The sequence below is a fragment of the Scyliorhinus canicula genome, chromosome 9 (assembly GCF_902713615.1).
Source record: "Scyliorhinus canicula chromosome 9, sScyCan1.1, whole genome shotgun sequence".
Taxonomy (NCBI): domain Eukaryota; kingdom Metazoa; phylum Chordata; class Chondrichthyes; order Carcharhiniformes; family Scyliorhinidae; genus Scyliorhinus; species Scyliorhinus canicula.
In genome coordinates this window covers 52042470-52103417 of record NC_052154.1, presented here as the reverse complement: position 1 = coordinate 52103417, position 60948 = coordinate 52042470, and the positions used below count along the sequence as shown (strand labels likewise).

The following is a 60948-nucleotide window of genomic DNA, read 5'->3' as shown; positions in this document are numbered from 1 at the left end:
CTCATGGTACACCGGCGAGGACATGGCGTACTTGTAACTCCAGATCAACTGCAATGTCAGGAGAAATGTGCCAATGAGACTCTCAAGGGTCTAGGAGCCTGATCTTGGTGGTGGTAAGAGGAACGGCGGGGGCGGGGGGTGGGTCATGGGTGGCGGTCCCAGTGGAATGGAGGGCTAAGTGTAATGGCTCTGTCAGGAAACCTCATTGCTCACTTTGGTGTTCTTCTCTTTCCAGTGTATGATTCTGGAGAATCATGGAGCCTATTAAGTTGGCGTTTGTACTGCTATAAATAGAGCAGCAGCAGAGACAGAGTGATACCCTGCTGAGGAGGGGGAGGCTGGACAAATAGCTGTTCCAGGAGCAGAACCAGAGCGAACAGTCACGTTGGAGTCAGTACCGGCCAAGGGTATGCCAACATCGGACATCCTATCTGCAGATGTTGGAGCCACAGTGCTGGCGAAGACTGCGTCTATCCCGGGGGATGCTGGATCACCTTTGCCATGTCCTGCAAGAGCTGGCACCACGAGGAATGGGAGGACGCTCACTGACCGAGGCCCTTAAAGTGATGTCCACTCTGAACCTCTATGTGAGCGGCTCATTTCAGGGCAGCTTCCAGTCAGTCATGGACAAATGCATTTAGGAGGTAACAGTTGCTCTTTTTGCGATGGCCCACATATATTTCAACTCAGACCAGGACCAGGAAAGCCAACACATCAGGGCCATGGTTTCAGCCGTTTAATTGTCCAGACCCGAGTGAAGCGTGTGATAGACTGCATTTATGTGGCTCTGCGCTCTTCATTTGATGGGTGCCAAGGGGGTGTGCCATATAACAGTGGTCTGCTGCACTCTCCCCACCTTGGCGCTGCAGAGAGGCGATCATTTGGACCCCGAGGAGATAGAGGAGCAGCACATCTCCTCGGATGAGGAGCAAGTCGAGGAGGACGGTGAGATGATAAGGAGGCAGGACATTGGGCCATGGCTAGGGCCTGCATGGGCTGATGAACTAGGGATGCCCTCAAGTTCAGGGGCCCTGTTGTGTTGTCAGAGGCGCTGAAATGAGAGTCCTGAGCTTTGATGAAGGGGAGGCAGGATCAGGGGAGGGGAGATAGGGGTATACCCTGTGGCAGTGGGAGGGTTCCCTGCCAGCAGCATAGCATCTTCACCGAGTCATCAGTGTGAAAGGTGGGAGACACATAGCACTGCAATTCTCACACTGCACACTGGGCTGATGAAGTGTCGAGTGTGTGCAGGGGCTTGGCGAAGCATGGCGTCATGAAATGACAGGGTGGAGGATCTGCTGGTGATCAGAGTTATGTTTGTTTACAAGTGATTTTTCACAGCAGTGGCCTATGTTCACCCATACCCACCAGGTACCTCTGTTTCTTACTCTTCCTCATCTCCTCACTATGTCTAGACATATCCCCAGGATTCACAGCTGAGGTTGAGACGGCCTGTTGCCTTCCACACCCACTTTCCTGAGATCACTTTGGCAGGTGTACCCTAGGAGCCTGGACCTCGATGGTCTGGGCCCACTTTTGGGCAGCATGGGCGTTGCAGTGCTACCCCTCCTTGGTGTGCACGGCTGGAGATGTGTCACTCACAGGGAGGAGGGTGTCAGATGGACTGCACCCCCCTCCGCCTGGGGTTCTCTGGATGGAGGACCTGGGCTCGGCTACTACTAATCCTCTTGCCTTCGGGGGCCCCTGTGCTCCTCACTGGGTTATAGGGACAGTCAAAATGAGATCCAGGAGCCCCCTGCCCCCTTGTGAATTCCCACCAGTGCCTGCCAGTGCAGTTGAAGCTCTGCACCATGGAGCTCATGCCCTCAGTCATGGAGGGCATGACTGAGGGCATGAAGTGCCCTCCATGGAGCAGACATCACCCCCATGGAGTGCACCTCCCACGCCAGGGATTGCACTGCAGACGCCACCCTCGCAGTAATGATCCCATTGTGTTGCTGTCATCCCTTCCTGCATGACTCTGCCTTTGCAGTTCCAGCAGCTCTGGGATAACCGGACACAGGAGCACGTCATCAGCCAGTGCTCAGCAGTATCTTGGGCTCTGTCATCCCTTCAAGTGCCGCATGCCTAGGATATCTCTGCCTTGGATCTTCAGCTGCGAGGTGCTCAGCAGTCAGTGACCCAGAAGCCTGCCTGCTAGTTATTCCCACCAAGGTGTGATATCTACACTGGTGGAGGGTGTGGTTGACTACTGCCTCATCTATGGTGATGTCTGAGAAACCACTCTCTGAGCTGCTCGGGTCAGAGGTTTCCAGGGGCGAGAGGACTGCTGGTCTGATTGTCCTACATGGGAAGGGAGATGGCATTAGTGCATCATGGAGAATAAATGATGCAAGATGTTTACTCACATGAGGTTGAGGGAATGATTATTTGTTTTAGGGTTTGCACTTTTGCTCGCTGCCCCTATTTTGCCATAAACGCAGGCGGAGTCAGGCTCCTCCCCAGCCAGCTCAAGGGCTCTTTCCACGTGTGGGCTGAGGTTGTGGAGCTCTCGCATGACACAGGGTGATTGGGGTCTTTCACGCCATTTGTGCTCAATTTTATCCTGCGGGGATACAGATGGGGAGGGTGTAGGTGGGAGTTCTGTCAGATCAAAATGTTATGGAGTGGCATGCGTGGGACTTGCATGAGAGCGGGGATGTGAGAGTTGAGTTGAGACTGGGGTGCACCTTGGAGATTGGGGGGAGGGGGCAAGAGGGCCTCGTTAGAGGTGGGAAACCCGCAAGGTGGCTGGGTGAGAGATCATCTTTGAGGTGTGAGGGGTGGGTGAGGGGGTGCATTGATAGACTGGAGGTGGCAGGCTTACTCTGGCCATGCAAACAAGGTCATTCATTTTCGTCCGGCATTGCTACCCAGTCCTCTTCTGGAGTGAGCTGGCACTCGCCAATGCTGCGATAGCTTCCCGGGTGGGCGTGGTCACCTTACTGGGTGGACGCATCCTCGAGTGTGGATACAGTACGTCCTTCCTCTGCTGCACACCATCCAAAAGTCTGATCAAGGCTCCCTCCGGGAATCGTGGAGGAGGCTTCCTGGCCGCCATCTTACCTTCAATGAACCTGGAACAAGTACTGGGGAGACCTTTATATGGAGCTCCCCAGTGATTGCAGTGATTAAGTTTCCCCGCGGCGGCCGAATCAGAGGGAGACCACCAAGAGCGTGGCGTGATTCACCTGCAGAAAAAAGCTTCTGTTTAAGAGGCTCACAATGGCGTCAATGGGATTTGCACCGTTTTTCTCACTGGACCTGATACTTTGCTATTTTTTGGTAAGATTGCACCCATTGTGTATTTGAAAAGATACCCATCAGATCTTGCACGGGCATTTGAGAAATGCTTTAGCAATATATTTTTTAATGAGTTCATGGAATGTGTTCCTCTTTGGCTGGCCTAGCATTTATTGTCCACTTCAGGGGCGAAATTCTCTGCAGACCGTCGTAACGCCGATTTCCGGCGAGAAAAATCGGTGTAGATGACTCCGGCGTCGGGGCCTTCTTTTAGGCCGCTATTCTCCGTTCCCGGAGGGGCCAGCAGCTGACTGACGCGATACGCGTCAGTTTTACCAGCTGCGGAAGTGGTGAGACCCGGCGTTTTGGGGGGGGGGGGGGGAGGAGGAGAGAGACAGACCCGGCGTTGGGGGGTTTGCGGCGTTGAGTTGAGAGGAGAGGGAGGGGGTGGGTTTGCGGCGTTGAGTTGAGGGGCGGGGCGGCGTTGGAGGGGGGCGGCGTTGGAGGGGGGTAGGGGTGGTGAAGGGGGTAGGGGTGGTGAAGGGGGTAGGGGTGGTGAGGGGGGTTTGGGGTAGGGGCAGCGGCGTGCAGAGTAGGGGGGCGACGGATGCCCGGGGCCAACGCACCGTCGCCCCCCCTCTACACGCAGCTGCCCCTACCCCAACCCCCTCCCCTCACCACCCCTACCCCCTTCACCACCCCTACCCCCCTCCAACGCCGCACCCCCCCCCCACTAACGGAGGAAGGAAGGGGGGGAGGAGGAAGGAAGGGGGGAGGAGGAAGGAGGGGGGGGAGGAAGGAAGGGGGGAGGAGGAAGGAAGGGGGGGAGGAGGAAGGAAGGGGGGAGGAGGAGAGAGGGGGGGGCTGTGGGTACCGGCCTTCAGAGGGAGGGGGGGTGTGGGTACCGGCCTTCAGAGGGAGGGGGACGGGGTGTGGGTACCGGCGTTGAGGGTGGGGGGTTGCGGCATTGCGAGAGATGGGGGGCGGCGTTGGAGGGGGTAGGGGTGGTGGGGAGGGGGGTAGGGGTGGTGGGGAGGGGGGTAGGGGTGGTGGGGGGGGGGGGTAGAGGTGGTGGGGAGGGGGTAGGGGCGTTGGAGGGAGGTAGGGGGGGGGAGGGGGGGGTGGTTGGGGTAGGGGCAGCGGCGTACAGAGGGGGGGGGCGACGGTGCGTTGGCCCCGGGCATCCGTCGCCCCCCCTCTCTGCACGCCGCTGCCCCCAAACCCCCCCCCATGCCGCAACCCCCCCGATGCCGCAACCCCCCCGATGCCGCAACCCCCCCCCGATACCGCAACCCCCCCATGCCGCAACCCCCCCCCCGATGCCGCAACCCCCCCCCCCCCCCCCCCCTCCCCCCCCGACAGGTACTGTGATTTTCGCCGATGTGACCCGTGGCCACGTCGGCGGGACTTCGGCCCATCCGGGCCGGAGATTTGTGGAAAAAAAAATATAATGAAATCCCGCCGGCGCCAGCTGTTTTCAGACGCTGCCGGCGGGATTTGCACAGCGCCGGTTTTTGGCCGGTCAGAGAATTAAAAACCCTGCGGGAGCGGGAATAACGCCGCTGCCGGCCGATTCTCCGACCCTGCGTGGGGTCGGAGAATTTCGCCCCAGATTACCCTTAATTGCTCTTGAACTGAATGGTTTGCTCGGCCATTTTAGAGGCTATTTAAGAGTCAACCACATTGCTGTTGATCTGGAGTCATAAGTACGCCAGGCCAGGGAAGGGAGGAATTAGATTTCCTTCCAATGAACCTGGTGTTTATTTTTACGAGAATCAACAATGGTTTCATGATCATTATAAGCCTTTTCATTCAGTTTTTTGTTGAATTTAAATTTCATGGTGGGATTCGAGGCATCGCCCTGGTTTCTGGATTACTAGCCCAGTGCCAATACCACTACACCACCATCTCCCCATATGATGATGGAAGTTTAATCAAAATCTCATTATCATGTAATTTGAATATGCGAATACATTAAAAATGCGGCAAACAGTCTCTGCTCTTCTTCCACATACAAAAATTTGATTTGCAAACATTTTATAGAATCATACAATAACTATAGTACAGAAGCAGGCCGTTCAGCCTCTCATAACTGTGCTAGCACTTTTGCAAGAGCAATTCACCAAGTTCTAATCCCCTTCCTTTTCCCCTTAACCCTGCAAATTTTTATCTTCAGGTAATGTTCTAATTCTCTTTTGAAAGCTACGAGCGAATCTGCCTTCATCGTACCTTTAGGCAGTGCATTCCAGATCCTAATCACTCATTGGGTAAATATGATTTTCCTCACCTCACCATCATTTCCTTTGGAAATTAGGGGCTGGTTTAGCACACTGGGCTAAATCGTTGGCTTTTAAAGCAGGCCAAGGCAGGCCAGCAGCACGGTTCAATTCCCGTACCAGCCTCCCCGAACAGGCGCCGGAATGTGGCGACTAGGGGCTTTTCACAGTAACTTCATTGAAGCTTACTCGTGACAATAAGCGATTTTCATTTTCATTCATTCAATTACTTTAATCCTCGGTTTCTTGATCCTGTTACCAATGGGAATAGATTCTCCCTATTTACTCAGTTTATCTTTCTCTATCTTTATATTCAGTACATGTTCCTTTAAACAAACTGCTGAGAACAATTTTCCTTTGTGCAAACCACTCCCTTACAGGAAGTAATGAGCTTAACAGGACATAGCTTCTGTTTTTTAAACAACTGCATGCACCGACAGAGAAACATTTTTGTTCTGTAAAACTGGAAACATACTTTAATTCTTCACATCACAACAAAGTCTGAGTCTGCTTTGACGTGTCAGCTCCACGACTGTATTGAGATATTAAAGGTTAGTTTATTCTTCTCCCTCAGTGCTCCATATTTTGTAATCTGCATTAATATGTAACTACCGAGTGAAAGTAATTTGAGGTTTGGATTTTCCTTTCTTTCCCAAAGTGTTTAAAGTGTATATTTTGTTTTGTTTAATATTTTTTGAGGAAATTTTACTGGAACTAGAGAACTATAACAGTTTTGTTGTGCGTGGGAGGGATCTGTTGCTTTGGACTATGCACAGAGATGATTCAGTTTTGGCAATGATGGGACATTTGGAATTTTTGTCACTCGCAAGATTTTAAATTTACCTTTTCATGGAGCCTTGAATCTAATTGTAAATTGTATTGCCACATAAATAACCTTGTTTGTAGTGAAACTACTAATAACTGAATACTTTCCATAAATTAAAGAAAGTCAACTTACTGTTAATAGTCTTTGCTAGAATGCCCCTTAAAATGGTTTGAAACTCTGAAAGACCTAACAGGCTGAGCTCTTTTCTCTAGAGAACTGAAGTGACCGATTAAAATTTAAAATCACAAACGGGTTTGACTGGGCTACAATGTCTAAAATTAGCGGTCTGACATGAGACATCATCGCTCATAAATCCAACAAGGAATTCAGGAGAAACTTTGTTGCTCTTTGGTGAGAATGTGAAACCTGCTACCACGTGGAATGGTTGAGGCATTTAAAGGGAAGTGATGTGTTAGGCAGGTTGGGTCGATGTGGACTGCACTTGCTGCAGTGTAGCGAGAGACAGACCTCCAACACTGGAGAAGATCCAACACGACTTTATTTAACGTATTAACTAATATACATGTTCAGCTGTGGGTGGACAGAACACTGATTTGACTGGAGACCTACTACTAGCCTGACCAGACTTACTAGCTACCACATGGTGTTTGCACTGGCTAGCTCACGGACTCTGACTGTCTCGGTGGCTGGGTCCAGAGAGAGCGGGAAACCTAGTGCCCTCTGGCTTTATAGTGGTAGTGTCCTGTCTGGTGATTGGCTGCTCTGTTCTGTGTGCTTACTGGTCATCCTGTGTGTCAATCACTGCCTGTCTGCACTCCATTATATCCAGGAGTGGATAATATGACATCTCCCCACCTTTTTTTTAGATAAATAAATATTAAGGTGTGCATGCGGGTATATATGTATCTGACTATATACAAAAGATGTTGAAATGAACGTATATATATATAGGAAGGTGTCGATAGTGCAGATACAGGGCAGATGAAACTATATTTACAGTGCTCTACGCAGTGCCCGTCTGTTGCGCCGTAGTAGGGAGCCATCAGCCATGCAGGCGAGGAACGATCTTGGGGCCACTTGCTTGATTACCACAGCTGTGGCTGTCCAGCCGCCCTCAGGTAACTGTACACGAACATGATCAGTGGGGACCAGCTCGGGTAGATGAGCATCATATGTGGATTTCTGTTGGGCCCGAGACTGCTGCATTTTCTGTACTGTGGTCCTCAGAGTGCGATTCATGAGCATCTGCGCTGGAGACAACACAGTGGACAGTGGGGTTGCCTTGTATGCCGGCAGTGCCAGGTTGAAGTCGGAGCCTGAGTCTGCAGCCTTGCACAGCAACCGCTTAACAATATGGACCCCTTTCTCGGCCTTCCCGTTTGACTGCGGGTAGTGGAGGCAGGAAGTTACGTGACGGAAGTTGTAGGACCGTGCAAAATCAGATCATTCCTGGCTGTAAAAGCAGGGACCATTGTCACTCATCACCGTGAATGGTATCCCATGCCTGGCGAATGTTTCTTTGCAGGCTTTGATCACCGCCTTTGACGTGAGGTCGGACAGTTTCACCACTTCTGGGTAACTGGAGAAGTAGTCGACCAGGAGGACGTAGTCACGCCCCTTAGCGTGGAAAAGGTCGACACCGACTTTGGACCATAGAGAGGTCACTATCTCATGTTGCTGCAATGTTTCTTTGGGTTGAGCTGGCTGAAATTTCTGACATGTAGGGCAGTTGAGGACTGTGTTGGCAATGTCCTGGCTGATGCCCGGCCAATAGACCGCCTCCCGAGCACTGCGTCGGCATTTCTCGACCCCAAGGTGCCCTCATGGAGTTGGCCGAGCACCATAGCCCGCATGCTCTGAGGAATCACGATCCTGTCGAGCTTCAGGAGGATGCTTTCCACCACTGTCAGGTCGTTGTTTACTTTGTAGAACTGGGGACATCGTCCCTTCCGCCAGCCATTTGTAAGGTGCTGCATCACACGCTGTAGCAGAGGATTCTTGGCTGTTTCCTCATGAATTTGGATCACCTGTTCGTCAGTGGCCAGAAGGTTGGTGGCACACAATTGCACTTGCGCTTCTATGTGGCAGATGAAGTCAGTTTGTTCACACGGTGTGGTGATGGACCTGGATATGGCATCTGAAACAATGAGCTCTTGAAAATGAAATGAAAATGAAAATCGCTTATTGTCACGAGTAGGCTTCAATGAAGTTACTGTGAAAAGCCCCTAGTCGCCACATTCCGGCGCCTGTCCGGGGAGGCTGGTACGGGAAATCTTTGCCTGGCGTGTAGACAAGTTCAAAGTTGTAGTGGCGTAGCTTGAGAAGGATTCACTGTAACCGAGGCGTCATGTCATTTAAATCCTTCTGGATAATGTGAACTAGAGGCCTGTGGTCCGTCTCTAACGTGAATTTTGGCAGGCCATAAACATAGTCGTGAAACTTGACTATTCCCGTTAGGAGGCCCAGACATTCCTTCTGAATCTGAGCGCACAGTTGCTCAGTGGGTGTCATGCCTCTGGAGGCATACGCCACTGGAGCCCAGGAGGAGGAGTCATCTCGTTGGAGGAGCATCGCCCCAATTCCGTCCTGGCTTGCATCAGTGGATATCTTTGTTTCCTTGGTCGGGTCGAAGAACGCCAGAACTGGGGCTGTGGTGAGCTTCGCTTTCAGATCACGCCATTCCTCTTCATGTGCGGGCAGCCACTGGAATTCCGTCGACTTCTTGACGAGATGGCGGAGGGCCGTGTGGGGTGCCGTGTTGGGAATGAATATCCCGAGGAAGTTGAACATCCCGAGAAAGCGGAAGACCGCCTTCTTGTCCTCCGGGGTCTTCATGGCGTTGATCGCCGAGACCTTGTCGGCATCTGGCCGCATGCCTTGCTGCGAGATGTGGTCACCTAGGAATTTGATGTCCGATTGACCGAATGAGCACTTGGCCCTGTTGAGCTGGAGACCATGCTCATGGATTCTCTGGAATACCCTCTTGAGGCGACCAATGTGTTCCTGGGGCATTGTGGACCAGAATATGACATCGTCAACATACACTCGCAGCCCCTCGATACCCTTCATCATCTGTTCCATGATGCGGTGAAATACCTCTGAGGCAGAGATGATGCCAAAAGGCATCCGGTTGTAGCAGTAGCGACCGAACGGGGTATTGAATGTGCACAGCTTGCGACTGGACACGTCCAGCTGTATTTGCCAAAAACCCTTGGAGGCGTCCAGCTTCGTAAAGAACTTGGCATAAGCCATCTCACTGGTCAACTCTTCACGTTTTGGTATCGGGTAATGCTCCCGCATGATGTTGCGGTTTAGATCCTTGGGGTCAATGCAGATCCAAAGCTCCCCTGACGGCTTCTTGACGCAGACCATGGAGCTGACCCAGTCTGTGGGCTCTGTGACCTTCGATATGATGCCCTGGTCTTGGAGGTCCTGTAATTGCTGCTTGAGGCGGTCCTTGAGGGGTGCTGGCACCCGACGTGGTGCATGAATTACAGGGGTGGCGTTCGGCTTGAGCAGGATTTTGTATCGGTATGGGAGCGTGCCCATTCCATCGAACACGCTGTGGTACTGCGTGATGATGTCATCTGTATCAGCTTGGAAGTTTTCATCAGGTGAGGTTGTCACCTGTGACGATGACATGGTGTGGACTTGCTGAACCAGGTTCAGGAGCTTGCAGGCCCGAGCACCAAGCAGGGATGCTCTGTCAGGTCCGACAATCTCAAACCGCAGCGTCGCTTTGATCGCCTTATTGGAAACCTCTAGTTGGCATGAGTCACTGGCAGCTATGGCATTGCCATTGTAGTTAAGGAGCTGGCAGGCCGGTGGAAGAATACTTGGTCTGACGCGGATGGTGTCGAGATCAGATTTCGAGATGAGGTTCGCCGATTCGCCGGTATCCAGTTTGAACCGGATGCGAGCCTTGTTAACTGTGAGGACAGCAGATGACTCGTCATCGGGATCCACGCTGAGGATCGAGAGGTGCTTTGCCATCTTGGTGAAAGGCAGTGCATGCTGCGTTATGATGCCCACCCGGTGTGGGGACTTGAGGCACTCAGCATCAGGGTCTGTTGGGCTGTCGGGATCGGAATCTGGCACGGCCTTGCTGTATTGAACGGACACTTCTGCGCCGTGGCTGGGATCGCTGGCTGCTGAGCGGTGGAGCAGATATGTAGAGGGCTGCGTAGTGGCCAAGCTTGCTACACGGTAGACACCGGCGTCCTTTTGATGGACATTGCCGCTTTAAATGGGCGGAGCCACAATTCGGACACGTCATGACGCCAATGTCAGCGCATTCCGTGCGCCATCGTGCATGCGCAGTGCGGTCGAACGACGTATGCACCTGCGCAGTCTGGTCGTCGGTCCCGTCGTCCCATCGGTCGTGGCACACAAGAGCAGGGGCCCGGGAAAAGCGCGCGAAATGGCTACCCTCGTCGATGCTTAGGCTCCGTATTTGTGCGATGGCCTGCACCCGTTCCGCCTCGTGGGAGGCTAGCTTCGCAGTCTCTGCCGCACTGATGTGGGAGTACCGATTGTTAGCATGTTCGTGAACAACGCACGTCTCGATAGCGATGTTGAGGGTCAACTGTTTGACTTTCAGGAGCTGCTGGCAAGGGAATCGGAGTAGACCCCGAAAACGATCTGATCCCGGATCATGGAATCAGCTGTCGAGTCATAGTTACATGACTGCGCGAGGATGCGGAGATGGGTCAAAAAGGACTGAAAAGGTTCATCCTTACCCTGAAGCCTCTGCTGGAAAAAATACCGTTCAAAGCTTTCATTCACCTCAATGTCGCAGTGGCTGTCGGACTTCAGCAGGACTTTTAAATTTCGTCTTGTCTTCGCCTTCAGTGAACGTATGGGAGTTGCAGATATGGATGGCGTAGTCCCCCGCTGTGGAGAGAAATAGTGCGATCTTCCTGGCTTCCGATGCGGCCTCGACCTCGGCGGCCTCGATGTATAAGAGGAACTTTTGCTTGAAGATCTTCCAATTGGCGGCGAGGTTGCCGGAGATGTGGAGCTGCGGAGGAGGGTGGACGTTTTCCATGTCACCGGATGGCTGCCTGCTGGTCAACGCTGATACACTCGAAGTAGGTCCATCAAATTTCAGTATCACTCCGTGGTACCATGATGTGTTAGGCAGGTTGGGTCGACGTGGACTACACTTGATGCAGTGTAGAGAGAGACAGACCTCTAACACTGGAGAAGATCCAACATGATTTTATTTAACGTATTAACTAATATACATGTTTAGCTGTGGGTTGACAGAATACTGAATTGACTGGAGACCTAGTACTAGCCTGACCAGACTTACTAGCTACCGCATGGTGTTTGCACTGGCTAGCTCGCGGACTCTGACTGTCTCGGTGGCTGGGTCCAGAGAGAGCGGGAAACCTAGTGCCCTCTGGCTTTATAGTGGTTGTGTTCATCTGGTGATTGGCTGCTCTGTTCTGTGTGCTTACTGGTCATCCTGTGTGTCAATCACTGCCTGTCTGCACTCCATTATATACATTGGTGTATATTATGACAGAAAGCTAGAAAAGTGAATGAAGGATAAAGGACTCGAAGGACATATTGATGAGGTGAGATGGTGCATGATACAAGGAGGCTCACATGGAATATTGGCACCAGCATGAGATGTTGGGCCACATATGACCCATTTCTGTGCTGTCAATTTCTATGCAATTATACAATCAGCCCACATACCATTCTCACAGCATTGGTCTCTTTCTAAACATTCCAGGACAGGTGGATCCAAATGTTTTACCCTCCTGGGCTACTTTAGCTGCATATCAGAGAGCATTCATGGACCAGTTTATTCAACCTTTCCCTTCATTTTTAGTACATATACAAACAAATATTTATATTCTGTCTCATCCACCATTAAGGTCAAATACTAGCAACTGCTCATTTGAAACTTCCTGTCCCATGAATTTCAAGCAGAGCAAGTCAACTGCAAAATAGAAGTTTGTTTGGGCTAGGTTATAATGACTCATAGATTCTAAATGGCCCAGCGATGGTAGCTCCAGTCTTGGAGATGATTTATTTGGATTAATGCAAGTATCCGGCCCCTAAAGCTCAGGAGAGGAGCTAAAAGTTCAAGAAAGCTTCTGTGCATTTTCAACATGGTTGTAGAAGCAGGTCTTAGGGATATTTGCTTGACAATCACAGAAGTTTCAGAAGGTGATTGGCAAAGTGCTTTATTTAACAATATTTACATAAAAGGCATGTAAAATGTGCATCCATGTGTAAACACAGGAAATGACTTGTCTATGAGTAAAATCTAAAGACTTAGCTGTACTTGCCCATAATGCCACAGATGAGTTGAGACTGTCAGATGTCAGGGGTTGGTGACAAGTATTTTCATTTGACATAGTCACTTCCTCTTTTGAAGCATTTTTACATATGGTAGATGGAGTTGGTTGAATCACTGTTGCCAATCTTTTGACTGACGAGATGAACTTTTAAATCTTGTTTTCGGAGTTTGCACATTCTCCCCGTGTGTGCGTGGTTTCGTCCCCACAACCCAAAAGATGCGCAGGATAGGTGGATTGGCCACGCTAAATTGCCCCTTAATTGGAAAAGGTAATTGGGTACTCTAAATTTTTTTTTTTTAATTAAATCTTGTTTTCAACCAAAGGAAAACTAATGATTTTGAAATTTGTTCCCAATCACAAAATGCACCATAGGTAAGTCTGTAGGTACTATGTCAGTTAGACTCTGGGAACCATTGAAGCCCTTGTGCCTACTCTCTGTTTCCCGTTAGCTAACCAAACCTTTATCCATATCAATATGTTAGTCCCCAGTGCCATGAAGCCTTATTTTGCATAGTAACCCTTCATGTGGCACTTTGTCAAATACTTTCTGGAAATCTAAGCATAGTGCATCCACAAGTTCCCCTTTATCCACATTGTTTGTTACTTCTTCAAAGAGCTCTCAGACTTCAGCCAAACATGATTTCTCTTTCATAAACCATGTTGCCTCTGCTTAATTACATTGACCCAGTGATCTGCGTGGCCTCCACATATTAATTTTCAAAATTTGAGCTTTTGATTGGCTAAAATTCACCCCTTCTTTTATCCAATTATTGCCTGCTTGTTTCGATATGAAGACTCAGAGGGAGATATTATTGATGACAAATGTTTAAACTGGGGTGGAACAAGGTGAAAAGGGTGGACAAAGTACACTCACAGAGGGACAGAAACAGATTGACCTACAAAGTGCCTAGTTAAAGAACAGAAAATTATTATTGTCATAATATACAGCAGTATATCATGGTGCAGACACACACACTGATGGACATATAATACGACCAATCAACATGCATACCACCACAGCCAATCACCAGTGAGAGCACACTCACTATAAAGACAGAGGGCATCAGTTTTCCCGCTCATTCGGGATGCAGCCTTTCAGAAGTACAAGAGCTTATAGTTTACAGCACATATTCTCGCCATGTGCTGAGTGATCAGACTGGTTAGGACAGGCACAGGTCTTTAGTTAATCTAACATCGTGTTAACCCACAGGAAGAGTATGTTCAACAGTTTATAGTTTAATAAAATAGTGTTGTACTATTTTAAGTGTTGGTGGCCTGTATGTGTTTCACAGATCCAGAGCCACCCAACACATCATGGTACCAGTAGTTGAGGGATGTTAGAACTTCTTAGACCTACCTGCAAGTGATCTGCCTTCCACCAGCATACAGCCATCCTGCAACATGGATAGTGTCCACCTGCTGCCACCGCTCTGCATTACCGGCAATCTGGGGTCCAACTGGAAGATCTTCAAACAACGCTTCCAGCTATACCTTGAGGCCACAGACCCGGATGCTGCTTCAGACGCCAGGAAGATCGCTCTCTTCCTCTCCACAGCCGGGGACCATGCCATCTACATCTTCAATTCTCTCACCTTCACCGATGGTGAAGATAAATCTAAATTCAAGACGGACCTCCTCAAGTTTGACAGTCACGGCAACGTCGAGGTGAATGAAAGCTTTGAGCGCTATATCTTCCAGCAGCGCTTACAGGGTAAGGACGAACCTTTCCAGTCCTTTATCACCCACCTCCGTATCCTTGTGCAGTCCTGCAACGACGGGTCCACCTCCGACTCCATGATACGCGACCAGATCGTTTTCGGTGTTCACTCGGACCCCCTTCGCCAGCAGCTCCTTAAGGTCAAGCAGCTCACCCTAGCGGTTGCCATCGAGACCTGCGTGCTCCATGAACACGCCACTAGTCGGTATTCCCACATCCAGGCGACTGAAACGGCGCGGCAAGCTCCCCACGAGGGAGAATGGGTCCAAGTCATCAAACCACTCCAGGACCTCAGCCTGGATGAGGGCGGCCATTTTGCACGCTTTTCGCAGACTCCTGCGCTTGGGCGCACCGAACGAGGGGATGGCGACGTCGACAAACGTAATGCGCAGGTACGCACCACGCCTGATCGCACCGCGCATGCGCGGTGGCGCAACAAACACACTGACACAACAACGTGCAGCAACTGTGGCTCCGCCCATTTAAAGCAGCAGTGTCCTGCCAAATCCCGATGATGCCTGCAATGTGACAAACTTGGCCACTATGCTGCTTTATGCAGATCAACTCAACCTGCCAGCTTTCGTTGCTCCAGCCTCGCTGGGTTGTCCGGGCCATTCAACCCGCAGTCACCGAGCCTGATCCAGACCTGCCCCCTGATTTTGACACCGACAACCCGAAGGCGCCTTTTCAAGTCGGCATCATCACAAAGAATAGGATGTCTCCAAAGCACAACCCAAGCCCATTCCGATACACAGCATCGATCCGGATGATGAGTGGTGTGCCACCCTTACGATCAACCGGTCCCAAATACGATTCCGCCTGGACATCGATGTCTCCGCCAATCTCATTGACCTCCAAACCCTTAGTGTCAAACCAGTCATCCTGCCATCTGCATACCAATTACTAGATTACAATGGAAATGCCATTGCTGCCAGCAGCTCATGCCAACTGGAAGTGACACATCGTTCACACAAAGCCATCTTGCCATTTGAAATCATAGGTTCCTCGAAAGCCTCCTTGCTTGGTGCGCAGGCATGCAAGCTGTTGAACCTAGTGCAGAGGGTTCACTCTCTCCTGTTGATGAGTCTGCCTTTCCAGACACCAACTTCAGGGCACAACTCAACGCCATTATCAACCAGTACCACGATGTCTTCGAGGGCATGGGCATGCTCCCTTACAAGATTCTATTAAAGCCGAACGCCACGCCTGTGGTACACGCACCTCGCAGAGTCCCAGCGCCCCTTAAGGACTGCCTCAAGCAACAGCTCCAAGACCTCCAGGACCAAGGAGTGATCTCCAGGGTCACAGAACCAACCGACTGGGTCAGTTCCACGGTATGTGTAAAGAAGCCTTCCGGCGAATTGAGAATTTGTATCGATCCCAAGGATCTTAATCGCAATATCATGAGGGAACACTATCCAATTCCCAAGCGTGAAGAGCTCACCTGTGAAATGGCTCACGCCAAGCTCTTTACCAAGCTCGATGCCTCAAAAGAATTCTGGCAAATCCAGCTCGATGAATCTAGCAGAAAGTTATGCACGTTCAATAGCCCCGTTGGAAGATATTGCTACAACAGAATGCCGTTTGGGATCATCTTGGCATCCGAGGTGTTTCATAGGATCATGGAACAAATGATGGAAGGGATTGAAGGTGTTCGCGTCTATGTCGATGACATAATCATCTGGTCCACCACCCAGCAGGAGCACATTAATTGCCTCTAGCGGTTTTCAGTACACGTACATGGCCTCCGCCTCAACAGAGCCAAATGCTCTTTCGGTCAGACAGATATCAAATTCCTAGGGGATCACACCTCCCATTTGGGTGTGCGGCCGGATGCGGACAAGGTAGCTTCCATCACAGCTATGAGAACGGCAGAAGACAAGAAAGCGGTCCTCCGATTCTTGGGGATGGTAAATCTTTTAGGGAAGCACATCCCTAACCTCGCCTCTCATACCACGGCTCTCAGGAACCTGGTCAGGAAGACGACAGACTTCCAGTGGCTCCCTGCCCACGAGCTTGAATGGAGTGAACTCAAGGCTAAACTAACCACGGCCCCAGTTCTGGCCTTCTTTGATCCGGCAAAGGAGACAAAACTCTCTACGGATGCCAGTCAGTCTGGCATTGGAGCCGTGCTTTTGCAACATGATGAGGCCTCGTCATGGGCCCCCGTTGCGTATGCGTCACGGGCAATGACTCCCACAGAGCAGCGCTACGCGCAGATAGAAAAGGAGTGCCTGGGCCTTCTGGCCGGTGTTGTGAAGTTTCACGACTATGTCTATGGGCTTCCCCAATTTACTGTTGAGACCGACCATCACCCGCTCGCCAATATAATACAGAAGGACTTGAACGTCATGACGCGTCGCCTCCAGCGCATTCTGCTCAAGCTCCGGCGATATGATTTCCAGCTGGTGTACACCCCAGGCAAGGACCTCATCGTTGCGGACAACTCTCCAGGTCAGTCAACACTTCGTATGACCCAGAGGGGTTCGTCTGCCAGGTCGGCGCCCAGGTAGTGTTCGCAGCCTCCCATCTACCTGCATCAGAGGAACGCCTTGTCCAAATTCGCCGCGAAACAACAGCTGACCCCCTGCTACAGCGTGTCATGCGCCACATGACGGACGGGTGGCTCAAGGGCCAATGCCCTCAGTTCTATAACGTAAGAGACGATCTGGCAGTCGTTGATGGGGTTCTCCTGAAACTGGACCACATTGTCATCCCGCATAGCATGCGCCAGCTTGTCCTGGAACAGTTACACGAGGGCCATCTGGGCATTGAGAAGTGTCGCCGACGGGCCCGTGAGGCTGTGTACTGGCCCGGTATCAATGACGACATTGCCAACGCAGTACTCAACTGCCCCATCTGCCAGTGCTTTCAGCCGGCCCAACCACGAGAGACTCTGCAGCCCTATGGGTTGGTCACGTCGCCTTGGGCCAAGTGGGCATCGACCTGTTTCACGCATTGGGTAGGGACTATGTCCTGACTGTAGACTACTTTTCAAACTACCCGGAGGTGATAAGATAGTACGACCTCACTTTGTCCGCAGTCATCGGGTGTGCAAAGAAACATTTGCTCGGCACGGCATCCCGCTCACGGTGATGTCGGACAATGGCCCCTGCTTCACCAGCCAGGAATGGGCCAGCTTTGCCCGGCGGTACAATTTCGCCCATGTGACATCCAGTCCCCTGTACCCCCAGTCCAACGGCAAAGCAGAGAAGGGAATTCACATAGTCCTATGTGAACTATGCAAGGCTGCCGATGCCGGATCTGACTTCTATCTTGCCTTGTTGGCCTATCGCTCCGCCTCGCTGTCCACTGGTCTATCGCCCGCACAGTTATTAATGAATCGCACCCTGAGAACGATGGTGCCGTCCATCCATGTACCAAATCTCAACCATGTTCCAGTTCTTCTCAAAATGCAGATGTCTCGTGCGCAGCACAAGGTGATTCATGATTTCCGTGCTGCTGATCTCCCCACTCTCACTTCAGACGACAATGTTCGCATCCATCTCCCGGATGGTGGCTGGTCTGCAACTGCTGTTGCCCTTAGGCAGGTGGCCCCCGCTCGTTCCTGGTTCGGCTACCAGATGGCTCCATTCTGCGCCGCAATCAGCGTGCCCTTCGCCTCGTTCTACGATCGCCACGTGATCCTCCGGAGTGGCATCGCTCCCTTGCTGACCCTGCCATGGACTATGCAGAGCTTCCTGTCACTCTGCCTCCTCCCGACTGTGATGCAGTCCAGCCTGCTCCTGAACTGGCGGCTCTCAACCCACCCTTGAGGCGGTCAACCAGAATTCGTCGCCCACCTCAGAGACTGAATTTATGAACTTTACAAATTTATGGACTCTCTGAGTTGTTTCCCGGCCTTGTTTGATCGTTTTCTTGGTTTGTATATAGTATTATTCTCGTTCCTTTTGTTGCATACTAGTTCTCTGCACCAGGCACCTACCCTTGTATAAAGCTTAGTTTTCCTGTACATAGTCCTGTAAATATGTCTTCGCACCATACACATAGTTAGGAACATTATCCACACACACACTATTTATTGACACATACATACAAATTTTTTTATAAAGGGGGGGATGTTATAATATACACCAGTATATCATGGTGCAGACACACACACTGATGGACATACAATAGGACCAATCAACATGCATAACACCACAACCAATCACCAGTTAGAGCACACTCACTATAAAGGCAGAGGGCATCAGTTTTCCCGCTCATTCGGGATGCAGCCTTTCAGAAGTACAAGAGCTTATAGTTTACAGCACAGATTCTCACCATGTGCTGAGTGATCAGACTGGTTAGGACAGGCACAGGTCTTTAGTTAATCTAACATCGTGTTAACCCACAGTAAGAGTATGTTCAACAGTTTATAGTTTAATAAAATAGTGTTGTACTAGTTTAAGTGTTGGTGGCCTGTATGTGTTTCATGGATCCAGAGCACCCAACACATCAATTATATGATAAAAATTATATTAGGATTAGAGTTAGGCAGACATTAGGAGGCATTCGTGAGAGAAATCAAAGGGATTTCCAATGGGCGCTAATGGATTTAGGACACTCCAGATTTCAAGAAATACGAAAGACCCTAAATTCATTTGCACCTAAAACTGGTTGTGGTCCATGTGGTGAAAAGCCGAGATATGCCACGACAGCGAGGCTTGGGGTCCAGTCCAAATTTGTATTTTGGGGAATTGTCATCAGAATTGTGGCAAGCTGGGAGCATCAATCTGGTGAGCCGTGCAATTGCCCCGCCTTGATCCTGCAAAATAGACCGGCTCCAAACACATAACTGTCACGCCTGTCTGAGTTCGGCTCCAGGAATCCTTTAAATATACCTTGAGAAAGTTCTGAGAATATAAATGTGTGCCTTACTTTTGTTCATTCTTTCAGATAATTGCAAAGAACAAACCCTCCAAATTAGGACCTGAGCTTCAGATATACATGCCAGCGTACAAAATATTACATTTACAGTACAGCTCATCCACACCTCAACAACCTTTTACAGTTAGTTAATGCTAATCAATCAGCCATCCAAAGATTCTCCTGAAACAGGCAGATCGGGGGCGGCATGGTAGAACAGTGGTTAGCACTGTTGCTTCACAGCGGCAGAGTCCCAGGTTCGATTCCCGGCTTGGGTCACTGTCTGTGCGGAGTTTGCACATTCTCCCCGTGTCTGCGTGGGTTTCCGCCGGATGCTGCTGTTTCCTCCCGCAAGTCCTGAAAGGAGTGCTGTTCGGTGATTTAGACATTCTGAATTCTCCCTCAGTGTACGAGAAAGGCGCTGGAGTGAGGCAACTGGGGGATTTCCACAGTAACTTTATTTCAGTGTTAATATAAGCCTACTTGTGACAATAATAAAGATTATCATTTCAAAAATACTAATTTTGTGCTTTTACTGTGCACAGGTTGTTAAAACAATGGAAGAGAACAAACACCAAAATTCAGCAGTGAACAATGAACTTTCAGCAGCATTTTGCAATAAGAAACCTATCAAGGAAGAAAGTGTTACTGGTGCTGGGAGTGAAGTTCTCAATGCACAAGGATGGAGTACATTGCAAAATAAAGAAGGTAAGTGAGGTGGTGCATCTGGCAAAAGATGGTTTCACACCTACATTTAATGCTAAATTGTGTTATTATTGTGCAATTTGAATGCTTTCCAACCCATTCAGGATTTCTGCCCAAGACCTGTTGGCTTCTTTTATGCTCGTTTTTGTAAGTAAAACAGCACAAGGAATTAAACAGGAGTGAATTATTCTCCCTAAACCTTGAAACAGCCAGGGCAGTATGTTGGCACAGCATATTAAAACAACAGACTGGCCAGATTTCTCTGCTTCTGGGCTCACACGCCACTGGTGTTCCATTTACTCAGTTTAATGAACAGGTCCTCCACTCACCGGAGCACAAACTCCCATCTGCTGAGTTAAGAATGATCCAGGACTGTGGTTTAAAAGATCTTTAAAGGTGGAATGGAAGGCAAAAAAGGGCACCAAGAAAAATAAACAAGAATCTGAGTTTTATACAAAGGGGCATTGAACATAAAAGGAAATTATGTTGATTTAAAAGCAAACTGGTTACGCCACAGATGTAATATTGTGTGCGGTTTTGGGGAACTCATTTTAGGAATTATATCATCATGGAAGATTCACAAGACTCATTCCAGAAATGAGACGAAGAAAGATTCCGAAACATTTTTTTAAGGACAGAGAAAGTTAAGAAAGAGAAGTAATATGCGTTTTATAAGTTGGGAGATTTATAAAAGGAAAACAGTGAAATATTTATCTAACTGTAGCAAATTAGTAATGCATGGCATGGACTTCAGGATTTCAGTAAAAGAATGAGGTCAAAGTTTAAGGATTGTTTTAGCACGGTGTTACAAGAACAGAAGTTTTTACTATAAAAGCTATTCGGGCAGAGTTCACAACATGATTTGAAAGGGAAGTGGATAAATCTTTGTAAAGGAATATAAGTGAATCACAGTACATGGGAAAAGATTGAATAGCTTCAGCTCAAGAGCTAGTTTAGCTGCTGGTACAATAGGCCAAAGTGTTTCCCGTTATAGTATAATTCTTATTGTAGTATAATTTCTATTATCTTACGAGCGATAGGTCACAGGCACACAAACACTATAACTGCCATAAGTATTCCATTAAAACCCAGCACAACGAAGGATTGAAGTATTATATTGATGGAGTTACAAGGTTGATTTCAAGCCAGTCACAAAAAGTTGAATGTTTTACTGATGTTCCAATAAGCCAAAAGCAAATGCACTTTTTATGTTATCTCCCTTCCTCAGCCCCTTACAGAACAGCAGCCCCGGAAGCTACACTAACCACAAAGCAACTATTGCAGTACTGGAACGCTGTGAATAAGAAGGTGAAGCCCATCCGACTGCTCTTTGAAATACCAGAAACGAGAACTGTAGAAGATGAGGGGTCCAAATATGTGGTAAGTTTCAGTCAGCAAACTGGATCGCATGTAATTATACAGCAGCTATTGGACAAAGAATGATTACAAGGAGTACAAAGGTTATTGGACCAAAATACCAAGCTGGATACAACTGACACCTGAAGCTTCAGACAAAATCATTGTAGGGATATACTTTTCACTTTGGGTGAAATTGAAAAATCTGGGTGCAAAGTGCCCTGTTTTCCCAAAATGAAATTATGGACAAGTAATCCTTCAAACGTATTAGCACAATCACAAATCTAAAACATGGGCGGCATGGTGACGCAGTGGTTAACACTGCTGCCTATGGCGCTGAGGACCCAGGTTTGATCCCGGCCCTGGGTCACTGTCCGTGTGGAGTTTGCACGTTCTCCCTGTGTCTGCGTGGGTCTCACCCCCACAACCCAAAGATGTGCAGGTTAGGTGGATTGGCCATGCTAAATTGCCCCAAAACATTGATTGGGTACTCTAAAATTAAAAAACAAAACAAATGTAAAACCTTCCATGAACCAGTGCAGCGCAATAGAATGTAATTGTTTATCCTTGTGTTTAAAAATGTCACTGGCATGTTTAAGAACAGTGGCATGATGCAATTTTATTAATGAAGCTGAAAATGGGTTAAAATCAAACACATGCAGCGGGATTCTCCCTTCTGGGGACAAAGTCCCCACGCTGGCGGGAGAACCCGCGGCAATCACTCCGGCGTCAACAGCCCACGCCGGAGGTGTTGCCGCCACTCCAGCCGGCGCCAAAGGGACGGCGCGAGTTCGCACATGCGCCAAATGGCCGGCATGATCTCGCCCATGCGCAGAAGGAAGAAGTGCCCCTACGGAACAGGCCCGCCCGCAGATAAGTGGGCTCCGATCGCAGGCCAGGCCACCGTGGGGCCCCGGATCGGATCCCCCCGCGCCGCACACCCCCCCCCCCCCCCCCAAGGACCACCCTCGGCGACTTACCTGCCAGCTCTCACCGTGTGGGACCATGTGTAACCCAAGCCGGTGGGACTGGCCAAAAACGGACAGCCGCTCAGCCGATCGGGGCCCGGGGAATTGCCGGGGGGGGGGGGTCGCTGCCAACAGCAGGGTGTCGGAGAATCCCACCCATGCATTTTTAAATAGAGTGCCTAGTCCATCAGATGCAGCGCCGGCCCTAGGGTTGCTGGCGCCCCGGGCAAGCTGAACTTCGGCGCCCTTGGGGGGGGGGGGGGGCCATGGGGGCGGGGCCGAGGAGGGGCGGGGGGCGGGGCCGAGGAGGGGCGGGGGCGAGGAGGGGCGGGGGGCGGGGCCGAGGAGGGGCGGGGCCGAGGAGGGGGGCGGGGCCGAGGGGGGGCGGGGGGGCGGGCCCGAGGGGGGGGCGGACCCGAGGAGGGGGCGGGGGGGGACTCGAAGAGGGGGGAATCGAAGGGGGGGCGGACCCGAGGGGGGGGCGGACCGGAATGGGGGCGGACCCGAGGAGGGGGCGGACCCGAGGAGGGGGCGGACCCGAGGAGGGGGCGGACCCGAGGAGGGGCGGACCCGAGGAGGGGGCGGATCCGAGGAGGGGGCGGGGGGGAGCGGACCGAGCGGGGGGGCGGGGCCGCCCTGGGGGAGGGCGGCCACCGCGCATGCGCTGGTTGGCACCGGCCCAACTGCGCATGCGCGGGACCCGAGTCTGGCGCCCCCTAGCACATAGCGCCCCGGGCGACAGCCCAAGTTGCCGGTGCCTTGAGCCGGCCCTGATCAGATGTATGTAAACTGATTTTAAGCTACTCAAAATAATTGGTCTGGATTTTGCGGTCAGTGGCAAAATAGCAGCACTCACTGATGACCATTAAGAAAGATGCTCACTAAGATCTAATGATCTCATCTTTCCTGATGTTAATTTTCTCTCCAGTGCTAACATCCAGCATTAGTGATGTCATCAAAGAGCCTAAGTAGCCAATCATTTTGAAGAATTCTTACGGACAGAAAACTAGAAAGTAAAATGCATTGAATATCCCAATGGATAACCCTTGTCGCCCAGAGGCAAATCTTTGACTTGCCTTGCTGGGTCAAATACAGGTAGCAAGGAGGATTGCCACAGAATGAAGGAATCATGAATACTATCAGAGTTATAGGATTTCACCTGTAAGATGAACTAACTGTCTGTGGTCACACATCACCTGCACATTGAGCGAGCAGAATCCCTTTTGGTTTATGAAAATAGCCTAGTTGACATGAAGCACATGCAAGGCAGTGTGTTATATGTCTGCATGTGCATGCATGTGTGCGTATAATCAAATAGACCCTTCATTATGGGGAAGGCTGCAATTTATGCAATACCTCATACTTGCTCTGCCTGCTTGTTTTTTGGAATGAGGGAATGAGGTGAAACTGTCCCTCTGTGTGTAGAAAACCTTTTACTTTCCTTAGGCAGCAGTGTAGCGCAAACTGCGAGATGTTGCTTATATTTTCAGCAGCACACTGGAAGGAGACAGAAGGCGCGATTTAACGAGACAAAAACAGACCCCGTTTTGGATACGTTTAACAGGGTGTGTCTCGGTGCCTGTAGCGCTATCAAACGCCTCGGTGAGGAACTCCCTGCTGAGGCCGCACTTACCTAATTTCCTGCACTGTGCTCAGCTCGTCACTACAGGAAGAGATCGGGGAGCCATTTTTAAATGCTGTCCCAATCTTTCGAAGCCCCTTGGCATCCCCACTGCGGCCTCCAGACCCCACTAGTATCAGAACTTATCTGGGAAAGGGTCCTCAGCCTCCCTCACCCCACCTAATTAGGGCAGGGCACCTCTGGGCCCAATCCTTGGCACGGGCAAACTGGAACCTGGGCACTTTGGCACTGCCAGCCTGGCACTTTGGCACTTCCACCCAGGCACCCTGGTAGTGCCCAGATGGCACTGCCAGGGTGCCCGGGTGACAGTACCAAGGTGCAGCACGCCCCTGCAAGCAGCGTCTCAGCTGCTGTCCAATGGAGTTTCCCATTGTGGGCACCTGGGAAATCCACGGTCGTGAGTGCGCTGCCAGCGAAACGGAGGATTCCACCAATGGAGAATCCAGCCCATGATCTGCAATCACCTTGCCAGCCAAAGGCAATGCTATCTTTGTCCAGCTTTACAGCAGCAGCAGTTAACAGATTTCAGTCACAACCTCCTTAGAGAGGATAATGTATCAAGAATTGGCCTTTGTTAATGTTGATAAGAAGATTACTCCCGAAAGATTCTTGCTGAGAGCTGTACTCTTCCTCCTCCTTCTCCATCTTCTGGCAGTTTGTCCTGCTCTACATGATGTGGAGATGCCGGCGTTGGACTGGGGTGAGCACAGTAAGAAGTCTTACAACACCAGGTTAAAGTCCAACAGGTTTGTTTCAAACACGAGCTTTCGGAGCACGGCTCCTTCTTCAGGTGAAGAAGGAGCCGTGCTCCGAAAGCTCGTGTTTGAAACAAACCTGTTGGACTTTAACCTGGTGTTGTAAGACTTCTTACTCTGCTCTACATGGCCATTGTTCATTCTCAGTCATACTCAATTACCAGTGAAAGGCCTACCAGACCACCCTTGCTTGGAAGCAACCTAATCCAAGCATTTAAATGAACAAGGCACACTTCAGTACCAGGCTGTAGACTGTTGAAGCTTTATGCAAATGTAGGAAAGTACCAAACTAAAATGTGATATTGCACCAGCAGACAGAAGAAATAATTTTAAGCAGTTACGATGCCTTTATGTCGCACCGATGAGAGTTCTTCACAGCTTTTAATGTGTTCAGCTGCATGAGGTTAAAATGCAGTGTAGGTTGGGGCTCAGCATTTGAAAAGGGCAACACTGGGGTCAAATCAATGTTTCCCACTGATGAATGCCCTACTCTGCACGCTCTGTATGGTGGCCATTGTGGACAGGTGCATAAACCCTTCCACCAAGTTGGCGTCCGATGCCAGAGGTGTGCTGGCGTATCTTGGATTTTATTTACAACTGTTAGGTGGCCACGTATCACTTCCAACAGAAACTTTGTAGCCCACTTTCTCCCCATAATACTTTTGAATGTCTGGAGCAAAGTGTACAGAGTAGAGGAAGAGGTGGATATACTGTAGATATCAGCAATAGCACTAAATGTTCCACTCCCCAGCATCGATAATGTACAAATTAGGATAATAATAAAAGCATGGAAAAAAAGTCTTGTAAGAAATTTGATACAGAGCAAATAGAGAAAATGATACGCAAAATAAATGTGTAATTTTGAAAATTGACAGATATGCAGGAGTCATACAGTGTCCTCTGGAACACATCAAGGTTTCTTGGTAATTTCACATGCTACATAATTCTTCAACTGCACATTTAAAAAAAGAGGATGTGCTGGAGGAAGTTGACTTTTCTTCCTTCTCCACTGATTTTCCTTCCGTCCACTGCTTTAAACATACCAGAGAGAGAAAGGTGACTGAGTATAATACAAAATACACTTCCTGTGATTTCTTACATTCAATAATCAAACCTGCACTTGTAAAAAAATAAACTCCCCCCCCCCCCCCCCCCCGCGCCAACTGGCAAGGCCCCACCAAGTCCGACCACTGGCAGTGCCAACCTGGCACCTCGGGAACAGCCTGGTAACCTGACAGTGCCCCAACACCCTGGCAGTATCCAGTACCTGGGTACCCTGTCAGGCTGGCAGTGCCAAGTGCCGGGGGAATGCCAGGGTACCGCACCCCTCTGCCCCGACCACTGGGGGGTCTCTAAAGCCTTGTGCGGCCCACCCGAGATGCCTTTTCGCCTGTTCCACGATTGTGTAGACCAGTACTAAATGCACCCTGTTCTTGCAGATGCGGCCGTTGACTCCAGGGAGCTGGATTAATCCGGCATCCAGATATTTAAATGAGCGTAATGGATATACTTCATACCATTTGTGTCTTCACCTGTTACTGCCGTTAGATCTGTCTCAAACTAATTTTACTGAAAATGATTGTCAGATGGCACGGTACATTTTGTAACCACTTCCCCATTAATACCAGAAATGAGCGACATGTGCTATGCCTTAAAAATATCAATGTAAGCAACAAAAAGAGGAACAGTGAGTTTCTGAGAGAAACTTAATGTCCAGTCGAACACAAAGACAAGAGTTCTTTGTGAAAGAGAAAATATTGGGCGCGATTCAGTCGCTTTGTTTTGGTCGAGTGAGTGTACCCCAAGGCCAGTGAATAACGATAGATTCCAAAAACAACAACCGACCCAGGAGCAAAACCGTTTGCGATGCAAGCGGCCCATTCCTGTGGGCGAAATCGGGATCTTGCTGTAGTGTGGGGAGAAACCAATAATCACCACTTCAGCTCTATTTCCGTACGTTTAACGGGAGCCATCCCATATCCAACGGCCTCCGGCCTCCCCAGCAAGTGGTCAATCTGGAGCCAATTAGCGCTCCTTGTGAAAAATGTGAACCTAGCGAGAGAGCCGAGGAGGTGAGTCGCCATCTCTGCTCACAGGCAATGAACCTGGAGCTGGGTTTGCTGTCCGGAGTTTGGCGATGTGCTTTTCAGGTCTAGGGGGCAGGGTGTGCGGTCCGGTGAGCTGGCCTCCATCACCCCCCCCCCCCCCCCCCCCCCCCCCACCACCACCCCCGGCACCGGGTGTGCGTGGGCAGGGTGTGCTCAGTGGGGGGGGGGGCAGGACCCAATTTCTGTGGTGGGTGGGGCATGGGATTGGTAGTCAGCCGCATCGTGGAACAAAGAGCCAGAGGCATCATACTGGTTAAGGTGAGGGTATTTTAATGTTACTTGTACAAGTGTACACCACTGCCCCACTCTCCCAATGGTGCCGCATCACTATCCCCAACCTTGCTGGGGGGGGGGGGTGGTGGAATGCACCCACAGTTGGGGGTAGGTCGCCATGGAAGGTGGGGTATGAAGGCTGGGGGAAGGGGACTGGGGCTGTGGGGAGGTCTCTGCTGCAGGGAGCAACCATACGTATGTCCTCCATGCCAACCCCTGGATTGTGAGTTCTTGTTTTGGGGGAAACCCTAGTCCCTGCTTGTCTGCCCCCACGAACCACCCAGAACTCCCACTGACCGCGGAGGCCTCTGGCCGTGCAGCTGAGGGCTATTGCCAATAGGGAATTGGCAATCATGGTTAAGTGAGCACTTCGCACATCCCAAGTGGATCCTTGTGGGTGGGCGTGGCAAGTAGCATGTAGGGCCCATTGCCTAGCAACCTAATCACACCTTGATGCATGGGCACGGTGCTTGAACAGTGCAGGAGGCAGCACTATGGATGCAGAAGCCAACCTCCGAACACCCGGGGGTTGGGTCCCAGCCCCAGGCACATGTCCACGGCCGGAGTTTGGCGACGTGCTTTTCAGGTCTGGAGTGCATGGTGTGCGGTCCAATGAGCTGCCCCCCCCCCCCCCCCCCCCTCCAGCACCGGGTGTGGGTGGGCAGGGTGTGCCAGGTAGGGTTGGGGGGTGGGGAGGCAGAACCTAATGTCTGTGGTGGGATTGGTAGTCAGCCGCATCGTGGAACAAAGAGCCAGAGGCATCATACTGGTTTTGGTGAGGGTATTTTAATGTTACTTGTACAAGTGCACACCACTGCCCATCTCTCCCAATGGTGCCGCACCACTATCCCCACTCTCCCCTCCACTCCCCAACACTCCCTCCTCCCAGCATGCACACTCTCTTCTTTACCCCCGACCTACCCCCCTCTCAGCCCGCCCCCCTCACAGTGGCCTCTCAGTGATCCTCGACGTACTTGGCCTTCCTTTCTCTTCTGCTACATCAGAGGTGGAGGCAGCCAGCTGCTTACCATGTCCCGTGGCTTTCAATGCCCCTGGCGAGTGTCCTCTGGAGACTCCTGGGCCCGGGGGCCCCAGCGCCGTGCCTCACTGTTCCAGGTGCTGACAGCGATACGCGGCTTAGTCAGAGGGGTGGAACTCAGGGGAGCTGGTGACTACTGTCGCCCAGTGCCCCCTTCTCCCAGTTGGTGCCCATAGGGCCCTGGGGTTCACCAGAAATGAGGGGCAGCTGGATTGAGCCCGGGGTGCTCCTGGCGGCTCCCCAATGTCTGCACCATGATGTTGACACCCTCAGTGATGCTCCTCAGTGATTGGGCCATGCTGTGAAGCGCCTCGGGAATGCCCACCTGCATTGGGACAAGCTCCACAGCACCTCGGCCATTCTCATCTGAGACCGGGACATGTCCCTCAGCGCCTCATCATGGTCAGCCCGGTACTGGGTCATGCCCCCAGCGAATCAGACATTCTGCTGAGGTCAAAGTGGCCCTTATTGCCACAGCCTTTACAGGTTGCGGTGCGGGCCGAGCAGCGCTGGCGGGGGTGCTTGGCCTGGCCGCAAAAGTAGCAGCGGAGCCCCGTGGGTTTATCGGGGTGCCCTGAGGCGCAGGCCTGAGGAGGGTCTGAGTCTGTGGAGGTGAGGGGGGTTGCGTTCTATGCTGCCCAGGGTCCGCCACGCGGTCGGGAGCGTACGCGCGGGCGTTGCGATTAGCGACATCTAGGGAGGAGGCGAGGGCCCGTGCTTCGGCGAGGCTAAAAGTTTATTTCTCTAAGAGTCTCTTGTGGATCTGGGAAGATTGCAAACCCGCAACGAAAGCGTCTCTGATTAAATGTTCAGTGTGCTCAGCCGCAGAAACCTGTGGGCAGGTGCAGTTTCTCCCCAGAACAAGGAGGGCCCAGTAGAGTTCGTCTAAAGACTCACCAGGAAATTGCTGTTTCGTGGCCAGTAAGTGCCGAGCGTAGATTTGGTTCACCGGCCGGATGAAATGTCCCTTAAGCAAGTCCATGGCTGCGTCATAGTCTGCTGTGTCCTCTATGAGCGTGTACACGGCGGTGCCAATGCACGAGTGGAGGATGTGCAGTTTTTGTTCCCTCGTTGGGGTGTTTTCGGCTGTGCTCAAGTAACTATTGAAACAAGCCAGCCAGTGTTTAAATGCTGCTGTTGCATTTGCTGTGTGTGGGCTGAGTCGAAGGCACTCTGGCTTGATACGAAGTTCCATCCTTTAAAACTTGTGCATTAAATTGATGCACCATCAATTGGACACGAGACGAAGATGAGATCCAAACGATAGGCTTTAATGCACAAGATGTGTGCCCGGCAGCAGACGTACAGAAGAAAGGCCGACTGCCGGGAAGTACGGGTTCTTATATCCCGCCTTGTAGGCGGAGCTACCTACCTCTCAGCCAACCGGCTGAGAGGCACATGACTTACGTGGGCCAATGGGCAGCAGGTCCTCTGCACCAATAGCAGCTCACTTCCAAGGTACCGTAATACCCCTAGTCATACTACCACAGCCTGGTACTAGGTCATGCCCCCAGCGAATCAGACATTCTGCCGAGGTCCTCAGCCATGCCCGTCACCGACTGCGCAATGCCTTGGACACCTTCACTAATGGTGCTGACGTCGTGCATTGTTGGCTTCAGCGCCACGTATTGCCTCTGGGACTCTTCCATATATGCTATGGACTTCCTGGAGTGTCGCTGAGATCTCCCTCTGAATATCCTGGCTGAACCCTAAAGTTTGCATCAGCTCCGGGTAAACCTGTTCCAGAGGCTCAGCATCTGACTGGGACCCAGCTGGGGCCTGGGATCCAGCAGACATCCGACTGCTATCTCGCCTGGGCGTTCCTGCCTCCAGCTGATGTGCATCAGCAGTGTGGTGCTCACCAGCATGTGCCCAGAAGCCTGATCACTAACATTGCCCACCGAGTTGTGTGTATCTGCGATGGTGGAGGGTGGGGATGACAGTTGTGACGCATCGATGGTTGCATCCTCAGAGCTCTCCTCCGAGGTGTTCTCCTGGAAGCCGTGGAGGAGGGGGGGGGGGGGGGGGGGAGAGAGACATCCCCGGCTGGGCCAGCGTCATTGGCTGGAGGTCCTGCAGGAGAATGGGCACGTGGTTAGTGGGAGGGATGGGTCAGCTTGTATGGCAATAACAAATCACGTTTGACAGATCCCGAGGAGTGTGGGAGGGGTGGATTCTCACCTCTGTGGCATGCGCCGACCTCCGCGTTGGTGACCGCTCTGTCCTCGGCCACCCCGGTAACCTCCAGGGCCTGTTCCTTGAAGGTAGTGCGGATTCTTAACTGCGACACCCCGAAGTCAGTCCGAGCCCTCTCCTGATGATTGTAGGAGAGTTTCTGCCCCAGAGACACAAAGAGGGCTTTGTTAGCGGCATGGGTGGTTCAGAGCGGGGAAGGGGGGATGTGAAAGAAGGGTTGTGGGGTGCAGGGAGGGGATGTGAGGGGAGGTGTGTGAGGGGAGGATGAAGGGGATGAAGGGAGGAGGGTGAGGGGAGGGGATGAAGGGAGGAAGGGAGGGTTGGGGGGGACTGTTCGCATGGGGGTGTGAAGGTTTCGGGAGGGGTGGGGAGTTGTCAACTCACGCGTGCGGCCCGGTGTTGATCGTTGACCTTCTTGCTCTACTGGAGGCCAGTCCTCCTGGTCACACTCCCAGAGCTGACGGCCACCGCAACTTCATCCCAGGCGGCACCGGCTGCCCTGTGGCTCACCCTCCGCGACCCTTGTGGGGAACATCCCTCCTGGCCTCGACCGCATCTAGGAGTTTCCCCAGGTCTGTGTCAGGCTGGTCACCTCAACGCCATGGCTGCGAGCTGAGTGGGTTTGTTTGTGCAAGTGCTGTTTAAGTGCTGCTCGACCGTGTTTACGGTCCTGGTAAATTGGCTGGCGAGCCTTCATTTGTGGTGTGAAGCCTGTGGGACCTCATTAAGTGGACCAATTAACATTGTCTTGCATTGCTGGCTTCGCCGGGTCATCCTTGGGAAGCTCGCAACAGGTCCCGCTCGCTGCCACACTTAGAAATCTTTTGGGAGAATCGTGCCCATAATGTACTGTAACGATGAGGAATGTTGTTTCTTTTCTTTAAAGCCTAAGAAATGGCTTTGTTTGTGCACTCTGTAGATCTTCAGTAATTTATTTCCAGGGGTTGATACAGAGTTCTGTATTTCCATTCTAGTGGAATTTCTGTACTTGTTGAAGCAAATATTGAGCAAAAACTGTAAACATACCCCAGGTCTGGTCACTGGCTCAGTACAATGTGTGGATAAGTGAGAAGACATGTTGCACTAATTTCATTTTTTTTTTTTTAAATAATTTTTATTGAAAGAGTTTTTCCATACAGACATTTACCCCTACTAATTTTTAAATTATTTACAACACAATCCCTCTAGGCAAATATCCCTCCCTCGCCCGCCCTTTCGCGCGCACCAGTCCTCCCCCCCCCCCCAAGCAACAACTTAACAAGCAAGGCAGCCTACAGTTTCAGACATGAGCAGCGAGCAGACTTGCCCGCGTTACAGTCGTGCATGTCCCCCCACGACTATTGCTGCCCCTCCCCCCCCTCCCCTCCCCTCCCCCCTCCCCCTCCCCCCCCCCCGGGTTGCTGCTGCCACGACCCTGAACGCCTATCTCTGATCTAAAAAGTCAAGGAAAGGTTGCCACCGCCTGGAGAATCCCTGTACCGACCCTCTCAGGGCAAATTTGATCCTTTCTAGCTGAATATAGCTAGCCATATCGTTAATCCAAGTTTCAACGCTTGGAGGCCTCGCGTCCTTCCATTGAATTAATATCCTTCGTCGAGCCACTAGGGACGCAAAGGCCAGTATTCCGGCCTCCCTAGCCTCCTGTACCCCCGGTTCTACCCCGACCCCAAAGATCGCAAGCCCCCATCCTGGTTTGACCCTGGACCCCACCACCTTCGACACCGTCCTTGCCACCCCCTTCCAGAACCCTTCCAGCACCGGACATGCCCAGAACATATGCACATGGTTCGCTGGGCTTCCCCGACATCTGACACACCTGTCCTCACCCCCAAAGAACCGGCTCATCTTTGTCCCCGTCATGTGAGCTCTATGCAGCACCTTAAATTGAATGAGGCTCAGCCTCGCACACGAGGAGGAAGAATTGACCTTCTCCAGTGCATCCGCCCACGTCCCGTCTTCTATCTGCTCTCCCAGCTCCCCTTCCCACTTGGCTTTCAGCTCCTCCCCCGATGCTTCCTCCGCCTCCTGCATTATCTTGTAGATGTCCGATATCCTCCCCCCTCCGACCCAGACCCCCGAGAGCACCCTATCACTCGCCCCCTTACTGGGGAGCAGGGGGAACCCCTCCACCTGCCGCCTAGCAAATGCCTTCACTTGTAAATATCTGAACATGTTTCCCGGGGGGAGCTCAAACTTCTCCTCCAGCCCTCCCAGGCTCGCAAATCTCCCCTCTATAAACAGGTCCTTCAGCTGCCGTATGCCCACCCTGTACCAGCTCTGAAATCCCCCGTCGATGTTCCCCGGGATGAATCTATGGTTCCCTCTTATTGGCGCCGCCAACAGACCTCCCTTTTCCCCCCTGTGTCGCCTCCACTGCCCCCATATCTTGAGGGTGGCCGCCACCACCGGGCTCGTGGTGTACCTCGTGGGGGGGAGCGGCCATGGTGCCGTTACTAGGGCCCCCAGGCTTGTGTTGCCACAGGACGCCCTCTCCATTCGTTTCCAAGCTGCCCCCTCCCCTTCCATCATCCACTTGCGCACCATCGACACATTTGCCGCCCAGTAATACCCCGAGAGATTGGGTAGTGCCAGCCCTCCACTGCCCCTACTCCGCTCCAAAAAGACCCTCCTCACCCTTGGGGTGCCGCGCGCCCACACGTAGCTCATGATGCTACTCGTCACCTTTTTGAAGAAGGCCCTAGGGAGGAAGATAGGCAAGCACTGAAATAAAAACAAGAACCTTGGGAGGACCGTCATTTTGATTGACTGCACCCTCCCCGCCAGCGACAGCGGTACCATGTCCCACCTCTTAAATTCCTCCTCCATCTGTTCCACCAGCCTGGAAAAGTTCAACTTGTGGAGGGTCCCCCAGTTCCTTGCCACCTGCACCCCTAAGTACCTAAAGCTCTTTCCTGCTCGCTTGAAGGGGAGTCCCCCAATTCCCTCTCCCTGGCCCCCCGGGTGTATCACAAAAACCTCACTTTTGCCCAAATTTAGTTTGTACCCCGAAAAGTCCCCAAACTCTGCTAATAGTTCCATTATCTCCGGCATTCCCCCTTCTGGGTCTGCCACGTACAGCAGTAGATCATCTGCATACAGCGATACCCGATGTTCCTCCCCTCCCCTAGTCAGTCCTCTCCACCCCCCTGAACCCCTCAGTGCCATCGCCAACGGTTCAATCGCCAGTGCGAAAAGTAAGGGGGATAGGGGACATCCCTGCCTGGTCCCTCGGTGGAGCCCAAAATACTCCGACCTCCTCCCGTTTGTCACTACACTCGCCGTCGGGGCCGAGTAGAGCAACTTCACCCACTTAATAAACCCTTCCCCAAACCCAAACCGTTCCAACGTCTCCCACAGGTACTCCCACTCCACCCTATCGAATGCCTTCTCCGCGTCCAGCGCTACCACTATCTCAGCCTCCCCCTCCACTGCCGGCATCATAATTACATTCAGCAATCTCCGCACGTTCGTGTTGAGCTGCCGCCCCTTCACGAACCCCGTCTGGTCCTCATGGATTACCCCTGGCACACAATCCTCTATTCTAGCTGCCAGGATCTTTGCCAGCAACTTGGCATCCACGTTCAGAAGTGAGATAGGCCTGTAGGACCCGCACTGCACGGGGTCTTTATCCCGCTTCAATATCAGGGAGATCAGAGCCTGCGACATTGTCGGGGGCAGAACCCCCCCCTCTCGCGCCTCATTAAAGGCTCGTACCAGTACCGGTCCCACCAAGTCCACATTTTTCTTATAGAATTCCACCGGGAACCCATCTGGCCCCGGCGCCTTCCCCGCTTGCATCTGACCTATTCCCTTGACTAGCTCCTCTAGCCCTATTGGCGCCCCCAGCCCTTCTACCAGCCCCTCCTGGACCCTTGGGAACCTCAATTTGTTTAGGAAGTCCTCCATTCCCCCTCTCCTCGTCGGCGGCTCAGACCGATACAACTCCTTGTAAAAATCCCTGAAGACCCCGTTCACTTCTTGCCCCTTCTGCACTACCTTCCCGCCCCTCTCCTTCACTCCCCCAATCTCCCTAGCCGCATCTCGTTTGCGAAGCTGGTGTGCCAGCATCCTGCTCGCCTTTTCCCCATACTCATAGACCGCGCCCTGCGCCCTTCTCCACTGCGTCTCTGCCTTCCTGGTGGTCAGCAGGTCGAACTTGACCTGCAGGCTGCGCCGTTCTCCCAGCAGCCCCTCCTCTGGTGCCTCCGCATATCTCCTATCCACTTCCAATAGCTCCCCCACCAGCCTCTCCCTCTCCTGCCTCTCCTTTCTTTCTCTGTGTGCCCTTATGGAGATCAGCTCTCCCCTGATCACTGCCTTCAGGGCCTCCCAGACCATCCCCACCTGCACCTCACCCGTGTCATTCAAGTCCAGATAGCTCTCAATGCTCTTCCGGACCCTTTTACACACCTCGTCGTCCGCTAACAGCCCCACATCCAGCCGCCACAGCGGGCGCTGGTCCCGCTAATTTCATTTTTAACATAAAGGAAAATGATTGCTTCATCCGACCTGCACTCACCTGAGCCAAATGCATTTTTTGTTCAAACAATTAAGATCTACTGTGAACAATATATAAAGAGAATTTAAAAAAAATAAGTATGATGTTGGTTGCTCGAGGGCAGTGCAGTCGGTGGATGCCTGGGTGGCCTCCCGCCGGTTTCCCAGCAGCCTTCACGTCTCGCAGGATCTAGCCATGTCCCGCGAGGCGTCGGAGTCAGAATCACGTCCAAAAGGGGCGGTTTAGGTTTTTGATCAACAAGAGGATCAGGGGGTATGGGGAGATGGCAGGAGAATGGGAATGAGAAAAATATCAGCCATGATTGAATGGCGGAGCAGACTCGATGGGCCGAGTGGCCTAATTCTGCTCCTATGTCTTATTGTCTTATCTCAGAACTCATCACCTATCACTTTTCCTTTGCTGATTGCTGGGATCAACCGGCCTCTCCAGCGAGGCTGCAGCTGTTCGCTGTCCAGCATTGTCCACATTGCATTGCACCCAGGGTGTCTCCTTGGGCATCGGAGACTCTGCGTGGTAGAGTCAGTGCAGGATACCTCCCTGTCCCTCCCCCTGAAACGTGGGCACCTTGGCACAGCCCAGTCGGCACCTTGGTGCTGCCACCCTGGCACTGCCAAGGTACCCAGGTGGCATGCCCAACCTGGCATGAGCAGTGCAAGGATGGCAGTGCAAGGGTGCCCAGGTGCCAAAGAGGCACTACCAAGGTTCAGGGGCTGAGAGGGGCCATGCTCATGAAAGGAGAGTGGAGGGGGTTTTGAAGGATGGGGTGGGTGCATGGCAGGTACGTAGGGGCCACTGTGAGGTTGGGGGTGACAGGTGGTGATCCTGGAAGGAGGTGCCTGTAAGGGGGCTTGAGTGGCCTGAAGAGGAGAGAACCCCAGGGTCCCATCAGCAGTGTGTCCTCACTTGGGGGGGGGGGGGTGTTGGTACTGTCCATGTGTATGGGGGGTGACATTGCCTGTGGGTGTGGGGTGTGGGGGACCCACAAAGTCATTTACATATCTTGGCACCTTTCAGAATGGCAGCCTGATATCTAAGTTCAGCTCTCAATGCTGAAGAAAATTCTGTGTGGGCTAAACCGGTGAGAAACTCCCCAGGGCCTAATAAAGTGACAAAGGGCTGGATTCTTCCACCCCGCCCACAACAAGATCGCCACGGGCGGGGCAGTGACCACGTGAAGGTCCATTGACGTTGGGCGGAAATTTCCGAGCGCTGAGCGCGTGCGGCTGGAGAATCCCGCCCCCATTGTTATTGGATCACGGTGGGGAACTTGGCAGCAGAGTCGGCTGGAAAATCGCTGAAAATCCCGTCACAAATTAACTTAGAAGGTTTTCCATTCAATTCTGCCCGTTATGGTTCTGTCTTATTGCGGTTCATCAGAATTTTAGCCACATTGTGTGCTGATATTCTTTGGTTATTATGTTTGTCTGCTGAGGTTGAATGAACTCATTTTGTGCATTAGCTGACAAAGTAGGCTAAAAATAGTTGGGAGGTTGCACCATTCAAATGATGCGTTAACAGCACTCAGCTTTCCTAATTAGTTAAAAATCCAGCAATCAGCAGAGGAAAAGTGATAGGTGATAAGTTCCGAGATAAGACAATAAGACATAGAGGCATAATTAGGCCACTCGGCCCAGTGAGCCTACTCTGCCAATCAATCATGGCTGATACTATTCTCATCCCCATTATCTTGCCTTCTCCCCATAACCCCTGATCCCCTTACTGTATTAATCAAGAACCTATCTATCTCTGTCTTAAAGATGCTCAGTGATTTGGCCTCCACTGCCTTCTGTGGCAAAGATTTCCACAGATTCACCACCCTCTGGCTGAAGAAATTCCTCCTTATCTCTGTTTTAAAGGATCGTCCCTTTGGTCTGAGATTGTGACCTTTGCTTCTAGTTTTTCTTACAAGTGGAAACATTCTTTCCACATCCACTCTATCCAGGCCTCGCAGTATCCTGTAAGTTTCAATAAAATCCCCACCCCTCATTCTTCTAAACTCCACAAATACAGATCCAGAGTTTTCAACTGTTCCTCATACGACAAGCTCTCCATTCCAGGGATCATTCTTGTGAACCTCCTCTGAACTCTTTCCAAGGCCAGCACATTCTTCCTTAGATACAGGACCCCAAACTGCTCACAATACTCCAAATGGGGGCTGACCAGAGCCTTATACAGCCTCAGAAGTACCTCCCAGGTCTTGTATTCTAGCCCTCTCAACATGAATGCTAACATTGCATTTGCCTTCCTAATTGCCAACTGAACCTGCACATTAACCTTAAGAGAATCGTGAACAAGGACTCCCAAGTCCCTTTGTGCTTCTGATTTCCTAAGCATCTCCCCATTAGACAATAGTCTATGACTCAATTTCTCCTTCCAAAGTGCATAACCTCACATTTTACCATATTGTATTCCATCTGCCACCTCTTTGCCCACTCTCCTCACCAGTCCAAATCCTTCTGCAGCCCCCTTGCTTCCTCAATACTACCTACCCCTCTACAGATCTTTGTGTCATGTGCAAACTTAGCAACAGTGCCTTCAGGTTTCCGGTGGCGGCTATGAAGGAGTAGGTCGCACATTTGGTTGCTCCCACTCAGGTTGGACCTTTGGACCTTTTCCCCGATTTTTTGTCAGACTTGATTCGGTAAATTGATGGTGGAGGCAATTGTGGAGTGGATTCCTACATCTGTGTATGGAGAGGCGGTCTAGAAGTGCTCACAAAGGAAGAAACAGATGAACAGAGAAGGCTTGGGCTGAAGTTGCAGACGGAGAAAGCATGGCAGATGACCAGAGTCCTGGCTTGTTGACACAGCGGTCAATGGAGTAGCTGATGCAATTTATCCAGGAGGGCTTCGCCAAGCAGAAGCAGGACTGCTTGGACCTGATTAAAGAATCAATAGTGTGGCTGGAGCTCAGATTGGATGCCCAAGATCGGGCGATCCAGAAATGAGAGAAAGCGCTGGCTGAGCAGGAGGAACATCAAACTACGGTGGAGTTGGAGGTGGGGATGCTGAGAGACCAGCAGAAAAGGCTCCTGGAGAAGGTGGAGGACCTAGAGAATAGATCCTGACGGCAGAACCTGAGAATCGTCGGTCTCCTGGAGGGGTCCGAAGTAGCGGACGCTGGGGCATACATAGAGTGCATGTTCGAGAAGTTGCTGGGGGATGGGACGTTCACCCGACCCTTGGAGGTGGACAGGACTCACAGTGCTCGTGAAGAAGCCGCAAGTGGAGACCCCCCGAGGGCAATAGTGGCGAGATTCCACATGTTAAAAAAGATTTTTGTTATATCGGACGTTATTTGTAATGCCTTCTGTATTGATTTGGGGCCAGTCGCAGAGCTGAGTGAGTTAAAGTTTACATTTGCACTAATGGGGGATGGAGGTGTGTTTGTCAGATGCTGGATCTTTTCTTTGATCTTTTCTTTGTTTATCGGTTTTTTTTCTAGGGCAATTGTGTTGGGACTGGTTTTTCGTTTGAGTATGTGTGTATGAGTGGGGCGGAGGGTGGGGAGAATGTCTGGCGCCATGGGCCAGGGTCACCAAGCTAGCTGGGTGGGCAAGCTCGCTGAAGCGCAGTGAGGGGTGAGCAGATGTTGTGCTTGTCAAAGGGGTCGGTTACATTGTGCTGTTACTGAGTTGGGAAGATGTTCTGCTGACGGGGGAGGGACTGTTGCTGAGGGACGGAAAGGAGGGCGAGGGCGGAGGCTGCCTGGGGGCGGGCCAGTGGAGGCGCGGGGTGCGGGCTGGAGACTGGCCCAAGAAAGGGGATGGCTGATCGTGCGATGAGTCCCCCCAACTAGGCTGATCACCTGGAATGTAAGAGGACTAAATGGGCCAGTTAAGAGGGCATGCGTGCGTCTGAGCGGACTGAAGGCGGACGTGGTAATGCTACAGGAGACGCACCTCAGAGTAGCTGATCAGATCAGATTAAGGAAGGGATGCGTCGGACAGGTTTTTCACTCGGGGCTAGACTCGAAAACTAGAGGGGTCGCGATCCTGATTAATAAGCGAGTGGTGTTTGAGGCGGTAAGAATAGTTACGGATGTGGGAGGCCGGTACATTATGGTCAGTGCGAAACTGGAGGGGGGGCAGGTGGTACTAGTAAATGTGTATGCGCCAAATTGGGAAGATATGGAATTTATAAAGAGGATGCTGGGGAAGATACCTGACCTAGATTCGCAGAAATTGGTCATGGGAGGGGACTTCAACACAATTATTGACCCTGGTTTAGACTGGTTGAGCTCAAAGACAGGCAATGGTAATGGAGCTAAAGGGGTTCATGGAACAGATGGGGGGGTGGACCCATGGAGATTTGGGCAGCCGAAGGTGAAGGAGTTTTCCTTCTACTCACACCTGCATAAAGTGTACTCCCAGATTGATTTTTTAAAATTTTGAACAGGGCTCTACTGACGGGGGTGGTGGTCACGAGGTATTCGGCGATCACAATCTCAGATCATGTCCCGCACTGGGTTGACCAAAAGGTTAGCAAGGAGAGTAGCCAGTGCCCGCATTGGAGGCTGGACGTGGGACTTTTAGCTGACGAAGAGGTGTGCGGGCGGCTGAGGAAATGTATTCAGATCTACCTGGAAGTCAACGACACGGGTGAAGTTTCGGCAGCGGTGGTCTGGGAGTCATTGAAGGCAGTGGTTAGAGGGGAGCACTACGGGCCCACAGGGAGAAGGTAGACAGAACAGAGATGGACCGACTGATAAAGGAGATATTGCAGGTCGTCAGGAGGTATGCGGAGACCCTAGAGGCAGGGTTTTTAAGGGAACGATGGAGGCTACAGGCGGAGTTTGGCTTGTTAACTACAAGGAGGGCGGTAGAGCAGCTGAGGAAGGCGAGGGGGCGGATCTATGAACATGGGGAGAAGGCCAGAAGAATGCTTGCACAGCAGCTTAGAAAGAGGGAGGCAGCCAGGCAGATAGGGAAAGTAAAGGATGGGGACGGGAGCCTGGTTGGAGACTCAGCAGGAGTGAATAAAGCATTCAAGGAGTTTTACAGTAGGTTGTATGGGTCGGAACCCCCAGCGGGGCCGGAGGAGATAAGGCACTTCTTAGGGGTGCTAAATTTCCCGAAGGTGGATGGGGGGTTGGTAGAAGGGCGGGGGCCCCCGATCCGATTAGAAGAGATAGCGGAGGGTCTGAAGGCCATGCAGTTGGGTAAAGCCCCGGGGCCGGACGGTTACCCAGTGGAGTTCTATAAAAAGTTCTCTGGGATATTGGGGCCGTTGTTGATGAAGGCATTCAATGAGGCAAGGGAGCGTGGGGTGCTTCCTCCGACGATGTCACTGGCCACGATCTCATTGATCCTGAAGCAGACAAGGACCCGGAGCTGTGTGGGTCCTATAGACCGATATCCCTATTGAATGTGGACGCCAAACTGCTGGCCAAAGTCTTGTCCTCTAGGGTTGAGGATTGTGCTCTGGACGTTATTGGGGAGGACCAGACGGGGTTTGTTAAGGGAAGGCAGTTGGTGGCCAATGTAAAAAGCAGGTTACAATGTAAGAAGATTGTTAAATGTGATCATGAAGGAAGGTAGGGAGGTGGAGGTAGTGGTCGCAATGGACACAGACAAGGCTTTTGATCGGGTGGATTGAGAATATCTGTGGGAGGTGCTGGGACGGTTTGGACTTGGGCGGGGCTTTATTGACTGGGTCAGGTTGTTATATATCAGGCTCCTGTTGCGAGCGTTCGGACGAATAGTTCAACATCCGACTATTTTAGGCTGCATTGGGAGACGAGACAGGGACGCCCCATCTCCCCACTGTTGTTCGTGTTAACCATAGAGCCGCTGGCAATTGTGCTGAGAGCCTCAAGGGGCTCGAAGGGGCTGGTCCAGGGGGGAGTGGAACACAGAGTCTCGCTTTACGCAGATGACCTGCTCCTGTATGTATCGGATTCATTAGAGGGGATGGAAGAAATTATGAGGATTCTGGGGAAATGCAGCCAGTTTTCAGGGTATAAACTAAATATGGGGAAAAGTGATATGTTTGCGGTCCAGGCAAGGGGGCAGGAGAGGCGACTGGGGGAACTGCATTTAGAGTGGTAGGGGGAGGCATCCAGTTGGCGAGGGAATGGGAACGGCTGAACAAGCTAAATCTGGCCTGACGAATAGACCAACTGAAGGACGATTTTCGGAGATGGGATGCACTCCCGTTGTCACCAGCTGGGAGGGTGCAGATAGTGAAAATGACGGTCCTCCTGAGATTCCTGTTTGTGTTTCAGTGTCTCCCCATCTTTATTCTGTAGTCCTTTTTTAAACAGGTCAATAAGATAATCACTGGCTTTGTATGGGCGGGCAAGACCTCGCGAGTAAAAAAGGGGGGGAGGAGAGGCTGGCGCTGCCAAACTTCAGTAATTACTATTGGGCGGCGAAAATAGCCATGACCAGGAAATGGGTGGTGGGGGGAGGGTCGGTATGAGAGCGTTTGGAGGCGGCCTCATGCAAGGGCACCAGCTTGGGGGCATTGATAACAGCGCCTCTGTCGTTCCCGCCGGCACGGTACTCCACCAGCTCCGTAGTGGTGGCAGCCCCGAGGGTCTAGGGGCAATGGAGGAGGCACGTGGGAGTGGAGGGTGCATCGTTGTGGTCTCCGATCTGTAATAAGCACCGGTTTGCCCCGGGAAGGATGGATGGAGGTTTTCAGAGGTGGCAGAGAGCAGGGATTGAGAGGATGGAAGTTATGGTTATAGAGGGGAGCTTTCCTAGTCTGAGGCAGCTGGAGGAGAAATTTGGATTGGTGAGGAGAAACAAATTTAGGTACCTGCAAGTGAGGGACTTATCGGAGGTGGGTTTCAACCTTCCCGCTCCTACCACCAATGAGGATACAGGATAGTGTAGTTTCTAGAGTGTGGGTGGGAGAAGGGAGGGTCTCTGACATTTACAAGGAACTCATAGGGTCAGAGGCGATGCAGACTGAGGAGCTGAAGCACAAGTGGGAAGAGGAGTTGGGAGGAGAGATAGAGGATGGTCTATGGGCGGATGCGCTGAGTAGAGTCAAAGCATCCACAACATGTGCCAGGCTCAGCCTGATACAATTCAAGGCCGTTCACCGAGCTCACATGACAGTGGCCCGGATGAGCAGGTTCTTTGGGATAGAAGTTAGGTGGCAAGGTGTGTGGGAGGGCCAGCGAACCATGTACATATGTTCTGGACATGCCCAAAGCTGAGGGGATTCTGGCAGGGGTTTGTGGATGTCATGTCCACGGTGTTAAAAACAAGGGTGGCACCGAGTCCAGAGGTGAAGATTTTCGGAGTGTCAGAAGATCCGGGAATCCAGGAGGAGAAAGAGGCAAACGTTCTGGCCTTTGCTTTCCCGGTAGCCCAGAGATGGATATTATTATCTTGGAGGGACTCAAAGCCCCCGACAGCGGAGACCTGGCTATCGGACATGGCTAGCTTTTTCTGTTTGGAGAAAATCAAGTTCACCTTGAGAGGGTCAATGTTTGGGTTCGCCCGGAGGTGGCAGCCATTCGTCGACTTCTCCGCAGAGAATTAACCGTCAGCAGAAGGGGGGATGAGGAGGGGCTGGGGGTTAGATTAGTTTAGAGTAGGGGGTTAGTAAAGGTGGGACCTGTAAGGGAGGAAGACAGCTTTTTCACTATGTTTATAAATTCATGTACATTGTTTATTTTGTTGTTGTAAAACCATACAGACCTCAATAAAATGTTTATTTTAAAAAACAGTGCCTTCAGTGCTTACCAGATCATTATTGGATATTGTGAAAAGTTGTGATCCCAGCACCAACCACTGAGGCACACCACTAGTCACCAGCTGTTACCCTGAAAAAGACCCTTTATCCCCATTCTCTGCCTTCTGCCAGTCAGCCAATCCTCTATCCATGCCAGGATCTTACCCTTAACACCATGGGCTCTTAATGTATTTAATAGTCTCCTATGCAGCACCTTGTCAAAGCCCTTCTGGAAATTTAAATAAATCACGTCCACTGGTTCTCCTTTCTTTAACTTCCTTTTTAGTTCCTCAAAGAACTCTAACAGATTTATCAGACATGACCTCCCATTGACGAAGCCATACTGACTCAGTCCTATTTTATCATGCACTTTCAAGTACTCCACGATCTCATCTTTAATAATGGACCCTAAAGTCTTACCAATAACCAAAGTCAGGTTAACCGGCTATAATTTCCCGTCTTCTGCCTCTCTCCCTTCTTAAAAGGAATGTTACATTAGCCACTTTCCAGTCCCCTGGGACCCTTCCTGCCTCCAGTGATTCCTGATAGATGACCACCAATGCCTCCACAATCTCCTGAGATATATCTTTTAGAACCCTGGGGTGTCGTCCATCCAGTCCTGATGTTTATCCACCTTAAGGCCTTTCAATATCCCTAGAACCTTCTCTTTAGTAATGGTCACTGCACTCACCTCTGCCCCCTAGTTCTCCTGGGGCTCTGGCATCCCATTGGTGTCTTCCACTGTGAAGACTGATGCAAAGTAATTATTCAGTTCACCTGCCATTTCTTTGTTTCCTATTATTACTTCTCCAACCACATTTCCCAGTGGACCAATGTCTATTTTTGCCTCTCTCTTACTTTTTATATATTGAACAAAACTTTTCCTATCTTCCTTTATATTACTAGCTAGCTTGCACTCATATTTCATCTTCTACCCCCTTATTGTTTTTTTTAGCTGTCCTCTGCTCACTTTTAAAGGCTTCCCAATCTTCTGGCTTCCCACCAATCCTTGCCACTTTGTATGCTTTTTCTTTAGTTTTTATGCTGTTCTTGACTTCCCTCGTCAGCCATGGATGCCTTGTCCTCCCCCTTAGCATGTTTCCTCCTCCTTGCGAAGAATTTCTGTTGTGCCTCCCAAATAACCTCCAAAAACTCCTGCCATTGCTGTTCCACTGTCTTCCCTGCTAGGCTCCTTTTCCAATCAACTCTGGCCAGCTCCTCCCTCATGTCTTTGTAGTTACCCTTATTTAATTGTAATACCGTTACATCTGATTGCAGCTTCTCCCTCTCAAACTGCAGGGTAAATTCTATCATATTGTGGTCACTGCTCCCGAAGGGTTCCTTCACCTTAAGTTCCCTGATCAGGTCTGCCTCATTACGCATCACCAAATCCAGAATTCCCTGTTCCCTAGTTGGCTCTGTCACAAGCTGCTCCAAAGAAAATCTCTTAAACATTCCACAAATTCCGTTTCTTGGGATCCACTACCAACCTGATTCTCCCTGTCCACCTGTATAGTGAAGGCCCCATGAGATTGTTGGATGATTTATACCCTTCCATCATTAGCCTTGCCAAGACCAACAATAAAAGCTCATTCATACCATTGCCGCCCCCCCCCCCCCCCCCCCCCCCCCCACCCAACCCAACCCCAACTGAACTTAATGGCAATCCAGTAATTCCTGGATTTACAACATTAATACAAATTATTCCTGCAGCAGTCATTTGTGACGGCTAATCAATTTTGTGGAGGGCCCTAGTATATTAAATTATTTCTGTTCCTTACATTTCGCTCAACATTGGAGACCTACCAAGGGACCAGTGGTGTCTCACTCCAGTGACTCACTCTGAGGTTTGTTCCAAGAGGTTTTTTAATCTGTTGATTTGTCTTGGCAGTCTTTTATGCCAGTTATGCCATTCACAGTTGGATGGCAATACTTTTCAGGATGCAAATCTGTTTTGCCAGAAAACTTTGCTCATTCAGATACAAGGGAAATGCATTTCTTTCAGAAAATAACACGTTGCGATACAGTATCTGAGTGGTTTGAGACAGGATGTAGTAAATATGGCGTGCTTGGTGAGGGGAAGGGTGATTTGAATTACACTCCCATGACTCGGGCGTTCTCTTCACCTGTCAAAATCTGCACTTAGAGCAAAGTCAATGGGCTGACTTGAAGAGATTAGGTGCAGACAGCAAACACTGACCCAGAATTCTGAGATGAGGCCCTACCTTGAAAATGGTTTGGGCTTCTCATTACAGCCAGCGGGCAGGTGCAGCACAACCACTGCCTGTCAAATGTGTGCTGCACTAGAAAATGGTCGCCCCCTGTCCCAAGTGTTAAATCATAGCACAACTGTGGAGATTTGACAACCAGACTTTTGATTTTACCCAGTCCACGATATGCTGTCTATCTATCTAAATCCAGCGGGTTTGAATTACAAGAAACTGGATGAATTCCAGAAGGTGCATGGAGGGCTACTTATGTACAACTGATATTTTCCAGGACATTAGAAAGCTAGATGCATAAAAATCCTCAAATTTGACATATTGCTGCTGGAGGACTCAAGGGGACATACATATAATGGCCTCAATAGATGCTCTTTGACTCATGGTCCATATTTGGTCATGGAAGACTGGTTGCTGACAGATGTTATTAAGTGGGGCCACGCTATGACAAAATACAAATTTATGTCCCAATTTGATGCCGGCATATTCTACAGTGCAAATGAAAATAATTCATCTACTCAATGTCAGTGTCACTGGATCTCCATGCTCAGTTTTCAACTTGCCACAGATATTTATTTGGCACTTCTGTTTAAAAATAAACATTTACAGCAGGATTTAACCCTTGACTTTCCACCAGTCAACTATGGGCTATGACCTTTCGATTATAAAGTTATTCTTCAAAACACCAAATGTTCTCATGATTACCAAAAGGTAGATATATATATATTTTTTTGTTTAAAACATTCACACTGGGTTTAATCACAATAAAAATCGCTCAGGAAAAGTTGCTTTTTATTTATTTATTTATTTAAAAAAATGTTTTTTTAGTGTATCCAATTATTATTATTTTTCCAATTAAGGGGGAATTTAGCGTGGCCAATCTACCTGACCTGCACATCTTTGGAGTGTGGGTGTGAAACCCACGCAGACATGGAGAGAATGTGCAAACTCCACTGAAAAAGTTGCTTTATTGCACACTGAATTATTGGACACGATTCTCTGTTCCAGAGAAGTGCTCCTGCCAGCAGAGAATTAGGACTGTGCCAGGAGCATCGCCAAGATGGTACTCACAAAGCCATGCCCTGTAAAATAATGTATAGCGGCGAGCATGCTGGTTTCCCTGCACTTACTGGTGTTGGGCTGCCATTTTGAATGGACACCCCAATCCCAGTGTCCAGAGACAGGCCCCTCCCCACCACAATGCAACGGTTGACCAGCCCTGCTGACAAGGAGAGCATCCCAGCTCCTCATCAAGGAGGGACATCTTTCCTCCCCTCCCACCACGGAAATAACTGGTCACACCCCACCCACACCACACACACATGAGGTGACCCAACGCCCCCACAAAATCCCCACAGCTCCCCTAGCGCCCCTCCATCTACCAGACCCCTTCAGCTCACTCCGTCCCCTCTTCAGAGCCCCCCTTCATTCCATGCATCTGGCATTGGCTAAGGTGCACTTCCCTCTGGCACCATGGCACTGACACTGTGGCAGTGACACCCTAGCCTGGTGCGCTGCACCCTGATGTGGGGGGGGGGGGGGTTAAAACTATGTTAGCCCATTGTTCACGTGCCCCTCTGCCACTGCCAGGTTAGATAGATAGAACAGTACAGCACAGAACTCCGCACAGACAGTGACCCAGCCGGGAATCGAACCTGGGACCCTGGAGCTGTGAAGCATTTATGCTAACCACCATGCTACCGTGCTGCCCCATGTTGACATAAAAGAAATTGATATGTCTATTGATTACAGTTCTATGCAAAAATCACTTCCATTGTCAAAATAATAATTCCTTGTGAAAACAGACATCTCTATTCTACAAACACTTGGAGCTATCAATGGAACTGCTCACTTAATAGGCACAATCACTATGATAATGTTAGGTTGTATAATCAGTCATGCAGCACAAATCCTATAATGATAACACTCAGGCTGATGTCAACAGATGAAATATCAGGCATTGATTTTTCTTAAATAACACTCGTGTTTTTTTCATTTTAAAGTCCAGCAGAGTTAAATCCTTTGACAGCTTTGACAGTTCCAATGAATTTTAGCAGTTGTTAAAAATTGGTGTTCATATTTGTTTATCTCTGGGAAGATTATTGTTAGGAAGGTAAGACAATGTTGGGCGTTAGAGATTGCTGGAACATCAAAAACAACATGGCAATTCAGAAGGTTACGGGTGGGATTCTCTGGCCCCCAGCCACGTGTTTCTCAGTGGTACACCATTTGCTGGCAGTGGGATTCTCTATTCCCACTATTTGCCAATGGGACTTCCCATTGAAGCCACCTGACGCTGTCAGGAAACCGGTGGGCAAGAAACAAGAATCCCAATCGCTGGAAAATTCCAGCCTATGTGTTTGTTTAATAGAGTCAGAATGGAAGAGATGGAACCATAAAACTTGCTTTGCTGGTCAACTAGAGACATGAGGCGCGATTTACTGGCTGCACATGCCGGCAGGATATTCTGGTCCCACGCTGACACACGGGTTTCCCGTCACTGAAGGATGCAGTCGCCGGGAAATCCCAATGACAAAGGTGGGATCGCTGAGTCACGCTCACACGTAGGGTTAGAACATAGAACATAGAACAGTACAGCACAGAACAGGCCCTTCGGCCCTCGATGTTGTGCCGAACAATGATCACCCTACTTAAACCCACGTAACCCGTATACCCATAACCCAACAATCCCTCCATTAACCTGGGGTTGGTCGGTAAATTCCACCCATGATGTTCGCACTGCTTACAGGTGCAGTCCAGAGAGATATTCTGTTTTGTTTTGGGAGTAACAGCTAAATTAGCTTAAAATCATTCTGTGATCTTGGTCAGCATGGAAATGGGTGGAGCTTAAGTAGATTCTCTGGTTTCAATTTATCTGCAGTGGGGAAGGAGTTCCAAATCAAAAAGGTGCACCTCTTGGCATGCAGAGGAAGGGTCCCCCACAGGTTCTGGGGGCTGGGGCTGTGGGTAAGGAGCTGACCTTGGGACCCTCCCCTGGGAAGAGGGTCCCATGTCTGTACTGCCCCTTCCTATCTCGCAACCTGAACATCACTCTTGGCGTTGTCAGGCAGATTTCTGTTCAAAAATCATCATTCTTGTCATGTCATCGCAGATGACACCAAGGTTGGTGGAGTGGCAGTTAGTGTTGAGGATTGTCAGAGGATATAGCAGGACATAGATTGTCAGAGGATATAACAGGATATAGATAAGTTGGAGACTTGGGCAGAGAAATGGCAAATGGAGTTTAATCCTGACAAAAGTGAGCTAGTCCATTTTGGTCAGGAAATACACAATAAATGGCAAAATACTTAGGAATATAGAATATAGAAAGTCAGAGAGATCCGGGCGTGCAGGTCCACAGATCTTTGAAGGTGGCAACACAAGTGGACAAGGTAGTCGAGAAAGCATACGGAATGCTTGTCTTCATTAGATGGGGCATCGAGAATAAAAACTGGCAAGTCATGCTATAGTTGTATAGAACCTTGGTAAGGCCGCACTTGGAATATTGCGCACAATTCTGGTCATCACACTACCAGAAGGATGTGGAAGTTTTGGAGAAGGCTTACCAGGATGTTGCCTGGTCTGGAGGGTGTTAGCTATGTGGAGAGGTTGAATAGACTCGCATTGTTTTCATTAGAAAGATGGAGGTAGAGGTCTACAAGATTATGAGGGGCATGGATAGAGTGGATGGGCAGGCAATCTTTCCCAGGGTGGAGGAGTCAGTCACCAGAGGGCATAGGTTCAAGGTCCGTGGAGAAAAGTTTAGAGGAGATGTGCATGGCAGGTATTTTACCCAGAGGATGGTGAGTGCCTGTAACGCGTTGCCAGGGGAGGTGGTGGAAGCAGATACATTAACGGCATTCAAAAGGCATCTTGACAAGTACATGGATAGGATGGGTACAGAGGGATATGGCACAAGGAAGTGCTGAGGGTTTTGGCAAAGGTTCGTATCATGACCGCCACAGGTTTGGAGGGCCGAAGGGCCTGTTCCTGTGCTCTATTGTTCTTTGTTCTTTGTTCTTGTCTGACCTATTTAAATATTGAAGTGGCCTTCCCACTCTGAATTGCTCTGCCTGAAAGCAGATGAGCAGAGCAGACAGTTCATTGAAGATGCAAGCCAGGCAGTCTTTCCCTATCCTCACGTCTGCTCCCTCATCCATATGCATTTAAAATTGCTGCTTTTTGAAGTGTCCAAGCCTTCCCAGAAAGCCCACAACACTTGAAAAGCCTTGAAATTCCCTGAGATCCTTTGAAATGCTCAGTCTTCATTCAATTTCACAGTGCTGAACTAGCCTTTGATTGATAGCGTAATGGGTTAATTACAGCAAGCTGGAGATTTGTTTATTTATCTTTCCCTTGAGGCTTGAATGCATCTGAAGTACCCTCTATTGATCTTAACCGTAATGTTTATCAACAACCTTGTTTTGATTGGCATCTGCTGGCCACTTCACCAATGCCAAGTGTTTTCTGCAATTAGAAAAGAGGAAGTGAACAGCGGGAAACGGAGAATCCCATCCATCATTTTCCCACCAGAGAAATCCACAAATGTTACCTTTCCCTTCTCGCAAGGTTATGATATCAGGATGACAAGCTTTGCAATGTTGTGGGTAGATTCCAAATAGCAAACCAGACATTATTATTATTGTGTGCACTTTTACATGATCTTTACAACCCATTTGATAACACTTTGATAGACCTTCATTAAAATGCCAACAGTTCCTATTGATTCACTGCTGTTGCTTCTTAAGAGTTTTGTTCCACTTCAAGCTGACGATTCCAATATGTCCTCTGCCGTGGTGCCCTCTGCCTTTATAGTGTGTGTATTCTAACTGGTGATTGGCTGCAGTGTTTGTACATGTTGATTGGTCCCTATGTGTGTCCATCAGTGTGTGTCTGCACCATGATATATTGGTGTATATTATGACATGTCCCATTTCTGCAACCTCTACTGTCATTCACATTTGAATTCTAGATATTTCTAATTCTAAATTTTTCTGACATACCTGTGAGCCTTCTATTCCTCGCTCGGTGAATTCTACATACACCAGTGCATATGCTTAATTCCACAACTGCTAGTCAGAAGAAAGTGTGGGAAAGCTTCTACTTTAGTTAAAAAATCCACTTCTTAGTTTGCTCTTTGCTCATATTGCAGATTGGAATAGTGCCTTTGGGGAGATATTTTCCTCCACTTGCTAATTCTGCTCCCTGCTTTATATTCACATCCATTTTTGTACTAAAATTAGTTAAGGAGGAAAACATAGTCATTAATTAATAACAGAAATCCCACAAACCTCTGTGGGGTAGCGCTTCTGAATTGTATTTATGTAAAAAGGGATCTGAAATTCTCAAAAGGTGTTATGGTGCAGAATTACAATTTTGCTTTGTGCGACTCCAAATAGGCCAGCGCTAAAGCTAGCAAAGAAAATAAAATGGTACTGTCTGAGCCATAAGAGTCTTTGCGGCATCACTTTGTTTTCGAATTAAACATGTGCCATGAGTTGAAACTGCTCAAACTGTTCTGACCAGTATTTCCTGCCTCCCCAGCTGTACAAAGTGGTGGTGATAAAGTCCGGCACCTATGACGGCAGCCAGGCTTACGTTGAACGGCGATACTCGGACTTTGAAAAGTTACATAAAAACATCCTGAAGGATTTTAAAGAAGAGATAGAAGAAATTACATTCCCAAAGAAAACCATGGGCAGGAACTTCATGCAAGAGAAAATCACTGAACGTAAATTGGCTTTCATGGACTACTTACGACAGTTGCACGCAATCAAAGACATCCGTGAATCAGATGAATTCATTGAGTTCTTCTTCCTACCAGAGGTGCAAGAAGGATACAACTGCCTTCGAAGTGGACAGTATGTCAGGGCTTTGAATTGTCTTCTGAATGTACTGAGCTTGCAGGAAAAACTGTGTATGCGTTACTATGAGCGTCTTGTTCTTACACTCAGCGCTATCAGTGTGTGCAGCAGAGATTTGGGTAATATCAAGGATGCCTACCAATTCTGTGAGAAAGGTGGACTTATTTTGCACAACCACAGTTGCCACAAGTACCTTATCCCTTTGTTGACGTTTCAGATAACTCTAGGGAATGAGCTGGGCAAGAACATGAGAGACCTCCAACGAAAGGTGACTGAATTAGAGGAGTTGCATGGCTACCAAAGCAACCTGCCTTCACTGAAAGAGCTTGTGGTACAAGAATACATCCAATAAAGCTTAAGTCCACAGCTCCCCCCACAAAAATTCTGAATAGTTAACTAAAATGCCAAAAATGTAATTGCCACACTTTTGCTAAAATATTTTCTGGACATTTAAAAAAAATCCTACAGGTCAATTCTATCAACTTTTCTAATAAATAACATCATTTTCTCTCTTGCTCTCTCGTGAATACATAGATATAGAAAAAGAGGTATAAGATTACTAGAAGGCTGGAGGGTGCATTAACCATAAAATCAGCAGCTTCTCTATATATGGCATGTCTTGAGGATAGTATATAACCCAGGCTTTGTGGTTTTAAAGAATTAAAAATTGAACTCCCTGATTTTTAAGTGGGCAGATCGATAACACTGATCAGTGTTTGGATTTGCAATGAAGAATTACAAGCAGCGGACTCTGGATTCAAGGTAATCAGGCAGGGTCAACATGGTTTTGTGAAGGGGAAATCATGTTTAATCAATTTATTGGAGTTCTTTGAAGAATTCACATATGCTGTGGATAAAGGGGAACTGGTGGATGGACTGTACTTATATTTCCAGAACGCACTTGATAAGGCACATCATGGGCATGATTCCCCCCCAAATATCTCCAAGTGTCATTTTGGGTGATTTTGGCAGGTTGCGTCCCGCTGACTTTTTGAATGAGATTCAGACCGGTATTCGCTCACACTTAGTTGCTATTTTTGGGCCTCAGGATGTTTCTCCCTAGCCTATCCACACTTAGAAATTGTTTCAGCAGTGGGGAGCTGAACTCACCGGATAGATCGGCTGCTCAGAGATTGGGGCACCACTTTGAAAAGGTGCCCGATGTCGGAGTGAGTTTGAGGGTGCCCCACACCCCCACCCACAGGCAATATCACTCCTCACAGTTATGGGCATTACCCCTCCCCCCAAGTGAGGGCACCCCAAAGTGCACTCATTTTATGAACCTTTCTTCACACATCTCGGGCGGCATTCTCCGACCCCCGCTTGGGGGGGGGGGGGGGGGGCGCGTGAATCCCGCCCCCGCTGGCCACCGAATTCTCCAGCACCGGAGATTCGGCGGGGGCGGGAATCACGGCGCGCCAGTCAGCGGGCCCACCCCCGGCGATTCTCCGGCCCACAATGGGCCAAAGTCCCGCTGCTGTAATGCCGGTCCCGCCGGCGTGAATTAAACCACCGCGCTTACCGGCAGGACTAGGCGGCGGGCGGGCTCCAGGATCCTGGGGGGGGGGGGCACGGGAGCGATCTGGCACCAGGGGGGGTTGCCCCCACGGTGGCCTGGCCCGCGGTTGGGGCCCACCGATCCGCTGGCGGGCCTGTGCCGTGGGGGCACTCTTTCACCTCCGCGTCGGCTGTGTCAGCCTCCGCGATGGCCAGCGCGGAGGTGACCCCCAGCCCCCGCGCATGTGCGTGGATGACGTCAGCAGCCGCTGACGCTCCCGCGCATGCGTGGACTTCCGCCGGCTGGCGGAGTTCCTACGGCCCCGGCTGGCGTGGCGCCAAAGGCCTTTCCCACCGGCCGGCGGCACGCCAACCACTCTAGCGCGGGCCTAGCCCCTAAAGGTGAGGGCTTAGCCCCTGAAGGTACAGAGGATTCCGCACCTTTGGGGCGGCCCAACTCCGGAGTGGTTCACGCCACTCCATCCCGCCGGGACCCCCCGCCCCGCCGGGTAGGGGAGAATCCCGCCCCTCTTTTCACACCTTGTATCTTTTCCTTTGAAACCTTCAACGACTTATTCAAATTCATTCATGTTCTGTCCCCCAGTTTTATTAACTTGTCTTAGGTAAACCTCTGTTTGCAGTGTTATTAAGCTCATCAACATCTCCACAGCACTACTTCCAGTAACACATCCATGCTGTATCTGCCTTAATTAACTTTACATTTTCCCACAGTTTTTAAATGATATAACCGGCTAGAAAAATATTCCAATTTCTTGGACGTCCATGATATTTCCATATCACAAATATTTTCCTGACAGTTTCCGAGTGAATGAATCTCAAAAGATTAACATGTGGGTATAGCAAGTAATTAGAAAAGCTAATGGAATGTCATTGTTTATTGCAAGGGAATTTGAATACAAAAGTAGAGAGGCTATGCTTCAGTTTTACAGAGAATTGGTGAGACCGCATCTGGGATACTGGTACAGTATTGGTCTCCTGATTTAGGGAGGATGTAAATGCTTTCAATGTAGTTCAGAGAAGGTTCATGAGACTAATACCTGGAATAAATGGGTTGTCTAATGAGGTTGGATATGCTAGGCTTGTATTCTCTGAAATTTAGAAGAGTAAGAGACCATTTGATTGAAACATATAAGATGTATTGAATGCAGGAAATTATATATTATGTTTTATATTTTATTGTAGTAATGTTATTAAAATGCCTGGGTTCAGATACATACAGGCAGTATGTCAGCTAAAGCTGTGATTAAGGAGTCGTAAAGGTGAGCAACTCATTGATTTTAACCATTTACTTGTTTGCAGAGATTGCAAATGGAATATTGTTTATAGAATTCCCTGAGGTGTGATAATTATGAAGGATGGTGTTTAGTCATAGCTAAGCAGATCATGGGGCATCTTAGTGGGATACGGATGATGTAATTAATGGGAGGAACCAGGAGCGGGATTCTCCGACACCCCACCGGGTCGGAGAATCGCCGGGGGCGGCGTGAATCCCACCCCGCTGCTCCAACCCCAGCTGCCGAACTTTCTGGCACCGTTTTTCTCGCGGGGGTGGAGATCGCGCCACACTGGTCGGGGAGCGTTGTCAGTGGCCCCCCACCCGGCAATTCTCCGGGCCCCAATCGGCCGAGCTGCTGCCTGATTTCGGCCAGTCCCGCCGGCGTGGATTAGACCAGGTCCATACCGGCGGGACCTGGCTCTGAGGGCGGCCTGCAGTCCTCGGGGGGGGGGGGGCACATGGGGGATCCGGCCCCGGGGGGGGGGGCATTGTGGCCTGGCCCATGATCGGGCCCACCGATCAGCGGGCGGGTCTATGCCGTGGGGGCACTCTTTCCCTCCGCGCTGGCCTGTGTAAAGCTCCGCGATGGCCGGCGCAGAGAAGAAACCCCCTGCGCATGCGCAGGAATCATGGCAGCGGGTCTGAGAACATGCTGGCACTCGTGCGCATGCGCCAACTTGCTTCGGCCGACGGAGGCCCTTCGACTCCGTTTGGCGTGGCGCCAACCACTTCAGCGCCGGCCTAGCCCCTGAAGGTGCGGAGGATTCCGCAACTTCCGGGCGGCTCAACGCCGGAATAGTTCACTCCACTCCTTGGCGCCAGTACGGCCCGCCCCACCGGATACCAGAGAATCCTGCTCTGGTCTGTCTGTGGTTTTGATGAAGGATTTGAGTCTGGCAAAAAATAAGAATTTTCAAGTTGATCGTGAAAGGGTCTCTCTCCAGAGGTCTGCACAGAGAAGAGCAAGTAACCCTGATTGCTAACTTTATTTATGAGTGGATTTTGAACTGTATTGTGTTGCTTTGTTAGAATATATATAGTGGCAGGTGTAGATAGTGAGTTACAGTTTTTCATTTTGGTAAGAACTGCTTAACTGTTAATTGTAAAGCTATTTCTTTGACGTTCATGTGGTTGGTTCTGTGTTTAAATAAAAGTTTATTTTAACATAAAAGATATCTATTGTTCAGAGTCATCACTCTTGAGGTGAAATATCCGTTCCTCACAGTTTTATAGATTGAAAATTGTTTGTGGTTTCTCGTCCGGTATCCTAACAAAAGTTGGGGTCATACCTGGAGTTTTGATAGGGTAGATGTGGAAAATCTAGAACTAGAGCTCACTATTTCAAAATAGGGCGTCACTGATTTAAAACAGAGATAAGAATCTTTTTCTCTCAGAGGGTTGTTAATCTTTGGAACTACCTTCCTTAAAAGGCAATGGAGGTTGACTTTTAAAATATTTTAAGGCAGAGGTAGATAGATTCTTGATAATCAATGGGGTGAATGGCTAATGGGGGTAGGCGGGAATGTGGAGTTGAGGTTATAATCAGATCAGCCATAATCTTACTGAATGGCAGAGCAGGCTCGAGGGGCCGAATGGCCTAATCCTGCTCCTGGTTCATATTTTGCTATGACCACACCCGGAGTACTGTGCACAGTTTTGGTCTCCATTTTTTAAAATACATTTTTTTAAAATTAAAGTTCACATTTTTACACGGTACAAGAGATGGATGAAACAGTTATTATTTACAATTTACCCGTTATTCCTTTTCGGCACCCCCTCTCCAGCCACCCTTTGTTTCCCCACACCGCTCAGCCGCCCTTTGTTCCCCCAACTCCCCCCCCCCCCCTCATCCCCGCTCCCCCCTCTTATTTTATGCTCCGGGTCCTATCCTCGGCCCTTCCCTTCATCATAGATGGTTTGTTTTGTCGTTTGTTTGGCTCTTATAGCTTTGTGGGGGGCCCTCCAGCCCCCCTGTCAGTCCCTTCCTGGGTTCCCTCAGCGTTTTCTTGGGTCTCTCCCTCTGTTGCTCCGCCTCGTTACTCTCTGCTTTCTGTGGCCCTGGTGGTTTCCATGCATTCCCCCCGTCCACCTCCCCCCCATCATTCTATCCATTGTTGGCTCCAAACAGGTCTTGGAACAGGCTGATGGATGAACCCCATGCTTTGTGGAAGGCGTCATCCGACCTTCGGATAGTGTATTTGATGTTCTCCACCAGGTCTGCCGGCCAGTCTGCAGCTGTGGATGGTGTTGCTGATCACCAGCCAAGCAGGATTCTCCGGCAGGCTACTAAGGAAACAAAATGCATGCAAGGGCATCGGCCCCCTTCTCCAAATGAAGTTCTGGCTGATCCGATACCCTGAAGAGTGACACTCTTTGGCACGGCTCCACCCTCACTCCCACAACCTTGGACATTGCCTTGAAGAAGGCTGTCAGAACCCGACATATCTGGGGCATGCTCAGAACATGTGGGCATAGTTGGCCAGGCCTCACTGGCACCATTCACATTTGTCCTCCACCTCTGGGAAGAATCTGCTCTTCGGGGTCATGTCAGGTATGCTCTGCGAACCACTTTTAGCTGCATAAGGCCTTGTGCAGGAGGAGGTGATGTTGGCCCTGCTCAGTGCTTCACTCCAGAGTGCTCACCTTACTTCCATCCCTAGGTCTTCCTCCCATTTCTTCCTTGTTCCGTCCAGTGGGGAGTGTGTCCTTTCTAAAAGTCAGCCATATATGTCACCACAGTTGCCTTTTTCCAGACTGTCCATGTCCAGCAGCTCCTCCAACATTGTGTCTCTCGGGGCTCTAGGGTGCCTGGAGGAGAAAGTTTTTGATTTGTAAATGTCGGAGTTCCTATCCGTTCAGTAGTTCCAGTCTCTCCATTAGCTCTTCTAAGGTCCCAAGTCTGTCCCCAGCGTAAAGGCCCCCAATTGCGAGCTTCCCTGTGTCCTGTGTCCACCTCTTAAAGGTGGTGTCTCGAATGGCTGGTGGAAACCTGTGGTTGAAGCAGATGGGAGCCATGGTGGACACCTCGGTTGGACTGAGGTGATGTCTCATCTGGTTCCAGGTTCTTAGTGTTGCTTCTACCACTGGGCTGGCTGAGTGTTTGCCGGTAGGGATGGGAATGCCATCGTGGCGAGAGCAGAATGAAGTCCTTCCATTCAACTCTTCATTCAACTCTGTCGAAGGCCTTTTCTGCGTCCAGGGAGTTGATCATCTCCGGTGTTCTCTCACTGGATGGGGTCAGTATCACATTCAGCAGCCATCTGATGTTCGCAGTTAGCTGTCTATCCTTGACAAAGCCTGTCTGGCCCTCTGTGACCACTTCTGTACACAGTTCTCCAGTCTCCTAGCCAGGACTTATGCAAGTATTTTCTCATCCACATTGAGCAGCAAAATGGGACTAAATGATCCACATTCCATCGGGTCTTTATCTTTTTTGGGTCTCAGCGATATGGTGGCCTGTGTTAGCATTGGAGGCAAAGTGCTCCTCGCTCGCGAGTCTGCGAACATCTACCGTATGTGCGGGGTGAGAGCCGGTGTAAATTTTTTGTAGCAGGCTGCCGGGAACCCATCAGGTCCCAGCACCTTCCCCGCCTGCATGGAGTTGATCCTCTCCATAACCTTTCCCAGTTCTATTGGTGCTCCTCCTGTCTGTCATTCCCTGCTGAAACCCTGGCACTCTGGTCAGTCGATGCCTTGTCAAGCCCCTGTTCATCATCCCCTGAGCCTTCAGCTTCTTCCCCATTCTGTCAAGTGCCGTCTGCATGGCGACCAGTGCCTCCGTCACCACCATCTTGACTGCCACCTGGATCTTCACTTTAATTTCCTCCATCATCGCGATCAATTTCTTGGTTAGGAGTGTCTTCAATCGCTCTCCATGGAGGGGGATGGGAGTCCATTGTTCGGGTCAACAGTCTCCCCCTCTCAGGGGTAGCCGGGGATCCATCGCCTCGTGGGTCCGCCAATTTGCTCGCTCACTGTTCCTGGCATATTGCTCGTTTTCTGTTCCTTTTCTGTTCAAGGGGAGAATAAATCAGAATTCTCGGGCTAAGTTCATCCGAAAGTGCCTATTTTACTGCATTCTGGACGAGAGCCACAAGGTATGCGACTGCTCAGCACATCCCCATCACCGGAAATGACTGGTCTCCATTTTTAAGGAAGGATATGCTTACTTTGCAGGTAGTACAACATTAATTGACTAGATTGGTCCCTGGGATGAATTATCCTACGATGAGAGGCTGAACAAGTTGCCAACATGTGTTTCCAAAATGGCCCACAGGTCCCTGTTATTGCAGCTGACATGAAACAAGGAGTCCACTTGTACAATTGGATGAAATTGCTTAGGGAAGGCAGTGACATTGTCATTGGACTAGTAATCCAGAGATCCAAGGTAATGCTCTGGGGACCGTATTTAAAAGTCCAATGATGACCATAAAACCATTGTTGATTGTTGTAAAAACTCATCTAGTTCACTGCTGTCCTTTATTGAAGAAAATCTGCCATACTTACCTGGTCTGGCCAAATGTGACTCCAGACCCACAGCTTTATGGTTGCCTCCTGAAATGCCACTTAATTCAAGGGAAATTAGGGATCGGCAATCAATGCTGGCCCAGCCAGCAACACACATATCCCCTGAATGAATAAAAAACAGATTGCTATGATCCCCATAGAGATCCAGAACTTTCAAAAAGAAATTTGAATGAAAGTTTATAGCTGAAGGAATGATACAACAAGATTCCACATTTTAAGACAGTTACTGTAACAAAAGAATAAAAGCACGCGTGACTTGACACTATCTTTGTCAGAAAATTAGTGATTCCAAACAAACCTGTTGGACTTTAACCTGATATTGTAAGGCTTCTTACTGTGCCCACCCCAGTCCAACACCGGCATCTCCACATCATTTGTAGAAAACTTATACTTTAAACCAGGGTTTCCCAAACTGGGTTCCACAGAGTTGGATGCATCCAGAGCTTCTGTGGTAGGCGAGGCGGACATATAAAATTTGAAAAATGCTATGAAGCTGCTTGTCTAATTAGAGGCAGGCTTCTCCAGAATCCAATCACTGATTGGATGAGCTGGGGACAGCATTAGAGGGAATTTTCAAATTTCCAGATCAGGCCAAGAGTGACGGCAGCGTGAGGTACAGTGTACAATGGAATGATGGGCAGAGTGAGCGATTTAGTGGGAGGGGAAGCGATATCAGACAGGTGGGAAAGTAGCCATGGAGTGGGAGTGAGACGGTAAGTGATCCTCGGAGTGGGAGTGAGAGCAACGCAAGGGGGGAAACAAGGTGAGAGTTGGAGTGGGAGAATGGGGATCACTAACATGTGAAAGAGAGGGTTGAGGGTGTGTCTTTGTGTTTGTGTCTGTGTGTGCAAGAGAGGTGAGTGTGTGTGAGAGCGAGAGATGTGAGTGTGAGAAAGAGGTACAAGGTAGAGGTGAGAGTGAGTGTATGTATTTGTGTGTGTGTGCGTGTATGTGTGTGTATGAGTCTGTGTGTGTCGAAGAGAAGTGAGAGTGTGTGTGCACACACATGCGTGTGCATTTATAGATGATACGAGAATCCAGCCCTCCAGCAACACTCCTAAAATAAACAAACGTGTGAACCAAAGAAGCAACATCACTCCTATTAAAAATGACAAAAATATAAGACTTAATTACTTGTTTTTAAATAAGATAACTTTTTAATGATAATGAATGTATACATATGAGAAATAGAAAAGACGTCTATTAATTTGTTTTTGTATGTTTGTACCTATGGCACAAAAACAATCCGTTTTTTTGTGGCTTAACCCTTCAACATAATAAGAATGTTTCTCAGAGGTAGGTAAGTATTTTTAGAGGTCAAAAGTGTTCCATGGCTATAAATGTTTGGGAAACCCTGCTTTAAACCATGCAGCGGAAGATTCCCCGTTTAATTTTAGCACAGCCAAGAAAACATGCTTCCCACATCCTTTAGGTAGGCATTCAATTCTCCCAGAATCAGTCCAAAACAATTCTTAGTTCCAGAGGGTTTACCCCCAATCTTTTCTTTTCCCAGACTGGAAACTGTTAACTCCAGTACTGTCCTTCATGGTGTGAGTTTTCCTGGAGGTTTCTCCCTCAAGCTAATGCAAGATAAATCTTCCACCTACTACGTTTACCTGGCTGGGCCCTGCTTTTTCAAATTCTCCCCCAAGATTCTCTGCCGCTCTTTTCCTGCAAATTCCTTCTCAAACTACACTTTTAAATTCCCAAACCTTTAGCAACCTAATCTAATTTTCCTCCACGATAAAGTGTGTTGTTTTCCTTCTGTGAAGTATCTGCGGCCATTCACGTATTAAAGGCAGTTTGGTAGATGCAATTGCGAAGGCATTTGAGAAATCATTAAAATCCTTCTGATAAACTTTGGTGAAATCAAGAGTTTTTTGTACTTTGATACTCAATGTCAAGACAATAAGAAACAGTTTTATTAAAGTAACAGAGGTTTTGATGACCGTCCCAATGAAGGATTCAATTTGAGATGCTAAAGAAACAAATGTTTTAATGCCGGGAGTTCACAAACATATCAGTTTCATTGCTTTAGAACATTTGTTCCACAGATTACTTTTTCATTCAATTCAATCTGCAAAATGCAGGCACTCTTAATGAGCAAATTGTCCCTTCTGTGCTTAATTTACTCCTCGGTCTGGATTTTCCAATCACTCACTCTAGTTGCTGGTCTGCAGGCCTTGAGACATTTTCCTGAAATGTCTCATATTTACCATTAGATGGTGCTACAATATTGTTAGATGTACTGAACCATCAGAGAATAGTACAACAGCGTTAAACCAAACTTTGATCAGGGAATTCTTAAATATAATTTCTGCTATTAAAAATCACTGACTGTGTGTGTAAGAAAAAGAACCCATAATTTCTGATGAGCATTATATGAATCTTAATATTGAACAGGGTGACCGCTTTTCAGAACACCTTCGCTCAGTCCGCATGCATGACACCAACCTCCTTATTGCTTGCCATTTTAACTCAGCACCCACTCATGCCCACTGTCCGTCCTTGGCCTGCTGCAGTGCTCCAGTGAAGCCATGGGCCAGCTGGAGGAGCAGCATCTCATCCTCTGATTGGGCACGTTGCAGCCCTCGGGACTCAAGGTTGAGTTTGGCAACTTTAGATTGTGACCTTTCTCCTCCATCTTAAACATTTTATAAATCTTTTGTTCTTAACGTTGCTACTTTTTGTTGCAATCTCTCACAGCTCTAACTCATTCTCCCTCCCTTCAGTTCTGATGAAGAGTCAAAGGACTCTAAATGTTAACTCTGTTTCTCTCCTAATAGATGCGCCAGACTGCTGAGGTTTCCCAACATCTCCTTGTTTCAGATTCTAGCATCCGCAGTACTTTCTCTATTCTATTCATATTAGTCATTCAAGGCAGAAAAGATTGCTTTAAGTATCTTTCCCTATTCACTGCAGACTATTATAAAATGAGACTTTTCTTATCGATCCTGGCTGGACTGCATTTTTGAAATCCCCAGAGCAAAAATTTAATTGAAAATAACATTTGCAATACCAGAAATATGAGAAAACAAACCATGGAGCTAGTCAAATCTTCTGGCTCGCTGACCTAATAA

General features: G+C 49.7%; 1 protein-coding gene across 2 annotated transcripts; it reads left to right on the top strand.

Moving 5' to 3' along the window:
* The first annotated feature begins 5914 nt into the window (after positions 1-5914).
* On the top strand, positions 5915-51055 carry snx20 (sorting nexin 20). Of its 2 annotated transcripts, none has more exons than XM_038806694.1 (4): positions 5915-6070; positions 19755-19917; positions 21143-21294; positions 50228-51055. In XM_038806694.1, the coding sequence occupies exons 2-4, from the start codon at positions 19767-19769 to the stop codon at positions 50897-50899; spliced, it is 975 nt and encodes a 324-aa protein (XP_038662622.1). In that variant the 5' UTR covers positions 5915-6070; positions 19755-19766; the 3' UTR covers positions 50900-51055. The 2 variants fall into 2 exon arrangements, with proteins under 2 accessions (XP_038662622.1, XP_038662623.1); XM_038806695.1 differs by lacking the exon at positions 5915-6070 and adding an exon at positions 19614-19660.
* The last annotated feature ends 9893 nt before the right edge of the window (positions 51056-60948 follow it).

Bases quoted from the DNA above. Each gene is read 5' to 3' on its own strand.
- snx20 (XM_038806694.1), top strand. From the start codon at position 19,767: ATGGAAGAGAACAAACACCAAAATTCAGCAGTGAACAATGAACTTTCA. The intron at 19,918-21,142 runs GTAAGTGAGGTG...TCCCTTCCTCAG, and splicing joins TACATTGCAAAATAAAGAAG to CCCCTTACAGAACAGCAGCC. The intron at 21,295-50,227 runs GTAAGTTTCAGT...CTGCCTCCCCAG, and splicing joins ATGAGGGGTCCAAATATGTG to CTGTACAAAGTGGTGGTGAT.